This window comes from Podarcis erhardii, assembly GCF_964252035.2.
Source record: "Podarcis erhardii genome assembly, chromosome: 13".
NCBI classification, from domain to species: Eukaryota; Metazoa; Chordata; class Lepidosauria; order Squamata; family Lacertidae; genus Podarcis; species Podarcis erhardii.
Genome location: NC_138502.1, coordinates 22,588,783 through 22,645,187, shown reverse-complemented (window position 1 = coordinate 22,645,187; position 56,405 = coordinate 22,588,783). Strand labels below are relative to the sequence as shown.

General features: G+C 45.1%; 3 protein-coding genes and 2 long non-coding RNA genes across 12 annotated transcripts; 2 read left to right on the top strand and 3 right to left on the bottom strand.

Annotated features, from left to right (window-relative positions):
* Nucleotides 1-21,125: 21,125 nt before the first annotated feature.
* Nucleotides 21,126-27,865, bottom strand: LOC309327482 (serine/threonine-protein kinase SBK1-like). The gene is made up of 4 exons (XM_081836782.1): nt 27,648-27,865; nt 26,103-26,267; nt 24,252-24,454; nt 21,126-22,649 (listed from the first exon to the last, which is right to left on the bottom strand). Exons 2-4 carry the CDS (start codon nt 26,263-26,265, stop codon nt 22,056-22,058), a joined length of 960 nt encoding a protein of 319 aa, XP_081692908.1. The 5' UTR covers nt 26,266-26,267; nt 27,648-27,865; the 3' UTR covers nt 21,126-22,055.
* Nucleotides 27,866-29,496: 1,631 nt separating this feature from the next.
* LOC309327571 lies at nt 29,497-32,319 on the bottom strand. Its single transcript, XR_014150572.1, has 2 exons — nt 32,247-32,319; nt 29,497-29,580 (listed from the first exon to the last, which is right to left on the bottom strand). It is a non-coding gene; the product is annotated as an uncharacterized lncRNA (long non-coding RNA).
* Nucleotides 32,320-34,731: 2,412 nt separating this feature from the next.
* Nucleotides 34,732-38,536, top strand: LOC309327570. Its single transcript, XR_014150571.1, has 2 exons — nt 34,732-36,197; nt 36,405-38,536. It is a non-coding gene; the product is annotated as an uncharacterized lncRNA (long non-coding RNA).
* Nucleotides 37,107-45,667, bottom strand: LOC309327448 (uncharacterized protein). 7 transcript variants are annotated; one of them, XM_081836736.1, is made up of 6 exons: nt 45,347-45,667; nt 44,760-44,819; nt 44,165-44,264; nt 42,421-43,354; nt 40,401-40,527; nt 37,107-39,669 (listed from the first exon to the last, which is right to left on the bottom strand). In XM_081836736.1, the coding sequence occupies exons 4-6, from the start codon at nt 43,129-43,131 to the stop codon at nt 38,627-38,629; spliced, it is 1,881 nt and encodes a 626-aa protein (XP_081692862.1). In that variant the 5' UTR covers nt 43,132-43,354; nt 44,165-44,264; nt 44,760-44,819; nt 45,347-45,667; the 3' UTR covers nt 37,107-38,626. The 7 variants fall into 7 exon arrangements, with proteins under 7 accessions (XP_081692862.1, XP_081692861.1, XP_081692857.1 ...); XM_081836735.1 differs by having other exon boundaries at nt 44,760-44,816; XM_081836731.1 differs by lacking the exon at nt 44,165-44,264 and having other exon boundaries at nt 44,760-44,816.
* A 1,084-nt stretch (nt 45,668-46,751) lies between these two features.
* Nucleotides 46,752-55,948, top strand: LOC309327453 (uncharacterized protein). 2 transcript variants are annotated; one of them, XM_081836744.1, is made up of 4 exons: nt 46,752-46,773; nt 49,905-50,919; nt 51,085-51,211; nt 52,810-55,948. In XM_081836744.1, the coding sequence occupies exons 2-4, from the start codon at nt 50,227-50,229 to the stop codon at nt 53,787-53,789; spliced, it is 1,800 nt and encodes a 599-aa protein (XP_081692870.1). In that variant the 5' UTR covers nt 46,752-46,773; nt 49,905-50,226; the 3' UTR covers nt 53,790-55,948. The 2 variants fall into 2 exon arrangements, with proteins under 2 accessions (XP_081692870.1, XP_081692869.1); XM_081836743.1 differs by lacking the exon at nt 46,752-46,773 and adding an exon at nt 46,788-47,477.
* Nucleotides 55,949-56,405: the final 457 nt, after the last annotated feature.

Genomic DNA, 56,405 nt, shown 5'->3' with positions numbered 1-56,405 from the left:
CAACTTTATCCAATAAAATGTTTTGCTTGACCTGTTCCTTGGCTTGTTCCACGGTTCATTTATTACGTGCATAAGTTACCCTACATTTGCTTTCATGTCTCAAAAAGGTATTGATAACAGCTCTTGGTAGTTTGCAAATATAATTCAATGTTTTTTTTTATTATCCTTTCCATCAGAATCCACAAAGTTTCTTGATAACCATGTAAAGCACTGGTTTAAAAAAACAATATTTCTTTTATTTACATATCTTATATGCTTTTTCAAAACCATGTCAAAAGTCCCTGTTCACAATCAGGGTTACAAATGAAAATATAATAATGACAAGTAAACCTCATCTTTAAAATCACATGCAAATAAACACGCTTTAAAAAAACCCAAAAAACATAACAGCCAGTTAACATAATCAAGTCACAATATAATAACTGATTAAAAAAACCACCCCAAATTTTCTAATCAAAGGGGGGCTGGGAATAAAGTTTTCTAAGACCCATATCAAAGAAAATGGGGACAAATATCTCTTAAGTGAAAGGAATTCCATAGACAATAGAAACCGCAATATCAGAAAGAAAGAAAAACAAAAACCCAGCAGCCTGTAGCACCTAAGTTAGTCATCTCTCTTTCTCCACACAGTACCAGTATATTCACCCTCTGTCAGTATATTTATACTAGCAACAGTAGCAGGTAGAATTGTGTTGTTTCAAGTTTTATGCCCTGTAAATGCCCTTCTGCAATTTAACTTGTTTCCTGCTGTGATATGGAATGCGTAAATTGGCCCTCTTGATGTGGATGGGCAGAGATTGCTGTCTTACTGTAGGGGGAATGAGATTCAATGGTCCCTGGTCTCTTCTTATGCTTTGACTTTATATTCATTCACACCAACAGTCTCCCACTTCTAACTGGAGGAGGGAACCCTAACGAAACGATCATAATGTCCTTTTGCCACAGGTCAGGGGGAAGAGGACCTGGGTCATCTGTTGATATGTCCCAGCAGCTGAATGGCATTTGGGGGGCCAGCTTGAACTGCTAGCCTGCTGGAGTGGGTCCAGCATAGGAATCGAGGTGCGAGAGCAGATTCCAAGCACTGTTGGTGAAAGATTACACAAACACTTTCGCTGTTACACAACAGTCCTTTGGCTGCTCTCCTGAACTGCCAGCTGGGAAGTCACAACATCAATCGTTGACAGCCTAAGCGAGTCAGGTGTCCCTTTCTCTCCTAATAGAAAAAGAAAACCAAGCTGTGCATTTTCTGATTAGATAGCTGTCCTTTTGTTCATGCAACCTGGGTAGCTCAGATGTACAGTGTTTACAAGGAACAAACTTTTCTTGCTCTTTCTGTGCATGTTTAAGTACTAAGTAGACATTCTAAACTCTTGTGTCAAGATGAGGGAGTGGTAAATATCCCAGATTATTATATTCAGAATAAAAGAGTGTGATCATTCTTACTCTTGGCAAAGTGAAAGAACATTCACAGACCCTGTAGTAGTGGTAGCAGTGGTAAGGAGTGGTTGTCTCTTTACATTTAGCAAAAAAAATATGTGGGTTTGCACCTTGCTATATTTAATACTTCTTAATGCTCATACTATTATGCCTTATGGCTGAATTTTACAGCTCAGTTCTATGCAAGTTTGGCATGACTATGAGCCCAATCTGCATAGGATTGGATAGTATGTTTTTGTTCTCCCGCTCCAAAAATCCTAATCTAAGCATGTATTACATAACAAGCTGTCAAATGATCTGCTAGTAGCATTTGGGTTGAAGTGATACAGTAGCTCCAGTTTAGTGAAGCAGTAAAGACCAACTGTACCGACTACAATATGTAGAGCTGCTTTGTACCAAAATCTGTAATTCTTAATTTCTTTGCAGTGAACCAGAGGTTTTGCAGGAAGCTTGGGATTTGAATTACTCAACAAAAGACCCTGAGTAGCCTTTAACAGTGAATGCCAATCTAACAAATTCAGCAGCTTGGCAGTTTACCTGAATATCCACCAACAAACTTCAGAGAATTTGAAAACTCTGCAATGCCTTGTGCAGTGTCAAAGCTAGAGGACCTGTCCTAAAATTGGGTAGCATCTCATCAAAGTGGGCTAGATGGAAGGTATGAAGCTTATATAAATTCTGGCACGGGAGGAGGGGTGGTGAAGGGCAGAAAGACATTGAACAAGGTTTGACAAATCTAGGTTTCTGCATATGATTTACTGCATGGTGTTCTAGTACTGCCAACTTCTGTCGCAGCTGCTCTGGACAAGACCAGGGATGTAAATCAGAGAGATAGGAAGAAGTGTCTGGACTGGTGACAGAAGCAGAATTAGAAGTGCTTTGTGGGCACTGGGTATAGTGGGTCAATCTACCACAGAGCTACAGGGGGAAGCAAGTGGGATTGTATCTGACTAGATAGCAGAGCAATGTGGAGAGAAGGAAGAAAGAGAGAAATGTGAGAGACTGCGGGGAGAAAAAGTCATGTGGAGGGCGAGAGATAAAGTGGGGTGTCACAGGAGGGATAGAGTGGAATGCTAGGCACACAGGGATACTTGTGTCAGATCCAGTAAATAGATCCTTTTGAAACTGCATAATTATTTCAGTGTTCCCAACCTTCCAAAGCACCATGAAATCGCAAATTACATCTGCATCCATTGACAGAACAATCTGCATCCAGCACTTCCTTCCAGCATTGCAACAATGCAGGAACACCTAACCGAGGCATGGATCCTTATATATATTTTACAATGGAGCTGGTCCCAAGTTTGAATGTGTACTAAGCACTCTAGTAATTCCTCTACTACAGGGGTAGGCTGCAGTGCTTCTGGGTCTATTTTCCCACAATGCCCTCTGATGTACTCTCACTCTGAGACATCATAGGAAATTTAAATGGAAGAATGCCACAGTAGCCCAACCCTGAACCAAGCACCAGGGGGAAAAGGCTAAATGTAGGGTCTGGGGTAAACTTTAGCAGAAGTCCTTGCTAGGGATCTGGGGGCATGGGAGCAGCCCAAGGATGCCCTTCCCTCAGCCCTCCTGCTTCATCTTTATTTACCCCTGATTGATGACCATTTCTTGAAAGGACAGCCAGTTTTCTGTAAATAAGGAAAGGGTTGGGTCCTTGTAAACTGGCTGAGAATAAACACATCTCGATGTGGCAGAGGTGAGGCAACAACTTCGTTAAAAAATTCTGAGGGGGGCAGGGGAAGAGAACTGGAAGCTTAAGCAGCCTTGGTCCCTATGCCCCTATGTATGTGTTCCTTTTGAACATGCACAAAGGGAATCTTTCCTTTATTATGGAATCCTGTGTTGAAGGACTAAGCCCTGACATCCACGGCACATTCTGGGCATAAGCTGTTCCTCAAATTGAGACTGAGACTGTAATGGTTCTCTGTACAACATCCTGCAAATTCTAGAGAGGTATTGTTAGGAGACTGACTCTCTTGGGCCTCTGACGCACTGGGATACTTGAGCTCAGGCTCCTACCGAGCCAAGAACAATCCTGTGTTGGAAAATTAGTGATAATGTGTGGAGGTTTTGGTGAGAGGGAATGGACGTCTTCACATCTAGCGTCCTCTGTAAAGCTGTGCATCAGCTGCTGAATTGGCTGGCGCAGTCTAATTGCTGCTAATACCGCAGGACACTCGAGTATTCAGAAAAGCCTTTGACGCACTTTGTACGCTGATAATTGTTAACAGGCATGATAAGCCAATCATGTCTCACACTTTGTGATGCCATCCATTTAGACATGTGACTACATTGTGATGTCACCATGGAAAGGCATTACTGGGAGGATGACATCAGCGTCATAGTGTCATAGTGGCAAGCCAGCCATCAACTGTCTTCAGCAGCATTAGCTGTTTTGCCCAGTGTCTATAGAAGTCGTCTTTGGATGACTCACTCTGCTTGCAGTTGAGCAATAAGAGTATAACAGAATAAATCTCCTATTCTTCACTCACCTGCCTTTTCCTCACTACCTGACCTCCCTCTGCTGTGGCACATTGCTATATCAAAACCGAAGGGCCTCCACTGACATTTGTTGTCCAGGGTAAGACCAACTAGCAAAACACTAATTTCAATTTGTTAGGGTTTTGAATCAAGGGTTTCCTCACCCCCCCCCAACTGTTCCTTCTTAGTACTGTATTGATGTTTGACCAACAGTTGATGGTCAAAAGGCATACAATGGGCAGCATCTGTTCCACACAATAGTTTTGTCTGATTGCAGCAACACATTACCATGTCATGTAAGTACAAGGCTCAGAGTCCAGAAAAAGATGAAGTTTAGCAGAGGGGCCTCCATATTCTAAGCAACTTCAGCAATTAATCAAAATATTTTGTTTCCTTTTCTAGCTTTCCCATCACCCTCTTCTCTGAGCTGTATTTGGTATTTGACCAGTCAGTTAAGACAACTGACCTGTCAGATGTTGGTGACATGCAATCAATAATCAAATATTGAAAGTTTCAGATAGAACAGTAACAGAAGCTGAGAATTGTAAATAAATTCCAGAATTCAGCTCTTCCTACAACCTTTACAAAACATCATACCAAATCATGTGTTGTCCTCTCGTTTCTACAACAAATACAGCGAATGATGAGACTGCTTCCTAGGTACCTGTGTAGGATTGCCAACTTTTGTTTATAAGCTAAATCTGGTACCTCAATATAAAAATTTACAGTTTATTGGTCACTGAAAGCTTAGACCATTACTTCTACAAATCAGAATCTGTTTATTGTAGAAGTAGTTCCTTCTAGGAACAGGTGCTTGCAGTCCTGCAATTAAGATAATCACTCTTCCGATCTTCACACCTGAGCTATCAGTTTCCAAGAGCCTTTTAAAGGGACAGAGGATTAGAACTCCCCACGATCTGTCTAAAGGTCAGGAAGATTAACACACCAAAGCACATTCAGTACTCTCCAACAAATTGTGATCTTTTGACTCCAAAACACAGACACTCCTTTACAAGGGTGCTAATGGAGTGGTTCCATGTATCTCATAGTGCAGGTCTCTCTCCCTGGCAAGCCATGATTTTCAGCTATTCAGTGCTGATAATCTCAAGAGTTGTCCAAATTTCTAGGCATGATGGGGAGAGCTCCTGCGTCAGCAGCGTTGCTAAATTGGTGGTGTTTGTGAATCTGGGTGTTAGCAATTATGGTTTGCTATACCATGAAGGTGATGTGCAAAGAAGCAGACTTGCCAATTCTCTGAAATTTTAAGGTTGATCGCACTCCTTAGGAATTCGCTCCTCTGCATGTTAATGAAACCTTCCAAAACCTGGACTGTTAAATCAAAAGTGCTTTTTAAAAGACACTGGTATTTTTTACAAGTGGCCTGATATTTCCTCTGCACTGTTTTGCATTTTAAATCATTGCTTCCACTAGAAGTATTTCAGTATCATTCAACATATTACAAAGCTGTTCACCAAATAAATTGCCACTCATGGGATATAGCAGCCTCAATTCCACAATAAACTTCTACCTGAAAGTAATCAAGTGTTCTCTCATTAGATAATACTTCCCAAGTGTCCAATCTGATTTAACCCATTTCATTCCTGTCTCCAGAAAGATTTAAGTATAGCTTTGTGTTCTGAATTATTCGTTTTATGCTGCTGCATAATAACTTACGTAACTGTGGCTGTTTTTATTGATTTCCACATTTTATTTATTATTTTATTTTCTTTCTCATCAGGTGCATTGAGGGCCCCTTGTGCATCCAAGAAGTGGTGTATTGTCATAGTCTCATTGCTGAGCAAAACTTAGTGGAGTGGGAGACCAGCCAATCAGAATTGTCTCTGACACGTACTTGCCTGGGGGCAGAGTCAGCATCCAAAGTAAGGTGCAGTCCTAGGGTCAGACAGTCCAAGGATTAGGAAATCCAATGATCAGGGAGTCAAGGATCGAGACAAGCAGGAAGCAGCAAGGTAGGACCAGGAACTACAAGCATTGTTAACAGCTTCTGACTGCTGCTGGAAGCTCTGCTTAAGAAGGCTGAAGCCTGCTGGTTCTCATCAGACCTTTTCCCCTGTGCCCTTGATGGCCGATTAGCTGCAGGTGGAGTCCCTCCACCTTCTCCCCCTTCAGGCTGCTTGTTCAGCAGGCGAAGCTGACTCCTCGCCCATAACACATATCAGTATGATATAAATAAAGGTAAAGGTAAAGGGACCCCTGACCATTAGGTCCAGTCGCAGACGACTCTGGGGTTGCGGCGCTCATCTCGCTTTATTGGCCGAGGGAGCCGGTGTACAGCTTCTGGGTCATGAGGCCAGCATGACTAAGCCGGTTCTGGCAAACCAGAGCAGTGCACGGAAACACCGTTTACCTTCCCGCCGGAGCGGTACCTATTTATCTACTTGCACTTTGACATGCTTTCGAACTGCTAGGTTGGCAGGAGCAGGGACCGAGCAACGGGAGCTCACCCTGTCGCGGGGATTCGAACCGCCGACCTTCTGATCAGCAAGTCCTAGGCTCTGTGGTTTAACCCACAGCGCCACCCGCGTCCCTATGATATAAATAGAAATACGCAAATACGGTTGTTTAGATTTTGGTAATAGGTTGATATTCAGTTGTAAGAAAAAACGGAAAATTTCTTTTCTACACAGCACTTAACAGTTCAGGAGGCCTGTCTTCCTTAGTTATTTCCTCTGTCCTTCTCTTAAAAATAACAACCTTAAAGATAGATAGATAGATAGATAGATTCTTTATTGTCATTACACAAGTGCAACATTGCACAGTGCAACGAAATTGGATGCCATCCCTTAAAAAAACAACAAAAGCAAAACAGCAACAACAACCAAACAAACCACATTCCAGCCACACCCACACCCACACCCATCAAACTTCCAGGTCACACTATCGAGTTACAGCATTCAAAAAGGCCACAGCTCTTGGATAGAAACTATTTTTCAGTCTATTTGTCCTTGACTTGATGTTTCTATATCTCCTGCCAGAAGGCAGTAGTGCAAACAGACTGTATCCCGGGTGAGATGAATCCTGCAGGATGTTGTTTGCTTTCCTAAGACAACGGGAACCGTACAGTTCTTCCAAAGATGGGAGAGGATGACCAATAATCCTTTGGGCTGTGGTTATGACCTTCTGGAGCACCTTCTTCTCCCTAGCTGTACTGTAGCACCCTGCTTGTGGTTAACGCTTAGCTGGAATGAAATATTCAACGCAGCAATAGAGAAATTAAAATAGTAATTTATTTGTCAGACAAATAAATAAGAGGCTCAGTGGTACGTGGTTACCAAGCTCTGGCCTGCCCTCCTGCCATTCTGGCCAGCACTTATATTCCCTTAATCCAGCCCCTTTGCTCCTCCTATGGCTGCCTCTGTCCAATCAGCCTGGTTGAAATTCCTATTGGCTGTTTGCTAGAGCCAATCACAAAAGATACACCCACAAAAGATACACCCATTTCCTTGCCCTTATATGGGAGACAAAGAGCTATATATAAATGACAAATAAGTAATAATATATCTTACATGGAATCTTAATTACCAGCTCACCTCTTGCCCTTCTTGCCCTATTGCCTTCTAAAACAAATGGTTTAATCTTACATTTTATGTTCAACAGATGTCAAGGATCTTGAGTTTCACATCAACATTGAAAGATTTCCTTCATTTAATGTTTCTAAACAAAATGCCTGACAACTATATATCAAGACTGCTTAGATGGCGTCTTCTGTCTGGCAGCGGGGGGGCTGGTGGCTGACTTAATTTCAGGATAAATACAACTCTTACAACCATATAAAATAAGAATCTAGCATTCCTTAAATCCTTTGCATAATTACATTTAAGCCAATATATTTAAGCTAATATATTTCATACATTTATCATAGGTAGCCTCTTAAAAGAATAAAGCTTCTCAAAGTGAAAAGGAAGGAACTCAATAAAACACAGCTTTTAAAAGAAGCCTCTTCAAAAATGTTCTCTTTTTCTGTCAGCTAAATGTTTTTCCCTTTTGCTCCTGGCCTTTCAACCTTAGAAAGAAGATCTGGCTCATTTTACTGGGAGGCACATTAGTATTATCTTTCCCCATTCCTAATGGTGTTTTCTCAGCCTTGGGGCAGCATATGTAATTCTCCCTTTTTATGACTTTGAGAATTGTTTTTCTACTATAAATCAATGGGGCCCTTCTTGTCTTAGGAGGAAAAACATCTTGCCAAGGTTCTTTTAGGCAGCTGGTCTTTTGCCTGGCATGAAACATTTGAAAATCCTTTTTTTAAGCTCATTTTTAAAATGCAAGCCCTGATTAAACATATAGAAGCTTTGATAAAAATGCAGGCTTATGATTAGATGCCTCATTCCCCCCTTTCAAGCTCAAGGACCTTCATCCCAAGTGTCCTTGATAGCTTGACCTTCATCACATTCCTGAGGTAAAGCTCTGTATAGGGCCATGATATGAGGTAGAGTTTCATTTGAAACCATCTTGCTAATTGTACTTCTAAAACATGAAATGATACATGGCATCATACATAAAACCAATACTACTACTGTCAAGAAAAACAAGCAAGACAATAGTATCCCTTTGAGTCCTGTGACATTAGGTAACCAATTGGTGAGCCATCCCATATCCCATCCTTCCCATGTTTGTACTGGGACATGTGCTATATTCTCCATCTTTGTGGCCAACACACGGATTGCCTCACCATTATCAGAAATGTTAAAGCAACAGGCATTCCCTGTCAAGTTCAAGACTCCACATAGGCCTCCCTGCCTGGCAAGTACATAATCCATTCCCATTTTCAGCTGCAAAATGGCGGCTCTACTTTCATCCAACTGTTGTGCAATAAGTCTCAAACTCTGGGCCGTTGCATTGGTTACAAGTTCCACTACTGCTTGCAATCGAATTATTCTGTTTAGATTATAAATAGGATCCCGTGCCCCTTGTATGAGCTCACCAGGATTCCAGGAGGCAGGATCATAATAGGCTATAATGCGCTCTGGCGGCCAATCATCAGTACCGCTCCAACTTTGGGTACTTCCTCCTGCTATATGAGAAATATCAGCATTCCTTCGTGTTCGCCTGGCCGAACTAGTGGGCATAATCCACATTGGTGGTAATACCCAACCCAAGAAACAAGTCCCACTCCATTTGGAAGGGAGTTTCTTGTATGCCCATTCTCCACATATCCACCACAACCATCGGGTCTGAGGTTTTTGGTACGGGGAGTACAGAAGGCGAAATACCAAAAGGGGTAGAGAGTTCACAGTGCAGTATGTTAGATTGCCTTCTTCTGTCACAGTTATGTTCCACACCACTTTCCATGCATGAATAAAAGGAGGTGCACAGGGCAAGGCATTCCGAGTTCGATAGGTAGTACCGTGTGCCCAGGTATGACTATTCTTCTTATAATCCCAAGTATAGTGACAATGAGAAGAGCCTATCATGGGAGAATCAGCTGCATCTGATGATTTATGTACACAGAATTCCCCTTGTACAGGTATAACTCGTAATGGTTTAGTTGAGTTCCATCCGGGGAAATTCTGTATTTCAGTTTGGTGTGGCATTTCGCTTACCATACCAATGGCATCTAATGGTATTGGTAATAAGGGCATACCTCCCTCTGAATCATCTGGCCCAAGAGAGCAAACAAGGCAATTGGTCCTATTTGCAACATTAGCTACCATTTCAGCTAAACCTACCCACATATTGTGGTCATGGCTGAATCCATATTTAGCCAATTTGGTCAGATTCAAGGACCCTTCCCCTTCCCAAGGGATCAGGATTAATAAAATCATGTTGATGTCTAGTATATGCATTCCTTCCACAAAAGATTACCTTATTGTGATAGCAAATAATTATTAGCCCCAATATAATTCCCCCAGTGACAGAAATGGGGAACCACCAAGACCAAAACATATATCCCGAGGATCCCCAATGAGTAATATCTCTGATAATTGTTCCACAAGGGGGGGGGCAGTCAATCAATTGTATTAGAGAATCTTTCCGTTCACAGTCGCTGGTTCAGACGCTCCTCAAGCTTCAGGCGTGCGCAGGTCAGCCAGCTTCCAGGTTGTGGCTGCAGCAGGCCGGTCGTCAAATGTTGCCCGTGACCTAGCCCGTTCCCGGTAGGGCTAGATACAGGGGTTTTTGGAGAGAGTTAGTTTTAAAGGATTAGAGGGGTCACCTTTGCACGTCCAACTGCCTTCAGACTTCTTCAAACGAGAGTGATGAATCCAGGGGGTCACCTCAGCTACCTTCACCGCTGTTGGAGTAGAGAGCAAGACGGTGTAAGGTCCACGCCACTTAGGTGCAAGTGGATCACGTTTCCACTCTTTCACCCATACGCTATCGCCAGCCTGGAACTGATGAATCGGCTCGGCAATGCTGCACGGCGTGCGTTCGAGGGCCCACCTGTTAAGAGAAACAAAAACACGGGAGAGAGATTGCACTTGTTCCTGTGTCACATGATCTCCTATTTGTTTAAGGTCAGCTGGAATATCCTGAACAAAGGAGGGCGGTCTCCCATACAGGAGCTCAAAAGGTGACAACTTAAGTCTTTTTGTGGGTGCACACCGAACACGAAACAGTGTTATGGGTAACACATCTACCCATCCCAATCCCGTTTCCTGGGTTAATTTTGCCAATTGGGTTTTCAGAGTCCGATTCATTCTTTCAGTTTTCCCTGAACTCTGAGGCCTATATGCTGTATGCAGTCTCCATTTTACTTGTAGGACTCGACATACATCTTGTACTACTTGATCAATGAACGCTGGCCCATTATCACTTCCAATGCATCTAGGTAATCCAAACCTTGGGATCAATTCAGTGAGGAGTCTTTTAGTTACCTCTCGTGCCTTTTCAGTTCGGGTGGGAAAAGCTTCAACCCATCCGGTAAAAGTATCTACAAACACAAGGAGATACTTGAATCCCTTAGAAGGGACCAGCTCTGTGAAGTCCACAATTAGGCTTTCCATGGGGACGTATCCCACATGCTGAATTCCAGGAGGTTGTACCGGTCCCTGCCTGGGATTGTTTTTAGCACAAAGAACACATTTCTGTGAAATGCAAGTTGCTAATTGTGATAGATTAATAATATACAACTTCCGACTGAGACTCTCTCTAGTTGCAGTACCGCCAAGGTGAGTAGATTCATGATAATTTCTTACAATTGTGCCTGCTAGATGATGAGGTACATAAATCCTATTGTCCGGCAGGATCATCCAACCGTCCCTCACAACCGCTCCTTCCTGTTCAGCCCACTTCCTCTCTTCTGGGGTATAGTGAGGTTTAACTTCTTCTGGAACTACCTCTGGTATGAGGGCTGCTATAAATCCTCCCACAGGCTTTTGGGCTGCCTCTCGGGCTGCTTTGTCAGCAGCATGATTTCCTCTGGTTATTGGATCCCTTCCTCGTCCATGACCTTTGCAGTGCATTACAGCAATCTGTTCTGGAGCCCATACTGCTTCTAACAGGATTTCTACTTCAGGTCCATATTTCAAGGCCTTCCCGTGGGCTCCGATTAGACCTCTTTCTTTCCATAGAGCTCCATGTGCATGCAGGGTTAAGAAGGCATATTTTGAGTCAGTATAGATGTTTGCCTTACATCCGGCTGCCAATTGCAGAGCTCTAGTTAAACCTATAAGTTCAGCCTTTTGTGCTGAGGTGCCAGCAGGCAAAGCTTCAGCTTCCACAACTTCCTCATTGGTGACCACAGCATATCCTGCTCGTCTGGCACCTTCATGCAGGTAACTGCTACCATCAGTATAATATACAACATCTGGATTTTTTAATGGTTCATCTTTCAGATCAGGTCTACTGGAATAAACTTCATCCATTACTTGGAGACAATCATGTGATTCCTCATCATCTACCTCTGGTAGGGGCAGCAAAGTCGCTGGATTGAGCATATTCACTACTCGTAGATGAATCCTGGGATTTTCACACAATAGGCCTTGGTATCTAGCCATCCTTGGGTTCGTTAGCCAATAACTACCCTTATATTCCATGAGTGTCAGAACAGCATGAGGTACATTCACATACATCGTCTGGCCAAAGGTAAATTTATCAGCTTCTTTGACAAGGCTCGCAGTGGCCGCTACTGCCCTTAGGCATGGAGGCCATCCTTTTGCTACTGAGTCCAATTGTTTAGACAAATAAGCTACTGGACGGTTCCAACTTCCTAATCTCTGGGTCAGGACTGCCGCTGCAATCCCATTCTGTTCATGTACATACAGCTGAAAGGGTTTTTCCGAATTAGGCAATCCAAGGGCTGGTGCCTCCATAAGTCGCTGTTTGATAACTAAAAAGGCTTGTTTCTGCTCAGGTCCCCATACGAATGGGTCCTTTTCTGCACCTCGAGTACTTTCATGTAAGGGCTTGGCCAGACTGCTGAAATCAGGTATCCATAGTCTACAAAACCCTGCTGTTCCCAGGAATCCCCTAAGTTGTTTTCTTGTGGTAGGTTCCTTGATAAGGCAAATAGCTTCTTTCCTCTCTGGTCTCAATGCTCGTTGTTGGTGTGAGATGTCAAAGCCCAAATATTTGACCTTTTCTAAACATAACTGTGCCTTTTTCTGGGAAACTCGGTAGCCAGCTTCCCAGAGCAAGTGGAGCAGTTCCTCTGTCCCTTCTTTACAGGTATCAAAATCCTTTGCAGCTAGTATAAGATCATCCACATATTGCAGAACCACCTTTTCTCCCGGTGTTGAGGGGTAACTTGTTAGATCCCTCGCCAAGGCAGTGCCAAATAAAGTTGGGGAATTTTTGAATCCCTGGGGCAATCTTGTCCAGGTTAGCTGGCCTTTTGTTCCTGTCAAAGGGTCTTCCCACTGGAAGGCAAATATAGGTTGGCTCTGTGGTGCCAGCCGGCAACAGAAGAATGCATCTTTCAAGTCCAATACAGTAAAAAATGTTGCTTCTGGTGGGATCAAACTCAGCAAGGTATATGGGTTTGGTACATTTGGGTGCAAGGTCTCGATAGCCTGGTTTACGAGCCTCAAGTCCTGCACTGGCCTGTATTCATCTGTCCCAGGTTTTCGAACAGGCAAAAGGGGTGTGTTCCATTCTGATTGGCAAGGCTTAAGCAGACCATATTTTAATAGGCGGTCCAAATGTTTCTGGATGCCCTCCGCTGCTCGCCGGGGTAAGGGATATTGCTTTACAGATACAGGGGTAGCCATAGGTTTTAGGGTTACTACAATTGGAGCTATATTCTTAGCCATTCCTGGTGGGCTATTTTCAGCCCATACTCCTGGTGGCACCTGTAGAGTTCGGAGGAGCTTGTTTAATTCTGTATCCAATGTGGGTTGGACTTGCAAGGCTGACATTAGGCGCCATGATTGTTCCTTAGGTACTGAGAGGGTAATTATTCCTGCTGCTTTTGATGGCAGTTTCATTTCTGGACCTCGAGGAGTGAAAGTGATTTGGGCCTGCAATTTGGACAGCATATCTCTGCCTAAGAGAGGTATTGGACACTCAGGTATATACAAAAACTGATGGGTTAAACGATGTCCCCCAATCTGGCATTCCAAAGGTTGGAGGAAAGACCTCTTAGCTGACTGTCCAGTGGCACTTTTAATGACTACACTTTTAGATGCCTTTTTCTGCAATAGTTCTGGGAGTACCGAGTATTCAGCCCCAGTATCAATCATAAAGTCTATTAAATGGCTCCCTAATTGAATCGTGACCGTGGGCTCCTGGAAGCCTAACTTTATGGAGTCCGGTCGTTCCTAGTCTTGGGTAAAATCCTCTTCTGCCAGTCCAATGAAATTGTCTCTACTCCGTCCCTGTCCTGGTCTCTGATATCTTCCATCTCGGATCATTCCCCGTCCCCGTCCCTGGTTTCTTGGGCCGGAGCCGGAGCCTGGGCCTGGGCCTGGGCGTACTTCTTCCAACCTCAGGGGTTCAGGACACTCCCGCTTCCAATGACCCTCCTTCTTGCAATTTGCACATTGATTCCTTCCCAGTGGTGGATTCCTTCCTCGCCCTCGCCCTCCATTTAAGGGGCGGTGGTCTTGCTTCACTGCTGTGGCTAGCATTACCATCTTTTCCTTCTGCCACTTCTTCTTCTCTTGCTTCTCAGCCTCATCCCTATTCCGATAAACTCGGCGTGCAATGGCCATAATTTGGCTCATCAGCATCCCTTCCCATCCTTCTGATTTCTGAATTTTCTTACGAATGTCAGAAGCGCACTGGGCCACAAATGTAGCAGTAATCATTCTGCTGTTTTCAGGGGCTTCAGGGTCAAAAGGAGTCCATATACGATAGGCTTCTTGCAGCCTCTCTAAAAAGTCTCCCGGACTCTCATTTGGTTTTTGTTCTACTTCTGAAACTTTAGACATATTAGTGGGCTTCTGGCATGCCCTGCGGATACCTTGCACAAGTGTCTGGCGGTAGGTGGTGAGTCTGGCCAGGTGAATTGCATTGTTTGGATCCCAATTAGGATCTTCCAAGGGAAAGTTATCTTGGAGATGACGGTCAATATTATAAATATTTCCCGCTCTGGCCTGCTCACGCAAATATATCTGTGCCTTTTCAATTATGTCTCTCCTTTCCTCAGTGGTGAACAGAGTATTTAGGAGCTGGCGACAATCTGTCCAAGTAGGGCTATGAGTATTTACTATTGAAGTCACCAAGTCCATCATAGCCTGAGGTTTTTCTGCAAAAGATGGGGTGTGTGTTTTCCAATTCATCAGATCTGTAGTTGTGAATGGAATATATTGCAGGGTCGAAGTTCGAGGTGGCCGTGGTCCGGGTTGCCCATTAACCAGCGCAGGCTCCTCAAGTGCATCAAATACTCTTCTAAGAGGGGCTACTACGTGATCTTTCTCTTCACTTTGCTCTAGGGGCCTCAAATCATAGGGGATGGTATCTGTCGCAAGGCGTTCTTTTAGCAGCTTTATACGCCTGGCTGTATTGCTTGCTGACCGAGCAAGGTCTCCCTGTAACTTCTGTAACATTTCTCTGGGACTTGGATGTACAGGGGTTTGGGGTGGGCAATCAGTTGTTCCACTAAAGGAGACTGTAGATGGAGGTCTATTAGGAGTCACAGGTGGAATAACCACTTCTGCTTGGGCTTTATTATAGAACTCCAATGCCTCCTGAAGATATTTATCATAATCTATCAAGGAATCAAGCTCTGTGACTCCACTCCCATTATTCATTCCAGTTTCTTGCCTTGGGGTTACAACTGGTGGAGTGTTTGGATTAAGCTCCCTTCGATGTGGAGCATAGGGTGGAGGTGGAAGCACCTCTTCCTCTGGCCCCTCAAAAATGGGTTTGAGTTTATTTGGCAAGATTCCTTTCCTAGCTTCGGCTTTTACAGCCAATAATTTGCATCGTTTGACTTTGCATTCCCTTATCCATGGAGGATTTTTATTTAATGTGCTCAGCCAGGAATCTATATATGGAAATTGTTCTGGGCACCCTCCAGTTTCTTTGGCGATATCAGTCCAAAGTTTGCTTACTAAATTTATATCAAAGGTTCCCTGGGATGGCCATCCAGTAATTTGTTTTGGCCATTCTAGTTCACATAACGTTCTCAAGCGCTCTGGCGTCATTTTGACTCCATATGCCCCTGAGAAGGCTTTCTTAAAATTATTTAACATACACTCAAGAGGTGTATTTTCCCCCTTTGAACCCCCAACTCCCATTGTATGGCCCTGTGAAGTATCCACTCAGTCACTCACAGACGCGCTTCGTGGGTTTCCTTGCCTAGATGGAGTCGCCTCACTAGGAATCGAAGTACTGCCCACTCCACACTCGGGTCAGCTACAGATTGCTCTGTACTTTCTCACACATACAATGCGCTGGATACTTCACCACACTCTACCTCCCAATTTTTCCCTTTCCCTACACCAGATCACCATCTGATGTACCCAACCACCTAGCGTACTCAGTTTCCCCTTACTGAGACGCAGAAGTTTGATCAAGACTTCTCTTCCTCCCAATTAATTGGAGGGCCAAAAATCCCTTTGTGCACTTACCCTTGGTTGGTTCCCTGTTTCCCCCGGTCCGTCGCCGCCAGTGAGCAGGGTATCAGACAGACGAGTCTTCTGCGTTCCCCCTGGAAAAAATTACCAGTGCGCGCTTTGGGTAAGCAGTTGTCCTCTCTCTTGTACCCTGCCCAGTAGGGCGAAGGGGCTGCGTTCCAGCAGACCACTTATCCGAGTCACAGGGCACCATAAAATGTAGCACCCTGCTTGTGGTTAACGCTTAGCTGGAATGAAATATTCAACGCAGCAATAGAGAAATTAAAATAGTAATTTATTTGTCAGACAAATAAATAAGAGGCTCAGTGGTACGTGGTTACCAAGCTCTGGCCTGCCCTCCTGCCATTCTGGCCAGCACTTATATTCCCTTAATCCAGCCCCTTTGCTCCTCCTATGGCTGCCTCTGTCCAATCAGCCTGGTTGAAATTCCTATTGGCTGTTTGCTAGAGCCAATCACAAAAGATACACCCACAAAAGATACACCCATTTCCTTGCCCTTATATGGGAGACAAAGAGCTATATATAAATGACAAATAAGTAATAATATATCTTACATGGAATCTTAATTACCAGCTCACCTCTTGCCCTTCTTGCCCTATTGCCTTCTAAAACAAATGGTTTAATCTTACATTTTATGTTCAACAGATGTCAAGGATCTTGAGTTTCACATCAACATTGAAAGATTTCCTTCATTTAATGTTTCTAAACAAAATGCCTGACAACTATATATCAAGACTGCTTAGATGGCGTCTTCTGTCTGGCAGCGGGGGGGCTGGTGGCTGACTTAATTTCAGGATAAATACAACTCTTACAACCATATAAAATAAGAATCTAGCATTCCTTAAATCCTTTGCATAATTACATTTAAGCCAATATATTTAAGCTAATATATTTCATACATTTATCATAGGTAGCCTCTTAAAAGAATAAAGCTTCTCAAAGTGAAAAGGAAGGAACTCAATAAAACACAGCTTTTAAAAGAAGCCTCTTCAAAAATGTTCTCTTTTTCTGTCAGCTAAATGTTTTTCCCTTTTGCTCCTGGCCTTTCAACCTTAGAAAGAAGATCTGGCTCATTTTACTGGGAGGCACATTAGTATTATCTTTCCCCATTCCTAATGGTGTTTTCTCAGCCTTGGGGCAGCATATGTAATTCTCCCTTTTTATGACTTTGAGAATTGTTTTTCTACTATAAATCAATGGGGCCCTTCTTGTCTTAGGAGGAAAAACATCTTGCCAAGGTTCTTTTAGGCAGCTGGTCTTTTGCCTGGCATGAAACATTTGAAAATCCTTTTTTTAAGCTCATTTTTAAAATGCAAGCCCTGATTAAACATATAGAAGCTTTGATAAAAATGCAGGCTTATGATTAGATGCCTCATTACAACTGGAGAACCAAGCACAAATACAGTATGTGAGAATGCTCTCTATGGAGCCTCGGTAGAAGGACACCAGCAGTTTCTCACTCAGATTGTTCTTCTTTAAAAGTCTGAGGAAATAAATTCTCTGCTGAGCCTTCTTCACCAGAGCAGTGGTATTTGCGCTCCAAGTCATGCCCTGATCGATAGTCACTCCCAAAAACCTGAATTCCGCCACCCTCTCCACCCGTTCCCCGTTGATATACAAGGGCTGAATGACCGCCTTTTTTGTCCTGTAATCCACCACCAATTCCTTGGTCTTAGCTGTATTAAGAGCCAGATTGTTCTCTCCACACCAAACACAGAGCCGCTCCACCTCGTCCCGATAGGCGGACTCATCCCCTCCTGAAATGAGCCCCACCACCGTAGTGTCATCAGCAAACTTGATGATTTTGTTGCTGGAATAGATGGCTGTACAGTCATACGTGTAGAGAGTAAAGAGCAGGGGACTCAACACACAACCCTGTGGTGAGCCGGTGTTAAGGCTAAGGGCTTTGGACATATGTGACCCTACTCTAACCCTCTGAGAACGTTCTGACAAAAAATCCAAAACCCAGAGACAGGTGGAGTTGGAGAGTCCAATCGCCTCTAGCTTGGACACCAGTCTATGGGGGAGGATAGTGTTAAAAGCAGAGCTAAAATCCACAAACAGCAGCCTCACATAACTCCCCGGCTGCTCCAGATGGGACAGAGCAGCATGGAGAGTGGTGGTGATAGCGTCTTCTGTGGATCTATTTGCCCTGTATGCAAACTGGTAGTTGTCAAAAATTGGTGGAAGACAGGAAATAATGTGACGGCGCACCAGTTTCTCAAAACACTTCATGATGATTGGAGTCAGTGCAACTGGTCTGTAGTCATTCAAACTACTGATAGTGGGTTTTTTAGGCAGAGGAACAATAGTTGACGACTTCAGGCAGGGTGGGACAATAGACTGGTGTAAGGACTTGTTGAAGATCTTAGTAAAGACCCTCGCCAGCTGATCCGCACAGCCCTTCAACACCTTTCCAGTGATGCCATCAGGTCCAGCAGCCTTCCTCGGATTCACCATCCTCAATACCTGTCTCACCTCGTGCTCCTCTACAGTGAATGAGGGGCCCCTATGGGCTGGTGGCTGTAATACCGACGTCTCAGGTGGCTCCCTCTCGAAGCGAGCAAAGAAGAGGTTAAGCTCCTCCGCCAGCAAAGGGTCACCGTCGACAGCACCAAGGTTAGGTTTGTAGTTGGTAATATGCTGAAACAAACAAAATAGAAAATTGTGGTGATGCAAGTGTTTCAATCCAGCTTAGGTTGGGACACTTGTAAGTCCTGCTCTACTAAGGGCTTATTCACACTTACATTTCCTTCACTCTTTCTAGCCTCAGTCCATATTTTAAATCTCCATGTCTGAGGGCCCCCTCCCTTTTTTGCACTGGAACTTTCCCCATGAAAATCTGCTTTTTAAAGCTCAGTTGGATCAAATAGCAATCTGCGGAAAGCCCAAACTGACATTTGCTCCAGTTGAGCACTAAAGAGCAGGTTTCAGCAGGAAAATCTTGGGGAGGGGAGGGACAGACTCTTGGACTTGAGCTTTTAAGTGTGGACCTTTCCCTGGAAAGAGTGGGGGAAAAAAATAAGTATACATAAGTCCTAAATGAAGACCTATGATCCCACTGATCTGACACTTTCTCTAAAGCTGTACATTTTAAACTGAAGCTGAGTTTGGTGTGAGCCAAGGGCGGGGACACCTCCATCACCCTGGTTGCAGAACAAAAATTATCTGGGTACATTTAAAACCAGCCAGCGGCTTTACTCAGCTTTACTTAGTTTACTATGTTTTGAACATAACTCTCCCTGCCCTGCCAGTTCCAGTAATTCACTCCTGGGGCTGACAGTTTTATGACTCCCTCATGTCACTCTTCTCTCCAGTGTCTGCCAGAGCCAGTTTGCAAATAATATATTTTAAAGCTGCTGAAGAAGACACAGTGACACTGGCAATGGATGGCCCATGCGTATGGGGCAGAGAGAAAGTCATCACTTTCCCCACCCTGAGATATTTATTTGCACATCACTCAATTCATTTAAATATATGGTGATACAAAATCAGCTGTTGACTGCTGTTGCAGCCACATGTAGAGTGCGTGTGTACAAGGGTGTGAATGGGTACCACCTGTATTTATGTGGATTAATCAAAATATTGGCCTGTTTTTACAAGTGTTTGATTAATTGCAAAAGTAGCCAGTTAAATTCAGCAACTGAATATATATACTTTACATTAACATATACCTTTTAAAAAAACCAGTTCTTGTGGGATGCTAGCATCCAAAATGTACCGTATTTTTCCGTGTATAACACCCCCCATATATAAGACTACTGCCAAAAGCCCACCTGCACACACAAAGCAACAATAGCCAATTGCGCGCACGCCTTGCTGCTACTGCAAATAGCCCGCCCTATTGCCGCAGCAGCAGCCAATCTTGTGGCAGACCTTGCCACAGCAACCAATCACACACCCAATCACTGCTGCCAATCTCCTGCTGGCTGCTGGCACCAATCGCCCGTCCCCCCCACTGCTATCCATGCATAAGACGCCCACAATTTTTGCCTATTATTTGAAAGGAAACAATATCGTCTTATACACTGAAAAATATACTTATTTGTAAAGTGAGGTCCCAACCAAAGAATGGCAACTTAAGTTGACAGAATATGCAGAGCTTGCAGACTTAACATATAGAATATGAGAACAAGAAGAACATATGTTTAGAGAAGATTGGAAAACATTTATTGAATATATGGGAAACAATTGTGTACAGCTGAAAATGCTGGCAACATTAAGATAAATTCAACAGTGTAAATAAGCTTTGATGGATGCAATAATGGAATACTGAACGGTATAGGGTTTTTTTTGTAAAATATGCAGGGATTTATGATTTGTAAAATGAACCACGGAAAGAGAAGGGAAGTCATTGATATCTTAAGGATGCAAAAATAAGTATTTTAAATTGTAAAACAGAATAGTTAACAAAAATTATATACAAAAACCCAAAATGTATTTGTAAAGGGTGATTGTTTGAAAGGGCTGTGCAATCTTCCTCAAAGCCTTGTGACCCCAAATGTGAGCTCTCTCTCCTTTAGAGAATCAACAAAGAGGAAGCATAGAGTGGGGTGAGAGTATTTTTCTCCCACCCACCCACTGTGTCTGTTGTCAGCTGTGGGTTATATTTAGCAGGTGCGTGAGAGGACGCCGGGGCCAAGCCAAATTGGCCGCTTGTTAATCGTTTCCGGTTACAGCTGCTTTTGGATGTTCATATTTCGAAGCCTATGGAGCCTCATGCGACACACGGCTCAAGAAGCCAGGAAGCCTTTGGGGTGCAGAGCAAGAGCGCATCCCCCATAAGTCCGCTCTCAGAAGAGCAGCCATGTTGGCAAGGGCTCGCCCTGCCCGGTGATTGGCAGTGGTGAACATGGGTATCATTAAGACTGCCTTAGGAAATGTCTGTCCTGAAGCAATGCAGAAGCCAGTTGCCCAGGCTAGGGGGCACACCTATCAATGGCATGTATTGATTCAAATGTACCCATCATATCTTTGGCTGTCAGTTTCTAACTCTAATTCTGCACTCCCCAGTTCCCAAGCAGTGGGAAGTCAGAGTCAACTATTACAGCAGCGTTTCCTAGCCTGGTGCCCATCAGGTGTTTTGGACTACAACTCCCATCAGCCCTAGCTGGCTGAGACTCATGGAACTTGTAGTCCAAAGCAGCTGGAGGTCACCATTGCAAGCTGCATTACAGGATGTGTTTCTTTGCAAAATGAGAGCACTGACTATTTACAATGTTTTCATAATATAATCTCTTTATTTACAAATGTACAAGTTGAATGGGTATCACAGCAGCATATAAACAAGCATTTAGGCAAGCAATACTACTACTACTAATGCTCTTAATTATATGCCACCCATCTGACTGAGTTGCCCCAGCCGCTCTGGGCGGCTTTCCAGCAAAACATTGCTAGACCCACAGTAACATCAATTCTAGACCTCCAAATTGTCTCCTTGGTGACTCTGCCAGTCAAAGATCAAATTGTTCCTTACATCTCTTCTGCATCACTCTCTCTCTCCATTGGATATGACTTGTCAAGAGACAGTTGATCCATGGTTCCATCCATGGTGGCTGGAAAGAGCACAAAGAGCAGCGTTAACTGCTCAGCAAAGTCCACTGTCACATCAGCAGACTTTGTGGTCACCATGATTGACAACCATACAGAAATCTCGTAAATCTGACCATTGTTGCTGGCCCCTCATTCCCAATCTAGTCACACGTAATTTTAGTCCACCCCCATTTTGTCTAATTCAGGGTGAGTGACAGAAGGTTTCGTTGCCTTTTAGATGTAAGTCTATTTGGTTCCTTTCCATTCAATGAAGTGGCCAGTTATTGACCCAGGAGGGACTGAAATCAAGTCTTTTGAATCTGTGATCCAGAATTGGGACTGGAGAGCGACCCTCCTAAGATGAAAATCACATATGTGGGAGAGGAATGATTCCCTAAAGTTTTTCCTGCCCTGCCCTGCTGGCAGCTTGCTCTGTTTTCTGAGGATAAGAGTCTTTTTTTTCTGTTTCGCTAGCTTGACTGTGCTTTCTCTTTGCCCTCAGGAACAATGAGGTGTTTTGGTTTGGTGATGTGCATGGTGTCTTTGGTCCCTCAATGGCTAAGGCTAGGTTTGGGATTGGTGCCATCCCTCCCTGCTTCACACATATGGCCTAGATTATTAGCAACGCCGGCTGGTTCCAAGAAGATCTCTGCTAGGCCGAACACAGCTCTGGGCCTCTGGGAGCATCCAAGGCACTTTGATATAATTCATCACCTCCTTGGCTGGGCTACGCTGAGCCGCATTGGGCATCAACAGTCCCCGCAGCATCTCCAATGCCTGGGGAGTAAAACGCCCCCAATGTGGTGGGTGCGGGGAAAAGCGGGGGCTGCGATGCCAGCAGACAAAGCTGCGGTAGTACCGGTCGGCGGGTACAGCTGTGAGCCAGGGGAAGTAGCCGGTTAGCACGCAGAAGAGCAGCACTCCCAGGGACCATGTGTCAAGGCTGGGCTGAGCCTCCAAACGAGCTTTGGGGCCCAGCGCACTCAACTCGGGGGCCGTGTATGGCAGGCTCTCTGGCAAAGCCTCAATGGCCCGGCCTCGCGGGCAGCTCAGCCCAAAGTCGGTCAGCTTGATGCGGCGGCACTCGGGGTCACACAGCAGCACGTTCTCTGGCTTGACGTCGCGGTGCACCAGCCCCTTTGTTTCCATGTACTCAAGGGCACTGGCAAGCTGCAGGGCACAGCGCTTGACCCGCTGCTCAGGCACACCAACCTGGAGGAAGAAAGGAAGAGTTGAAAGTCACGTGTGCAGCCACACAAATTCCCTGAAGGTAGAAACATCTCCAGGCTCCATTCCTCAGTTCTCTGGTAGGGCTAGGCGCTAACTGGTTTTCAACATCATGATATATCACTAGCTAAATAATGTGATATACTGTACCAATATATCACAATGTCTGAAATAAGGATGAAACTATGTAGAGATAAAGATTAGGGCTGAGGGATACTTGGTTTTCAACACTGTGATATATCACATTGTCTGAAATGTATGTAGAGGCATTGGCTGGCATCATGGGTTTTCCCACATTGTGATTTTTGCATAGCACACAAACACATCATGATTCACAATATATTTTCAGGTCAAAAATTATGGAACTAATATCACAATATGGATTCAAACTGGTTTTGGATGATATATTGCCCAACCCCATTCTCTAGTGTGCTCAAGCAGGGAGAGATTATATTGTGGGAAATCTTAGGGCAGTTATATGCACTGAGTGCTCACTGGAAGGACAGATCCTGAAGCTGAGGCTCCAATACTTTGGCCACATCATGAGAAGAGAAGACTCCCTGGAAAAGATCCTGATGTTGGGAAAGATGGAGGGCACAAGGAGAAGGGGACGACAGAGGATGAGATGGTTGGACAGTGTTCTCGAAGCTACCAGCATGAGTTTGACCAAACTGCGGGAGGCAGTGGAAGACAGGAGGGCCTTCTGTGCTCTGGTCCATGGGGTCACGAAGAGTTGGACACAACTAAACGACTAAACAACAACAACAGTGCTTGGGGTCGTCTTTTGAGGTTCATTATTGATCCCCTTTGCATTAACAACTTCCATTCAGCTCAGTTGCCTAAGTCAAGATGAGTGGATGCACTCTATCTAGTCTTTTGAAGCACTCGTTCTCAGGCAGCTTTCCAGAAAGCAACTTGCAAAGGAGCCGATGAGGAAGAAAATAGTGCATATGTACTTGTAAGGCTGGCTGTATCCTGTGTTTCTGTGATCATGTGTTGTAAGTATTGCGTTTGGTATCACATAAAAAAAAACAGCATGCAGGGAAGCTTTTAAAATATGTTTCGAATTTCTCAAGCATGAAGAGTAGTTAGAAAGCTCAACTGTACCTTTGACTAAAAAGCCCACTTGATTAAACAAGCAGAAGACTTTTTTAAAAATGCAAAAAATACAAGTGTTTATAAAAACTACATATGGTGAGTACCATATTTGAAGCATTGTCCCGTCTCATGCAGGAGGAATGCCTCTTATTAAAAGATGTTTTCTGCTGAAAACTAAAGACAGCATGCTTCTCACTTCAGAGATATTGTTTTGACCTATATGTAGATTTAACCAACAGAGTAATCAGCTGCAACTCATAGGCAATCTTATTACTACAGGTGGTCCTGGCAGTGAAAACCAGCTTGGTACTATTCCATGATTTGAAATGACTTGGGAGTAGCGGGGAAAGGAGCATACAAGCAAAGAAACTCCATGCTCTCACATCTTTCTCCCCCACCATAACTTTTTGAAAAGCATGGAATGGGGTGGGAAGCTGCCAACTACAGAAGGCATAAGTGGTCTATGTCCATGCCTGGTGGGTTTGTTACCTGTGGCACCATGAGTGAGAAGAGGTCACTGGCCAAAGCCAACTCCTGTGCAAAGACGTAGTGTTTGGGGGTCTGGAAAGCAATCCCAAGGGCAGTGGCAATGCAGGGATGAGCCCCCAAAGTCAGCGCAATGCAGTATTCATTCACGAAATCTAGCAATTCTGTAGCCTTCTTGCGTACAAATTTCAGTGCCATGGGTGTTCCTGCAAGAGAGAAGATAAGGGGTTCCTCCAGATGACCAGTTTATTAAACATTCATCCTAATTTGCTGATACAAAGCTTACATGGAGGTTAGACTATGTCTGATCTTTATGTATTAAGCATTTGTGCTGATTTGTTTGCAGGGCGGTTATAGGACAATGAGCAATTATTCTGCGTTCATCTTGATTTGCTTATGGAGTCCTTATTAGCCTTCCCATTAATTGTTCTTTTATTCTACACTCTCCAGTGTTCTTCCCTGCCATTTTCATAGTGGGAAAAAGTCTATTTCTTCTTTAAAGTGGATTTATTGTGCTAGGGCAACAGAGTGCTTCAGTCCACCTAAATGTGCCAAACTAAATTTATGAAATGTGCTTGGATCCCTCCCACAAAACAATGGCAGTCGGGAGGCAGCCAAGAGACCCTTGGCCCCTGAAAGAGAGGAGAAAATATAAAGGACTTGAGTGCCCCCAAGGACATTCCACATCAAACAAGCTAGTCTCACATTTTGCTCTTGTGGTGCAAAAGCAAACACAATTCTTTTCAGCAAAACAATAATATGCTATTGATTTAAATGCTGCTGCTTTAGATCCAGTATAACTTATTTCAACCAGAGAATTCAACTATGACTTCATTTCCCATTGATTTTAGAAGTATCTACAGAGCAATCCTATATACAGTGGTACCTTGGGTTAAGTACTTAATTCTTTCCGGAGGTCCGTTCTTAACCTGAAACTGTTCTTAACCTGAAGCACCACTTTAGCTAATGGGGCCTCCTGCTGCCACCGTGCCGCCAGAGCACGATTTCTGTTCTTATCCCGAAGCAAGGTTCTTAACCTGAAGCACTATTTCTGGGTTAGCGGAGTCTGTAACCTGAAGCGTATGTAACCCAAGGTACCACTGTATGTCTACTCAGTACCAGAAATAAATCCCAATGATGTAAGCAAGTACAGGATTAGAGTATAATTGCAACTACATAGTTAGGGTCCAATACTTGAAAATCAAAGAGATGTTGGTATTTCTTCTTTTTCAGGAGACAGACAAATCTACATTTCTTCAGAGTAGAATGCAAGCTTCCCAGAGCTGGGAATGGATGAGTTCTGTTCTCTTCAGAAAGGATCCTGTTAACTCTCTTTAAATGGAGTCTCCACTCTCACCCCAGAAATCTATTCAACTGACACTTTCTAACGGCCACTTCACCAACAATCTAGAATAACCTTCTCGGCCCCTTCAGGTAGAATAAAGGTAAAGGCAAAGGTACCCCTGCCCGTACGGGCCAGTCGATGTGGCCAGCGTGACGAAGCTGCTCTGGCGAGCCAGCACCAACGCCGCACATGGAAACTCCGTTTGCCTTCCCGCTAGGTAAGCGGTCCCTATTTATCTACTTGCACTTAGGGGTGCTTTCGAACTGCTAGGTGGGCAGGAGCTGGGACCGAACGGCAGGAGCTCACCCTGCCGCGGGGATTCGAACCACCGACCTTACGATCAGCAAGTCCTAGGCACTGAGGTTTTACCCACAGCGCCACCCGCGTCCCTTCAGGTAGAATAACATGGACTAATTTACACACATATCTTACACCTAAGTTCTCTCATAGGTTCAGTGATCTGTTTTGTAGCCTTCTCTGCCTCTCCATCCTCTTGGGTACTGACCTACCTTGGCGTTGGTGGACAGCCATCAACACATGCCCATAGGAGCCACTGCCAAGCTCTCGGAGGACAGTGTAACTCGTAGCCACCTCCACCTGGGGCAGGTTCTGAGAAGTCAACAACACCATCTCTTCAAGTCGTTTTGCGATGTCACCAGAGACGAGCTTCATGGCTGTTCAGGTGGAGAGACAGAAGAGCCTTGGGGTGAATGCAAAAAGACCACTGACCAACTGCCAATGTACCCTCCTGCATGTACACTTTTTTGTGGGTGCCAGGTGACTAAAATGCATAGCAGGAATTGGGGCAGGGGTCACCCTTCTGCATTGAAGGCAAAAGGCCCAATGAGAAAGAAATAATTGGAGAGGCATTTTTCCTGTGCCTTCCGAAATACTGTAAACAGAAGATCTAGGAATAGCCATTTCCATGAAACAGACTCTCATGAAAATAGACCATACTGCATAACACAGGGGGAAAGGCCTGCAACAATGTAAAGACTGCACAATTGCTCATTCACCTTGATAGGTTCAGACAGCGCAAGGCAACCGTAATTATGTTATCTCACTACTACAGATGGTCCCTTCCTTCCTATGGAAAGTGGGGTCATTTGTTACCCAACATGATGTTTTCTCTCCCTGCACTTCCTTGCTCCTGCTACGCCTTGGTCATTCCGAAACAGCATGTATTGCCATGTGAGAGCAATGATTCCGTTTTTTGGCACGGAATCAGAAATGATGACACCAGAGTGTTTACATAACCAGACACCCCAGGTATTGGGCTTTGCATCAGCTGCCTCTGAAGGACAGCCAGATGCTGCCCAACTCTGGTGGAGCAAGTCACAAAACGAGTCTCAGTGCAGAGTCCTGTGCCAGATGAGGGATGATTGCAAAAAGGTTTATGATGCTGGAGTTCTGACTTGGAGAGTGTAAAGAAAGGAGCACCTCTAACAGTGTGCAGAGTGCTTTTGTTCACAGAGCAACCACAACCAATGCTCACATATTTGGGATCTGGTGGAAACACTTAGGGGGCAGAGAGTTTGATTAACAGGCAGCTGTGTTTCAGTCTTAATACCTCTTATGTTAGACGAAACTGAGGACTGGGATGGCGGGGGTGGGGAATAACTTAAGGATGTTTTAGCTTCACACAACACAAAAGCATTCCTATAATCAGGGCTTTTTCCCCTCTTCAGCTGGAACTCACCAGAATTCAGTTCCAACACCTTTCGAGAACAAGGGAGACATTCATGGTGAGTTCCATCACCTCATTTTCTAGAAAAATAGCAGTGCCTATAAAAAATACATTTTTCTGCAAGTGGCTCTATATGTCTTCCTCCCTTGGTGCAGGGTATAAAGCAAGAGAAAGATACTTAGGTTGCAATCTCATGCATAGGAGTAAGTCTTGAATTCAGTGGAACATGCTTCTGATTACACAGTTAAAGTCAAATGCACTTCCTAGCCTGTCAGTTTTGCACCTGAATTACAGTTACAGGAATTGCAAAGAGTACTCTAAAGCTTTAGGCTTACCTACCTGCCAGGCCTGTAAGACACACACTTACCTGCCACAGTGGTGCTGGGGCACTTGTGCTTGTTCCTTTCAGAGTGTTTTGTTGACTGACTTGCTGTCTGTCTGTCTGTTTGGGACCTGCCACGTGGAGATCCTCATAGAGCCTTTTATAGCAGCCACTTCCCATCTGGTTCAGTCCAGTTGCATAAATAGGGAAGGCGGCCAAGCCACCCCCTCTCATCTCTTCTCTGCCCCAAAAGGTCAGGGCTCTGGAGTCCAGGCAGTTCCATGGGGCAGGATTAGCAGCCACTTAACAAGGTTATTTTTACCTACGCTTGCCCAGCTGCTTCTACGCATATGTCTATGTGTCCCAGATGTTCCTGGAAAGAAGTGCTTCTCTCTTCTCGCTCTTCAAAGGCCCGGTGGTGGCTGAACTTTGATGAGACAAAGTGTATCGGGCCAGAGAAGAAAGGCCACTGTGCCCTTAGAGATCCATCTTTTCATAACTTGCCAGGCAGCTGGGCACTGCCCCAGCCTCAACCTATAACCCATTCCAGAGCACATCAAACCAAATAATAATTATTGGTGACAAGCACTAAGCCTGAGAGATAATATATAACTTACTAGGGGCTGTGCACCAGCTCACTCTGCTCACTAACTCCCATCATTCCTCCCACACCAAACCCCTAGAGCTTCCCTTGCTTGCACTTGCCCAACCCCATTTTCAAAGCCACTTTTCAATTCTGCAGTACAGCTTTGTACCCATTTCCCCCTTCACCTCCATGTCCATGCCTCCTCCCCTCTTCCTTTTGTGCAACCCCCCCTGCACAAAAACCACCCTGCATCTTCTTTCTCCCACCCATTGCAACTATAGTGGTACCTCGGGTTACAGACGCTTCAGGTTACAGACGCTTCAGGTTACAGACTCCGCTAACCCAGAAATAGTACCTTGGGTTAAGAACTTTGCTTCAGGATGAGAACAGAAATTGTGCTCCAGCGGCGCAGCAGCAGCGGGAGGCCCCATTAGCTAAAGTGGTGCTTCAGGTTAAGAACAGTTTCAGGTTAAGAACGGACCTCCGGAACAAATTAAGTACTTAACCCTGTACTAAACACCCTTTTCTCTTCCACCTACTTATGAAGCCACCTTCCTTTCCTGTTCTGCAGACCCCTTCATGCCCCTGCTTTCATCTTCAACCCAATCACATGCATCCTGCTCCCTCCTTTTTTTGCAACCTGCTTTGCACCCTCATTCATTATTTTTTCTCTCGACCCTCCTTACTTGCCTCAGCTCTCCCTTGCACATAGAGAGCTCTCATTTCCACACCTTCCAGAGCTGTGCAGTCCTATTTGTGCGCATGCACACAGGCTCACACACACGCAATTGCCTTCACCCACTTTCCCTAGCTCTTCCTCCTTTTTTCAAGTCTCCCTTGTGCACAGACCACCCTCAATTTCCATGCCTCCTCCTCCTCTCATATTCTGCAACTCCTTTTGGGCATCCCACCCCATGCTGATATAAGTCGCTGCATCTTTAAGATGATTAGAATAGAATGAATAGAATCTTAGTTAAGAGCAATCCTGTCAGCTTATTCAGTTAGAAAATGTTAAGTCCAGTTGATGGATGTTGGACATATATGGGTGTTTGCTTGTTGACAAAGTATCTGTTCTAAATTACTACACTGAAGCTGGAACTTCATGCTGAAGACAACAGATGATACCAGGAGTGAAATATATGATTATGGGATAGTACTATGGAGTATTTGAGAGCTGTGGAATAGAAGAAGTAGAAATTTAAAACAGCCTTCCAATCTTTCAGGTCTCTTTCATCTTGTTGCAAGTCCTCAAAGGCTATTAAAAACTCCTAGGTCTGAGGCCAATAAAACTCAGGAGCCAGGAGGAGATAAAGAGTCCATTGATTTATTACTTTCCAAGCAATAGGTTACAGTCAGATCGTTTTGCAAAAGCTGCAACCGTGACTCCGTGGCCTGGGGGTGATATAAGTTTTTACAGAAAACATTTCAATTTTCTCTGATCATATGCATAGAAATATTTTCCCATTACCTCATTCTAGTTGTTGGATACATTTCATGTTAGTGCGCTTGTGCAAGCTTAGCATAAGCACCGGCTGTTTTGCTCTCATGTATATGGCCTCCATATAGAAATATTGTGTTACATTTTTATAGCAAAATCAATTGTGCTTTGTTGAAACTATGCGTATAGCTGCGTATGTTCTGTGATAAAAAATGTTAGCTTCTTCTCTTCCCATGGGAAAGGGTGCTTGCATAGCAAAAGCTTTTTTGGCAGTTTCTAAACTTTTTCTTGGCATTTTCTTAAAGCTCCAGGCTTCTATGAGTTCCTTTTTCCAGTCTTACTAATTTTGGGGCCCCTCCCACAATCTCATTGTACTTAAATAATGCAAAAGATTGAGAAAAGCAGGGATGGAGAGACACTGAGGCTTAAAAACTAATTATATTATATTATATTATATTATATTATATTCCAAATATTATATATTTGGTATATGAATATATACCAGTATTTGGTATATGAATATATACCAATATTATATACCAAAAAACATCACACAATTGCTTCAAATTTCTCGCTTCAGCAAGGCATAGGAAGCTTTGACAAGGATAGTTTCCACTAGAGGACAACATATTGCAATATCTATTTCTTCACAGGCTGAACCTGCAAGGAATATGTTTTCATGTTCTTGTGCATTTTAATTATGTTTATAGCTGTAAACCACTTACTGGCATTTGGGCATATAAATGGTATATAAAATAAATAAGAAAGCAGTCACAGAGGCTGGCAATGCTAGCCCCAAAGAAGCATCAGTGCGTACCCTGAAACTATTTTTGCCAGCCAAGTACTTTTTAGCAATGCTGTTTCCCCCTGGCTAAATTCAAATTGCACAAAGTGTCCCTTTCCAGCTCCACCCAAGTCATCTGGGTGTGACACATTCCAGAAGTTTGGAATAGCCATTGCCCATCAAATACCAGGCCATACAAAAACCTAGACAGCAAGGGCTACTTTGCGTAATGAAGAATAAGGCTGGTGATGTTAAATGGCAACTATGCCGTTGCTTTTTCACACAATATATCTCCACAAATATATCCCATCAAGGGCTACCTACTAGCGTGGATGGCAGGAGTGCCAACTTGAATAAAATATTGGGAGAGGGGTCAGGTAAGCCGTGCCCAGCATAATTGAACACAAGACACAGTGCATGCACACCATTTGAATGGCAGTGCCCATCAACTATTTTATTAGGGGGGCCAAAGACTCCTTGGTCCCTGGGAGTTTGCTCCTGTGGTGGATGGGAAACATGGAGATAGTGTTCAACTGAAAGCAGTCATGTGTAGATGAACATGCACAAATGCTCATGCAGAAAAATCGGATCCGTGTGACTGATGTGTACATCAACACTTTGATGCGTACACAGCCACTGTTAAGCAATTTTGAGGCTGAACCCTGAAAGCTTAGAATTGAGTACCCCTTCTCACCAAATCTATTTACCTGATGTGCATCAACAGGAAGCCTTCTGCAAAAGGGCCTGCTGATATGTGTATTTTCCCTGAACAGATTTTTGTCCTGACCTTTGCTTATTCCTTGGCAGCCTTTGCCTAGCGTGTGGCTTGCCCTTTGCCAGTGGTGGCTTACTGATGTACAAATGCAATAAACTCCCTCTGGGGAAGGGCTGGGGGGGGCGGGGGGCTTACACAGGCAGGTGGGCAGCGTGCTGTTTGTTTGGTCTGGGTTTCCATAGAGAGTCACTCGCTGAAATTCTTTAGTGCTCTTGGAGAGAAGGGGGCAAAGAGAGGAGCAGAGGAAAAGTTCTCCTGGTGTGCAGAGCTCAGCTTTTTCAGCAGGCACTACTGCCTGTCTGGGAGCATAATGCTAGAAAAAGGCAAATAACTTCTCCTCCTTAGTGGGGCTTGTCAGGTGTGCTGTCAGGGCAGGATTTGGGGGCAGAAGTCCAGAGCCCTGCTCAGAAACAACTCCCTCATATGCAGCAGGACAGGCTTACGAGCATTCAAATAACATTATCCCACCCCTCACGAGGCAATTTGGAGTAAGTGAAGTAAAACACATTGCCATCAACAGAGCATTCTCCCCCTCCCATCCATAATACCAATAAGTAATGGTGTTATGGAAACTAATGGAAGGAAAGTACAACAGTTGCTTCAGGGGGCAGATTCAAGAGGGAATTGGAAATTTTACCCCTCCAGTGTCAACTTCAGTATGTAAAATTACACATGAAAGGGACATTATTCACATATCAAGGCTGTTGATGCTGCTGCTGTTTTTACAGTAAAGCTTGGAGGAGAAATCAATTGAGCCGGGTAGGGATCCAATGGCCCTCTAAATCAGGCTTCCTCAACCTTGGTCCTCCAGATGTTTTTTGGCCTACAACTGCCATGATCCCTAGCTAGCAGGACCAGTGGTCAGGGATGCTGGGAATTGTAGTCTCAAAACATCTGAAGGGCTGAGGTTGAGGGAGCCTGCTTTCAATGTTGTTGGGCTCCACGTCCCATTATGGCCAGTGGTCAGGAGGGATGATGGGAGCCGTAGTCCAACAAACACCCCACAGGCTGAGCACCAGCCATTCGTGCACTAAACCTTTCCCCCTCTTGCATCTTAGCACCTCACAGTCTGTTGTTCCAGGCGTTTTCTCCCTTTCTTCAGTTACTGGAGGTGGAAAAGGGAGCTAAGTGCCTGAAACAACCAACAGTGGAAAGGTAAGATGCAGGAAGAGAGAAATTTAGCTCCTCTCTCCCAGTGGGGGAGTGTTTTTCAGCTGGAGTTTGCTGGGATTCAGTTCTGGCACCTCTCAGGTGGGTGCCATTGCCATTCTAAGAGAACGAGGCAGGTGTTAATGGTGAGTTTCAGCACCTCTTTTTCTAGAAAAGTAGGACTCAACCCCCTCCCCACCTACACCACTTTACATGTGAACAAGCAAGACACCTAAAAAAACCCCACAACGGTCTACCACATCACAATCCAGTGTGTGTTTGGGTCATGCCCAAAGTATGGGAAATAGGGTTCTTTTTTGTTATTTGACGAAGCGTCTTGGTGGGCTGTGTATAACATCTTCCCAACCGAATTGAAGACTTTTCTGAGCTGCACCTTAGGGTGTGAGCCTTGTCAGAAACCTCCTAGCTTCATACCACCGTGCCTAATTAATCAGGAGGTTTATAACTCCATTTGATTAATATTGCCTCACCTCCTCCATCTTTGATGTGGGTTACATAAACTCACCCAGGTTGGTCACCGACCTGTGAACTATCCAGGCCAGTCATCTCTGGGGCCTGCAGCCATGGCAACCCCCTCCCTATAAACACTTTTCTCCTTTACAGTCAAGATTGTTCCGTTGCCATAGCCAAAGATGGCTCATGCAGCTTCCATCCCGGGGTGTGTGTGTCCAGGATGGGTCAGGAACTGGCCCCATTATGATGCCCATTGTTCCGAATATTCCATAACTGATCCTCCTTAACCGTCAGTCTTGCTGCCCTGGAGCCCATCCAGCTGGCGGGTGGCACATTCCTGCCTAATGAACCTCCAGGCAACAGCTGCAGACTTGTGTGCTGTTTACCTTGGCAAGGGTGCTTTCTGTTGGTCATTATCCTGGCACAGTAATGAGGGGATCAACACTCAGCTGGTATTTTGAGCTGGAGTTTTAGCGTCATGTATAGACTAAGATAAACCAGTGACTTTATGTGGCACGCTGTGGGTTGTTGTTGTTGTTGATGGTGGTGGTGATGATGATGATTTTGCTAAAACCACCACAGTGTTCACAATGTGCTCTAGCCTCTGCTTCTAGCAATGGTTATTCAGAGCATGAGGTCCCAGTTTGAATTTTAGGTCAACCAGAACTTGCTGTGTGGCCTCAGACAGGCCTCAGACTCTCAGGCCCCCCTCATCTGCACTATTGGGATTAAAAATACGGTACTGGCTGACCTCACAGTATTGTATTACTGGAATATGAGCGCTTGTAGCATTTCTAGGAAAACACTAAAGTATCATTAGTGCTTGACAGTATTGAAAATGAAACCACTGTTTAGTGGTTACGTATACAAAAACACGGATAACATAAAGTGAAACAAGCTTCCAAAGGAGACCTGTCATTAGGAACACGGTTATAACATTAAAAACTTACCTAGTCAGGCATCTGGTTATCACAGAGGCCTATGGGAAGCCTGCAAGAAGAACCTCATTGGCTCTTTTAGGAGGCTGAAGCTATGACTATATATGCATACATTAGCTATACGAGCACATTGAGCCTACCAAAGCTAAAAATTTTAATTATTTCCTTACTGTGTAATAATTATATTTAATTTACTTTAGGATTCAGAATTAATGTTCTGTTTTTATTTTTCTACATTCTCATATCAACTTTCCCTCAAGTAATATTTCTAGAAAAAGGTTCTTAGGTGTATGTGGTCTCCCCCTTTCCCATTTTTATCCTCATAAGAAACCTGTGAGGTAAATTTATTATGCTGAAAAGTGGTGACCAGACATCACAACAATAAAGGAATTTGAACACAGATTTCTCCTAAGTGCTATTGCTATTGCCCACATCATACTTGCTTTCCAGTTTCTCTCTCCCTTCTTAGGTGCTTTCAAGATGGTCAAAAAGCAGGTTATAAATGTAAATCATAATGGGTTTGCTAAAATTCTCCTGAATGCTGCCACAGCAGCAGCAGCAGCAGCAACAACAACAACAATGGAAAGTGCTTCACACATTCTTGGCCAACTTATGCAACAAGTCAGCTTTATGTTTGAAGGGTCTGCAACTGCTGCACCACCTAAGAAACTGACTAAGCAGCTGCTGCAACTGTCAGATGTACCAAAAGGAAAAACAGAAAATTACTCACACACATACAGTATAGAGTGCTATGTACCAGTTCTGTGGCTCCCCAAGCTGGCAATGCAGAGAACTACAGCCATTTCCTAAAGTGGGGTTTAAAGGAAAATTCACCTATAGCCTAGTCCTGCTCATATTTCCTCAGACGTGAGTCGCACTGAATTTAATTAATTTTACTTTCAAGTCAATGAGCACAGATTTGCAGCTTCCTGTTGCCTTTTTTCACAGGATACAGCACTTAAAATCTCTTCTTCGGCGACCACATTTAAAATGAGTTGTGATCCAAGGAGAACCCTGATACAGCTTCTTCCTGTAGTGAATATAGCATTTGGAAATCATTAATGTGTGGGGTTTCAAGGGCTGTCTCCAAATATGCACCCTCCCAACTCATTTCAATGACAAGCCACATTTTAGAGCTATAAAATGGACTTTGCATATTCAGTGTGGCAAGCGACATATTTTTATGTAACACTATCTGCCATTGATAGCAAATAAGAACTGGCATGAGCAGGGCAGAAAACAGGTGTCACTCCATCAGAGCCAAGGTAGAAAGTTAGTGTCTACCACGGTGTAACTTATATTGAAGCAGGTTGTGCTCTCATAATAATAAGGATTCTCAAACTTTCTACCTCCCTAGCCCCCTGCCCCCTGAGGTGGCTGAAAATTAATGGACACAAAATGGTGTTATAGCGGCAGCCTGTCGATGGAAGCAGAATTTGGCAAAAACTGGTCGGTAAGTACTTAAATCATATCTAGTCTATTTTTAGAGATAGTTAAATTCTTTGCCACATCACTTTCTTTGTGACAAATGCAGGCACTTGCACGTTGCCAATAAGAACAACTGAGCACGTGGGCAATACCTTCAGAGTTGGCATTCCTGTCTTGGTGCTGTGAGGTGGAAACACACAGAGAGAAAAACACGAGAAATGCTTCCTTTATGGGTAGTTGGGTGTGAAGTTTTGCCTCTCTTTGCACATGCATGTAAATAGGGATGAAGAGAGCCACCACAAAAGGAATCCTCATCATCAGGCAAGTTGTACTTTAATAAAATCATAGCACAGAAATGCAGCAAGCTATTTTTGTGTTACCCCTAACAAAGATACTTAACTGTTCCCAGTATTTTCCCCGATGTATTGTTTAGATTTCACATAACTGCTAGGCAATTCAACCCTACCCCATTCTGTATTTCAGCTTGGCCTGCATCTTTCCCTCACATCAAACCCTAGAACAGCAAAGTGATATTCCCCTCTTCCTTTCCCAGCTGCTTCCAAAGCATTTTTATAGATAACTTTGCACACAGATCGGTAGCCACTTCCTTGGACTTGCATGAGAACTGTTTCAGACCAAGGCATCAGCTCATCTGAAAGAGGGTACATATTCCCAGAACCAGCCCCTACTTCCACTAATATTTTTTAACAGGAATAGAAACCCCACCCTCTGGCCTGGAAGCTGGATCAGAGCAGATGCTGAGGGCAAGCAAAGGATGCCTATCATGGTCTGCCTTGAATAACTTTCCTCTGAAACACTTGATTCCCCCCCACTCCAGTCTAAACATATTTTGTCCTTATAGGATTTGCACTGTGGATCATTTCTGATCTTCGCAGTGCTCCATTGGAGCTTGTGTGTAAAAGGAATTTGCAAAAATGGAATGCTGGAGTTGCAATATGAGATCAAGGCAGTACTGGGGGGCAGCAGGACCATCCCTTCCAGCATCTATGAAATGATGATCTGGTTGGCACAACCTATATTTGCATTGCCTTTTGTAGTCATTGCACCAGTCTCCATGGAATCAATGGGAAGCCACAAGGCTAGAAAGTTGGGGGGAGGGCAGGTTTCTTATCATGGCTCCTAGCCTCCTATGCTTTCTTTAGTCTCCACTTCCTATCTCAACCAAATGGCCAAATTCCATTCTCACCATGTTCCATATTCACCCACAAGTTTTATAGATGCAGCCACAACATGGAAGGCTACCAGTGGACTGGATTTTCCAAGCATAGCCTTATCTGAGGACCAAGGCGGTCAACAAAAAGCATGGATGAGATCCATGGCTTTCCTTTAAACAGTGCTTCCCTCTCCACCATCACAAAACAGGTTCCCGTCTAGCCTTGGAGATAAATATGAGGACAGGATGGAGGCTGAGAGAGGACAAGGAAGAATAGTGACAGAACATGTGTTTGGTAGACCTGAAGGCTCCTATTCAACCTCCAGATTTGGAGCATTCCTCAAGCATTGCAGTCAATGACAAAACCCAACAAGAGTTGAAATGTAAGTACTTAGATCAGAGGTAACCAACATGGTGCCTTCCAGCTCCCATCAGCTGCAGCCAACATGGCCAGGGATGAGTTGGTGTCCAGCATCTGGGGGGCACAACATTGGCTACCCCTGGCTTACACGGTCAAGTTCAACAAGTGGCAGAGTCGTACATTCTTCAGACCAGGGTGCTCTCTTGAAAATCACATGCTGCTTGAGAAGAGAAAAAGGCCTGTTGGTTGTGATTCCCCCTCCAAACTTGGCTTTTGACAGCACAAGAGAGTTCCAAGTATCTGTCTTTAAGAGGAAAGGCTCTCATTGAGAAAGACCGCAGAAAAGACACAATGCAGGTGCTGCAGTAATGGCACACACACGAAATAAATCTGGGGCTCCTCCAGATGATGTGTTTATTTAGTATTCATCATGATTTGCTTCCACAAGGCTTACAGGGAGGTTAGACTATGCCCAATCCTTATTCAGCATTCATTTTGATTGGTTTGCAGGGTGGTTATACAACAATGAGCACTCATCCTGAATTCATCCTGATTTGCTTTCACAGCAGGTATACACCTTCCCATTCATCATTTGTTCATACTACTCGTTTCAGTGCACTTCCCCATCACCATTCTAAATGCAAACAGTCTGTTGGGAGGTTTTTTTGGCAGGGGATGCACAAAGAAGTAAATTTTTAATACACACTTGAACCCCTCCTGCAAAATACCGACACCTTGGAGAAGACCTTAATTCTATTCTGACGTCTCCAAGCTAAAACCTATGAAGATGGATCGAGAAAGCAAGCATGACCTGTTCTCGAGCTCTGACTCTGCCATGCCTCAATGGGAGACCTTGGACAAACCATTCTGTCTCAGACAGTTTCTCATCTGGAAAACAGGAACCACAGAAATTTACATATCAAGTAAAGATCACAATTCTGTGAAGGTGCCATATCTTTGTTTTCTTCTCTTGTTTACTTCTGCTAAGGGTGCGATGAGAAAATAGGGAGGGAGGGAATGTGAGCTGGTACAATGTAATATATGCAGAGAGCCAGCCACCTTTTGGAGTGTCCCGATTCAAATTCTAGATCCACCATGAATTCCCTTCTATGGTCTTGGGCATGAGGCTTTGTCTATTTCAGCCCCTTCATCTGGAAAAGTGGGAATGATAATGACCCACCCGAGGGTTGTTGATTTAGACAGTAAGGCCCTTTGTTACATTCAAAGGAATACATAAATAAAAACAGAAGTTCCATCTAAGCTGGAGGAAAAGATTTGCCTGAAATCAACAACTGAGCAGCAACTGAGATGGTGTGGCATTCCTCATAGTATTAAGAAGGCAAGGGGGGATGGTCGAGGGACAAAATGGTGCTAACAAAAGAAGATGCTCATCTTAGTACCAGAAAATCTATGCTGAAAGAGTTGGCTCAGATCATTCAACCCCTTTGATCTCTATATTTCCAATTCTTTAAGGAGAAATCCATTCTCCCCAACACTAAAGTATCTTCATCATGCCTATAACATACTGTTGATTTCATCCAAATGTCTGCACAACACTGGAACACTGCAGAAGGTAGCTTCCAAATCCAACAGCTTCCATTTCCAGCACGCATGTGTGTCTGCATGCATGCCTGTCTTTTTAATTTTAATTTATTTTGTGCCTGGGGGAGAATTCTACCGGAAGATCCTCTTTTAACAAGGCTTTATAAACTATTGCATCCGTTTCCTTGGGAGGAATAGAGAGAGGCAGCAGATAAAGTAACAGGGGAAACTGGGATGCTGGAATTAAATGTCTTCCCTCATCTTTCTTCTTCTTCTTCTTTTTTTTTTTTTTAAAAAAATCCAGTTTTATACTGTCAATTGCTTGGATATAAACCCAAAAGCAGGAAAGGCTTTGCTTTGCTTCATGTTAACAGATTATGAATTCACTATTGGATGAAGTCTCTGGTGCTTGACGAGCGTTTGTCTCTGCCGGAACCTCCTCCCACATTCGGTGCAGCGGTACGGCTTCTCTCCCGTATGGATTCTCTGGTGAATAATGAGGTCGGCCAGCCGAACGAACCTCCTCTCGCACTCGTCACAGGGATAAGGCTTCTCCCCTGTGTGAATTTTCTGGTGTCTGGTGAGAGATGAGAGCTGGTTGAATCTTTTCCCGCACTCTGCACAGCTGTGGGGCCTCTCACCTGAATGGGTCCGTCGGTGCCTGTGGAGATGAGAGAGCTGGTTGAACCTCCTGCCACACTCATCACAGGTGTGGGGCCTTTCTTCTGAGTGGGTCCTCTGGTGCCTGGTTAGGGCAGATGAGGCAATGAATCTTTTCCCACATTCAGGGCAGCCATAAGGTCTTTGTCCCATGTGGATTCTCTTGTGTACTGTAAGAGCTGAGAGGTGGCTAAAACATTTTTGGCAATAGGTGCAGCGGTAGGGCCTCTCTCCTGTGTGGATTCTCTGGTGGCTGATAAGATGCGCTCGCTGGCTAAAGGTTTCGCCACACTCTGTACAGGCGTGGGGCTTCTCTCCTGTGTGAATTCTCTGGTGTCTTGTGAGATGCGAGAACTGGTTGAACCTTGCCCCGCACTCGGCACAACGGAAGGGTTTCTCACCCGTGTGGATGTGCTGGTGCTTGGCCAAGTCCGACGGGCAGTTGAAGCGCTTCCCACATGCAGCACAAGGGTGGGGTTTCTCCCCGGTATGGATTCTCTGGTGTCTGGTGAGGTGCGACATCTGAATGAAGCTTTTTGGGCACTGGGCACAGTGGTAAGGTTTCTCCCCAGAATGGGTTTTCAAATGTTTGGCTAGGCCCGACGGGCGGGTGAATCTTTTCCCACACTGAGCACAGGCATGAGGTCGGTCCTTCCTGTGGATACCGCCATGAGCTCGAAGTTCCTCCTCTCCCCTAAACCTTTTCCCACAGTCCGGACACTGGAAATACTGTCCAGCTCTTCCCAAAAACTTGGCACCTGTTGAGTGGGAAAGAAGAGCCAGATACAATGCCGTGACTAGGTAGAAACAAACACACATACACACTCTGTGTTGAACCCTAACAAAAAATTATGTACTCCAAAGAATTCTGTACTGTACTCAAGATGCTACAATGCAAAATGTTGACAAATTATCCAACATCCACAAAATCTAACATTCAGAAATTCCTGCGTGTAAGTAGACTTAAATCAAATTTAGATTGACAGACCACAACACAACTTGCACAGAGTGATTTCAGTTAGAGACTTTCCAGCTCACATTTTAGCTACAAGCATCAGTTCACCACATATGGGTCCAACTGTGTTATGTTAAGCAAGTGGTTTGCCCTTAAATGCAGGATTTTTTTCCAAAAAGACCCACTGAGCTTCCCCCACCTCCATGCCAATCCAGATGCATACTCTGGTGTGTTGTGTAGGTAAGTACCAACCCAGACCCTGCGGATCATCATCTGAGGCACTTTTTCTTACGCCTCCTTCATGTAAGGTCTGTAGGGTGGCAAGATGAGAATGGGCCTTTTCTGTGGTGGCTCCCACCACAGAATGGATCAAACAAAATCAGTTTCCTGCAAGAGCATCTGCAGATGAACTGTCATCACTCGTTCCATCACCTTGATAGGAGTTAATGATCATGGGCCACATTCAGACCAAAACACCCTTAACGAAATGAAGACTGGAGGGGAAATAATGTAGGGAGTGGTGTGGTTCCTTACCGGGGGAGCTGGCATTCCCATTGTCCTGCTGCCTGACTTCCTTATAGGTTTGCCTTTGCCTGGTGTTGACCAGAGGCCGATGAGCTTCAGAGCAATTTGCAGGCCCTTCTTGGGCTGTTCCCGATACCTGTAACAACAGCAACAATCACACTGGAAGTGACGAAGGAATATTGGGCCTACACAGGCTGATATCCTCTGTGGTATCAAGAGAGAAACAAATAATGGGGTGGTGGTGTTGAGTGTTTATCCATTGTGAGAAGCAATAAACTCACAACCACTCAAAAGTGAAGCCTGACACAACCATTTGAAGCTCATTCCAAGCCAGCCAGGCAGATATCACTTTTCTGCCTTATCCTGGCCACTGATAGGAGTTAATGATCATGGGCCACATTCAGACCAAAACACCCTTAACGAAATGAAGACTGGAGGGGAAATAATGTAGGGAGTGGTGTGGTGTGGCCACAGAAGTGGGGAGCAACTCTCAGCATCCTTGACCTTTGATCCTTGCTGGCTACAACTGATGAGAATTGGAGTCCAACAACATCTGCAGAGCCACAGCTTTCTCTCCCTTAGCCAACTTCATAAACTTCTTCATGAAGTTCTGCAGAGACCCCTGCTGGATCTCTTGGCTGCTGCCTTCTCACAACAGACCAGAACAAAAGACCTTTGAAGGCTTGGGAGATAGCAGGTGAGTGGTTGCTGGGCAACTATGGATGCACTTCCCTAACTGTTGTAGACTGTTGCTAAGAAACTGCAAAGTTCTCTTCTCTACAGCTTCAGGATTGTTCCATAGGACAGAAGTTCTCAAGTATCTTCTTCTCCCCACCCCCGCCACTCAAAAATGGCAGAGTGTCTTGATGGACCACTTAATAAACCTTTGTCCTACAAATCAAACCCTACACATATCATAAATATGACAATAACCACAGACTTGCTTTTTTGTGTGAACAAATTCTGTGATGTTAGGTGTAAAGTTTGGTCTGCTTTAAGCCTCAGGCTAGCTCCAGTATTTATCCTGCTTCTATGTTTGGACTTGATGGCCTGGCAACAGAGAAGAGCCCTTTTAAACTGGTAAATTGTTGGGGGGAGGAATTATAGACTGCACCAGACTGAACTATGAAAATCATGGGCCCTAAATTAGGGTTTAATTAGGCTGTTTGATAATCCAGTCCAGGTGAAAATGGTCTTAATTGCCATCATTAGAAAAAAAAACAGTCAAGTGCAGAGCTAAGTACATATACTGTTTTCTGTTCCACAGACTTTCTGCAGACTACTTGAATGCAACTTGAATGCAGAAAACTTTAGCATTTCTCTCAGCTGCTGCAGCAGGAAAATGACCCCTCTATCCGAAGTATATTCTGTGATTAGATCAGCCATCTGTTGTCAGTGTTAGGGCTCAGTCTTATAATATGCCTCCGAGTATGTACAGGGTGCATTTTACTCACTGCAAGGCAGCGTTAGAAACTCAGGCACCAAATGGCTCCTTAAGCCAGAGTTACAAAATAGAATGCAAAATCAGAATGCCTGGTTGCCATTCTTGGGCCAGATGGCTTGAAAGTTGTATTTTTCAATATGACTTTTTAGTTTCTGAAATTCATTCTGGCTGTGCAGATAAAATGTAACAGATAGAATTCTACAGGATATGTTGCTAGTGTGTGAAAACAGTCACGATCCAAGGATCCGCAGGCAAACACCTTCAGACGGTCGAGGTGCCATCCTGGTGCCCAGGCACCTTCACTTAGTCACAAGTGGCTAAGTTTGAACGCTGCTGCAAGGTAGTCACAGCAATCCAAGTCAAGTTAGGGGACAGGCCTTCCAAGTGAGAGGTCATAACTCTCAAGCCATAGGTCACAGTGCCCTCACTATCTCCCCTACTACTGCAGGCCAACTTTGACAGGAGATGAAACCACCCACCTGCCAATCCTATGACACCGTAGTCGCATGATTGACAACCCGAAGAATTCCAATTTGGTCCTCCCACCCCCATCCCTTTAAGACCACCGTGAATAAATGACCTCACCTGTTGTCCCCGCTTCCCCCCCTCCTGCTGCCTCAGAAGGAAACCCTCTGCCAGGGCCACCGCCTGGGCGCAGGTCTCTGGCCCACGCTCTCGGACTCGAATCTGGATTTCCTTTGGCAGAATTGTCAAGAACTGCTCCAGGATCAGCAGCTCCAGGATCTGCTCTTTCGTCCGGCTCTCTGGCTCCAGCCAGTGATGGCACAGCTCCCGCAACCGGCTGCAGGCTTCCCGGGGCCCCTCGGTCTCCTGGTAGCGGAACTGGCGGAAGTGCTGGCGCCGGGCCTCCACGTTTGCAAAGTCCTCGCGCAGGATGGCAACTTTCACCTTCCCGTAGTCTCCTCTTTCTCGGGTTTCTAGGCTGTTGAAGGCCTGCTGTGCTTCCCCGGCGAGATTCGGCACAAGTTTGGCCATGCCCTCTCCTCGTGGCCACTGGCAAGCATCGACCACCCGCTCAAATGTAGACAGGTCATCCCAAGGCGGCAACTCTGGCAGCTGGGAAGTTGCCCAACCTGAGTGAGAGGACTGTACCGTTTTGAGGATTTCTTGCCACTGGGCTTCGCCATGAGGGCGCATTCCCTCCTGTCTGTCAACCCTACCATGGTGTGGTGTGGCCCACCTCAGAAATTCACTAATTGCCCCAGCCTGAACAGCCCGAGGAGACTTGCCTACCCCTTCCCCCAGTTCAGGATGTCCTGGGTTTGGCTCCTCCATTCTTCCCTCTGGGTTGCTCTCAAAGGCAGTTAGAGCTGTAGTGTTATTGCTTCCTTTTGATTGCAGCCATTTTGTCTCCTTGGCATTGGCCTTGACGCTGCTCTCAACCCCTCAACTCCCATGCCAAAATTGGCAGGACTGTGCTGAACAGAACAGGGCTTATCATCAACAGTGCTACTCCCATCAAGAGCACAGCAAAATTCCCATCTAATGCGCTTAGAACCTGTGAAGAGAGGGAAAGAGAACCCAGACATTTATACACATAGTGAGCTCACAACTATCCACTGACTTCATGCCTCGCTCCTAGCCATTGGCTGCACTGCTGTGATGTCACAGAATAAGGGCTAGGAACAGAATGTTGAAAAATCAGTGTCGTTGCTCTGAGGTAAATGGAAGGCAGTTGTGTCTGGAAGGGGCAAAAATGTCACACAGGGACTAGAAATAGGAGGGATTAAACACTGCAAGAGCCTGGGGAGATGGTCGAGGGAGAAATCAGAATGGTCAGTATAATCTTAAAGAGAAGATATAGATTACTGAGAGACCCTACATTTCAAACACTGATTTGAAATAAGCAGGATTCATAAAGAAATGCAGGTTTCTGGAACCAGTGCAATTTTATTTTATTTTTGGTTATTTATTTTTGCCTGTGCTATTCTGGTGTGAGCAGATGGGCAAAGAGCTATTTAAGGCACTCAGGCCTTAATCTTTCTCACCTTTTATTCTGACTTATGTGCATCTTCTGCCATTGTTCACATACTTTCAGATCTATCTTCACAGCCGATCCTCAGGATGCTGGATCTGGTACCCTAATCTCCACTTGAGCAATGGGGCAGAACACACAGCTACAAAGACAACCGGTGACAACCTGCTTGTAACTCAGCAAAGTGTTCTGTTCTTCCACTGCTCATTGCAAGTGGACCAATCACACAAGCAATTGTGCAGATAATAAAGTTATGTAAACCATCTCTCAGTCTCAAGGTGGGCTAATACACATGCATGAGTATCTCTTAGGTGCAACCCTATAAACACTAACCTGGGATAAGTCTCACTGAACTCAGTGAGGCTTGCTTCTTGGCAGTCATGCATATGATGTTTTATTCTGTTTTTAATCTGTTGGGAGCCGCCCAGAGTGGCTGGGGAATAAATAATACATCATCATCATCATTATTTGTTAATGACTTACAACCCACAGGTGAACATCCTCTACAGCACTTGATACAAAATCTCTGTTTGCACTATTCTGATTAGGGAAGGCTGTTTTATGCATTAGAAAGCACTGTTGGGCATTGCAAGTACTAAACACATCCTCGGTTATCCTCATCTGCAAAATGGGAACAAGTGTACTCTATCTCACAAGGCTGTTGTGACAGAGAACAAGCTAAAGACTGCAAAGCACTTCATAAAATAGCTCCAGCAAGGTTTGTTGAAGGATTATCAGTACCAGCTAGTCCCTCATGTGGATTTGCATCCCATGTTTTGAGCTGATGATCGTCGCTCCACTGAAAGAATGACCCTGCCTTATTTGCAAAAGCCACATCTTCCCTGTCAGTCAAATAAAGCAGACGCCTGCAACTTCCAGACATCTCGGAAACTGCAATTTTCCGCATGCAGAATTCCCATCGACTCACCTCTGCTGCTTTGCCCAGCTTGGGGGCTTCTACTGTCTCGATTTGCTGATTTTGCTGCTCCTGGGAAGAAGAGAGAAAAAACCCCAAGAGCTTACTGTGTGTGTGAGAGAGAGGAAGCTCCGTGCCTTATTCCTTCCCCCTGTCTCTAAAGATATGGAGGGGCTCTAGGACCCAGAAAGATCAACCTATTTAACCCTTCATAATCTGGACTAGGAGAAGCGCCTTGCTGCAGGCTCAGAGACACCAAGTTTTAAGAAGGCAGTGGATGTGCCCATTTTTTAGACCAGATCGCACAATCCCTTTTGTCAACATTGTCTCTTTTTTCTTAGTGCATAAACCGACCTCGAGAATGCTACCAGGAACGCTTACAATGCAATCCTACGAGTAGATATTCAGGAAGGAGACCACCCTGACTTCAGTAGGGCTTACTCCTAAGTAAAATTGCACAGGTTTATGGAAGATGTTTCCCTTTCTCCCCTTTGCCTTAATGGCTTTGACAACGCGAATAAACCCCTGCCTGGCCTCTGTGCAAGTCCACTCTCAGCTTCTGTCTTCTGTAAAATGGAATCAAATAATGGGCTGCCTACCTTACAAGGTTGTGCTGAACAGTGAGCTACCTTGCAGGATGTGGTCATGTTTGGAATACTACATACAATTCTAGACATCCAACCTAAAAACAGGATATTGTAGAGCTGGCAAAAGGGGGTGGGGAAATGTTGTAAAGGACAACTTAAATGATTGCAGGATGGGAATATCCTCCCAAGAAGAGGAGGTTAAGGCTTGAAGGGTTTTTTCTCCTTTAGCTGGAAACCAATGAAAATTCATTTTTAAAATAAAAATAAAACGGGTGATGCGGAGGCATAATAGAGGTTTCTGAAATTCTACATGGTGAAATAAGAAAATGGACTGAAAGATGAATTCATCGGAGAGATGAATTGGGGTACATTCAGGTCATGCAAAAGGAAGTACTTCCTCACAATTACACAAAGTGTACCCACAAGTATAAACACATTTATAAAAGGTTTGGACAAATCTACAGAGGATTTGCCAGTTAGTGACTGTTAGGCATGATAGCTGATTGGAATCTCCCATGTTCATAGGCAGTTGGTCTCTCAACGGTCAACTGCTGGGGGGGGGGGCGCACAGGGCATTGGATATTTCTAGATGCATCTGGCTGGACCATTTGGGAGACAGGATGCTAGACTAGAGCAACAGTCTGTATCCAAGCCAGGTTAGTTGCACTTCGGTCCTACTGAAATCAATGTGAAACGTTATCAAGTACAGCTCACTTAATTTGAATCCCACTTGGTAAAAATGAGAGTGTTAAATATTAGAAGTAACAGACTTTTAAAAAAGGCCAGTTTATTGGTTTTTATAGCTTTTTGTTTTATCTTATTGAACTGTCACAAATAATGATTAACCACAAGGAAACTTGTTCCTCCTCCTGCTGTCATTTTCAAAGATCCCTCTTTCCCATTCACTCCCAACTCAATATTCCCCCTCCAATACCTGACCTAAAAAAGAAACAAAGGGAGTGGGGGGGAGGAGGAGAGAGAAATATTCTATTTCAAGACCAGTATTTCATTAAGATTCATTTGGGAGGTTTGCAAGGATGTTGGTGTTTTCCTTTTGTGTCTGACAGTGGAAGCCCAAGAAGTAAACTCCAAGTTCAATGGGACTTATGTGTTTAGGATTGCAGCCTGAGCATAGCTAATCTGCAACTGCACACGTTGAAGTTGCCTGTCATATGAAAGCAAAGTTTGCATCCCCTCCTCCCTTGACTGATGTTCTGCAGATATGTCTACTGCTATATGATGGGTAGGCAGCCAACTTTTCCAATACTGAGCCTTTGGGCAAAGGTTCTTCCTTCCTTCCTTCCTTCCTTCCTTCCTTCCTTCCTTCCTTCCTGTTCTATTTGGATGGAGACCAGGACACCACCCTGGAAGATGTGGCAATACAATTTTCAATCGTGCATCTTTTCCTTAGGGCAGGGAACCTGTGACCTTCTTCCAAAGTGAGCAATGATAGAAGTTGCCATCTAACAACCTGCTCTCCTTTACACGCTTTCGCTTCACATCACTTGATGGCTTGTCGCTCACGTGAGAACAGCCTCTGGCACGAATCTCGCGTCCCTGCGGAGTCTTGACGCGGGAGGCTGTTTCCTAGATCTGTAAGAGTTTGGACCCCGAGGATCATCTAGTCCAGCCCCCTGCAATGCAGGAATATACAGCTGCAACCTTGGCGCTATCAGCACCAAGCTCTATCCAACTGAGCTATTCTCGCACCTTGCAAGGAAACGACTTCCGTTTTTTTTTTAAAAAAAATATTATTCTCCTAGTCTCCTCTCTCTCCTGCTGCAGAGCCAGCCGAGGTCTGCGCAACGCCAAGGGTTAAGCCGAGCGTGCGCTCTCCGCCCTAGAGAGGCTCAGGAAACACGGCCGGAGTAGAGGGGGGATGCATTAGCCGAGGGCACCTTCCTGCTCCTCCCCTTCCCAGGATCAAAAACTTGGGATTTGAATTTTAATAAGGGGGGGATTTGCCTCTGCAGGGCTGCAGATCTTCCGCAGCGGGGCTTTGTGCCGTGGGGCTGGGCGGAGGAGAAGCGCCGAGCGAGAGCGCTGGCTGGGGCGAGGAGCCTGGAGCCCTCCGAGCAGGGCGCAGGCAGATCCAGCTGCCGAGGAGGAAAGGGAGAAACATCTGGAGGAGCCCGCAAGGCAGGTGGGAAAGCAAAACGGGAGAGGGGGAAGGGAGCTTTTTGCAGGGTGTGCGCCTCTTCCCCAAAGGCCTTTGTAGGGTTGGCTCCGAGTGAGATCCGAGCGGCTGGAGAGCCGCAGTCCAAATTTGCAACGATTTCTGTGCAAAGCATAGTGGACGAAACGATGGCACAGAAACCGTTATTTTATCCGAGGTAATGACTTTGTGCCAAGCCCTCCCTCCAAGGCACTCAGGACAGGAGAGGCATCCTTAGGAATTCCCATGAGGTAGGTTTAAGACGTAGTGGCTGGCCCAAGGCTACCCTGTGAGTTTCCTGGCTAAGCAGGGATTTGAACCCAGATTCTCCTGCCCCCCCCAACATCTCTGAGTCCCCTCCTACATCCGTTATCCTCAGCTAAGTGAAGAAGTAGTGCTCAGTTTTCTCCGAAGAGGAGAGAAAGTGCTGAAGAGGCAAGCTTGTGAATTGCCCTAGGGCACATAGCCTCCTTATTCTACCCATAACAGGAGTGCTTAAAGATTGGCTTTCTGTACCACCCTTCCAATCCAGGCTTGTGTGTAAAGTGGGGATTCCCCATCTACATTTGTATGGAGGCAAAGGAGTCTTAGCATTTAGTTCATATTAATTAAGAGAATGCCGTGGCGTGACCTTAGTGTATGTGGCAACAGAGTGTCTGGGCAGAGGGGTGGAGGCACTGAGGCTGAGATTCTGGGTTTATACCCACGCTGAGAAAAACTAGAGGATTGGGAGGTGTGGTGGGGTGGGTTAAGGAATACTTGGAGCCAGGACTTCAGAGTTCCTTGTGAGAAGGGTGTGGTAGAATCAGGGGTGAAAGGACTGGAATGCTGCCATCCCTCCAGTGTGAGTTGATGAAGGTTTTGTAATCCAAGTTAATGATTGTGAGCATGGGATCAGGATGTGGTGTGGATTAATCAATGTGGATTTTGTACATGCAGCATAATTAAGGAAGCTGTAGCTTTCCTAAAGGACTTGTGTTTGTGTGTGTCTATTCACCAATTTTCTACCCCTCCACTTGCTTTAGTTCTTGAACATAGTTTCACCTCCACTTCTTGTCAAGATGGACAAGAGAAGCAAATGAGAGAGAGAGAGAGAGAGAGAGAATGAGAAAAAAAGAGAGACCCTGGAGAAAAATGCAGACTTTAGCAGGAGCTCTAGCTAGCCTTTCCATTCTGTTAGCATCTGAGGATTTATGGGGTGGGGTGGGGGATTAAGAGACCCCCAGCGAATCAAGGCCTGTGGGGGAAGGGCAAGCAAGCGCTGTGGATGCTGATTCTCTGCAGAATGTGTTTAACTCCTGAGCCGATTAAGAGCTCGGCTTATCCCTCTCTGGACCCCGCACAACAACATCTCTGTTTTCTTTCCGAAGAGGCTCTCTTCTCCCTGCAGCAGCCAGCCATGTTCTGAGGCTGCAGTTTCAAATAAAGCATTAGTGGAAAAATACCCCTGACATATCCTGGGCTATATTTCCCTCCCCGCTCTATATTTCCCATGCCCACCTTTGCTTGTAGTGCAAGATGCTGTACCATAATTATTTTTCTGGAGGCTCCCACAAATGCAATCTTATATTTGCAATTAGGATTCTATTTTTTCAGAAGAGTTGGCCAATCTTTGCAGCACTTTCCAGATACTTTAGATATTGATTTGAAGGCCCAAATATGGCTAACAGATTTTTTAAAGAAAATAAATGAAAGAAAGCTTTCCTTAAAGGAATTTCAACAACAACAAAAAGACTTGCTCTTAAAATCCCCACCCCCACTGGCAAAAATAGATCTGTATTGTGTTACTGAAGGGGAACACTTCATGTAAATTTGGTTTCTGAGGGATTGTAGGCAGGAGAGGTGTGAAGAATGGCTGGAAGTCGTGCAAACTCAGCAGTTTTCAAATGTTGCAAGGCATCTTCAGGATTCTTGAGAGCTTACTGAGGTTTCTGTCTGAGATCTGTGATGGCGGACAAGCTTTCTTGAAAGGCGGCTTTTCCTTGTGGAAAGCACAGAGCAGGGGAATAAGGGTTCTGCACATGGTTGTGAATTCACACTGAGCAACAATAAGCCCAATAGGCTTCGCCATAGCTGTGGGCAAGCAGACTAGTCCAGCCAATGACATTCTCCAGAATCCTTGGCAGACAAATCCATGGGGAGTCTGTTGCCTTAAGATAAAACATTTGAAAAACACTGCCGTATATGCTGTACCCCTTGCTTGCCCATCTAAACTGTTTCTGGTGTTTTAGCTGAAATTACCAGCAACCACTGTTGTGTTTTCATGACATTCTTTGTGTTTCTTAATGTAATTGGAGCCAATTTAGTTTCAATAAGCTTGGCTGATTGTAATTCAGTTGCTTACCAATGGGCTGGTATGTTTGTTTTTCCATGCCCAAAATCTAGCTTTGGCTAATTTCCTTTGTCTTCCCTCAGGAACAACATGAAGCTGCTTGAATGGGAAACCTGTTGGCTGCAGGTTCAGCTGGCTTCTTTCAGTTAGCCATGACTGCTGGGCTGCATGAGAAAGCGTGTCTATCCAGTCCCCACAGTGGCAGATGTTAAGTGGCTGGAGGTGTTACGTATGCCCAGGTGCTGATCTATCCTTTCACCTGGTCTGAGGTAAAAAACTTGGAATTTTGAAGGGGATACCAGGCTTGAGCACTTGAATTGAGAGAGAGAGCCAACCCTAGGAAGCCAAGGGGGCAGGTGTGGAAATACTTATGAGGAGCTAAACTGTGGGCAACACCTTGTGGCAATGGAAGATCAAACCCGAGCCGAGCCAGGAGAAGGATCTGGGAGATCAGGAAGAGGCGCTTTTCCACTCCAGTCTGGTACTCCCCGGGATTCGTCCCGATGGGCAACGCCACGGCAGGAAGGGATACCCCAGCGCTTGGAAGCCCAGTGGCAAGAGTACTTGAAAACTGTCCAGTATCCCTCTTCAGGGTGGGGAACGCCACAGCTGCCGGACTTGGCTTCGTGGGATGACTTGGCCACCTTTGACCGCGTGGTGGGTGCCTGCCAGTGGTCTAGAGAAGGGATGAGCCGCCTCATGCCCACTCTCAGCGCCGAAGCCCAGCAGGCCTTGAGCAGCCTGAATGCCAGAGACAGAGGGGACCACGGGAAGGTGAAAGCAGCTGCCTTGCGAGGCAGCTCCAGTGTTGCCGAGACGCAGCGCCAGCGCTTCCGCCAGTTCTGCTACCAGGAGGCGGAGGGGCCTCGCGAGGCCTGCAGTCGCTTACGGGAACTCTGCCATTGCTGGCTGGAACCGGAGAGCCGCACAAAGGAGCAGATCCTGGAACTGCTGATCCTGGAGCAGTTTCTGACCGTCCTGCCAAAGGAAATCCAGAACCGGGTCCGAGAACGTGGACCCGAGACTTGTGCCCAGGCAGTGGCCCTGGCCGAAGGATTCCTTCTGAGGCAGCAGGAGAGTTTGCAGAGTGAATCACAGGTGGGTTGAGTTGAATTGCAAGTCCGTCAATTCAGGTATGCTGCTGCTCTGCAGAGCTTTCGCCTTCTGGTTTTTGCCTTAACATTGCTTCATTTTGTTAACCATGAAGTTTTTGTTGGTGGGGGCAGGTAGGGCCTTCAGTGTCAACTTTCTTTGTTGTTTCAGGACTCTGGTTCGTTCCGGGAGACAGCCACGAATCTCTCTGAAGGTCAGAGGGCTGTGTCTGATGCCAGACAGAGGCATCTTGCTAAGGAGGCCCGACAGCAGGATAATGGGAAGACCAGCTTATTAGGTATGTCTTGCACTTGTGCTATTGCGAACACAGCACAGCTCTGCAGCACAGGTTAAGGCTACAGCTTAACTTCCATGCCCAATTTGAGTGCCATAGTTCAAGGAGGAATTTAGATGAGTTGGAAAGTTTTCAAAGGAGTGGTTTGAAATTCTAGAATTTAGTAGGGAACGCTACATTCTTGAAGGATCAGCTGTTTTAGCAAAAAAGATTAAAGACTCCAGAGCTGTTGTAAGCAGTCAGTCCTCCCTGGTCATTGGCTGGGACTGATGGGAGTTGGAGTCGGTTGACATTTGAAGGGCCACAGATTCCCATTCCTGTTCTGCGGCGATGCTGTAATTCAGTGTTTTTCAACCTTTTTTGGGCAAAGGCACACTTGTTTCATGAAAAAAATCACGAGGCACACCACCATTAGAAAATGTTAAAAAATTTAACTCTGTGCCTATATTGACTATATATAAAGTAATTATCTTGAATAGGAATCAAATAAACACAAAGAAAGTATTTTATAATTACTTTATTATGAAATAGTAAGTAAACAGAAATATGAAAAATTATAAAATACTTTATTTTTAAATCTTTCAAATTTTTCAATTTTTCCCACGGCACACCAGGCAACATCTCGCGGCACACTAGTGTGCCGTGGAACAGTGGTTGAAAAACACTGCTGTAATTAACACGTGCAGTTTGAGCCTCACTCATCTGCTTAGTGGAAAGTAAGCACCAAGGCGGTTACAGCTGATGTTAGGAGTTCATGGGGTTGTCTCAGCTAACATTTCTCTAGAATATGCAGTGGATGGACTTGGCTTACCCTAAGGTTTTTTTGGGTACGACTTCTGCTTCAGCTTGTAGCCTGGCTTACTTACACAAATCATGTGAACCTATTTGTTCTGCAGGTTGATTTCCCCCCTCAGGTTTTATTTAGGTTTCTATTGCAGGGAAAGGGAGAGAGATTTTATGGAGGGCTATGCTGTTTGGATGGCTGTTTAGGTTTCTTCCAGTTCTATCATTCTGTTTACTCTACAAGAGTGCTATAAGCTGAGCTGTTGGTATGGCACACTAAAAAAATGAAAATCTGTACCTTGCTAATTGCAAGCTTGTACCATGAATAGTTTATTGGTGTTGTATTTATAAATTATGTAAATTATCACAACATATTGCAGTAATTTATTCTGGTTTGGGGAGGGGGCAATGAACTGTGCAGGGAAGTGAAAGCCTTGCTCTGCAGACACTGGACATCTTATTCAGCCACCTCTCTGGCTGCTTAAAACATACATTGGCCGGAAAAATGTGCTTTGTCCATCTACCTTCAAGCATATTTTCACAGTCATAAGGACTAGAAACTTGCTTTAGAACAAAAGAAAGCTGAGTGTTGGGAAATTTGAATTCTGTACATGCCTACAGCCACACTCTTCTGCATTTCTTCTGTACTCAGACAGAACTGCAGCATACACACAGCCTTGGCCAGAAGCAGAATGAGTTGTGCTGATGACATAGTTAATGCACATGGTTTTTCATCTATAAATGTTAGTCACATTAGTGCATTGAGCAACCGACAGATGACTTCAGGATTTCTCTCCCCTCCCTCCCCAATCTTACAGGTGCCAAGAATGCAAACAGAGCTGGTGGTCCATTTCATCAAGGGGCCAAGGAAGACGAAACACGTTCTACTTCCGGGCTGGTTCCTAGGAAGGAGAAATCCCACATCTGTATCGACTGTGGCAAATGCTTTGCACGTCCATCTGACCTGGCTAAGCACGAGAACATCCACACCGGTGCAAAGCCCTTTCGCTGCATGGAGTGCGGAACAAGATTCAGCCAGCTGTCTCACCTGACCCGACACCAGAGGATTCACACGGGGGAAAAGCCACACATCTGCACCGAGTGTGGAGCATCCTTTGCCCAGCGGGCCTCTCTGGTTAGCCACCAAAGAGTCCACTCTGGGGAGCAGCCCTACCGCTGCTCTCACTGCCAGCAGTGCTTCAGCCACCAGTCGGCACTCAAGGTCCACGAACGCATCCACACGGGGCAGAAGCCCTACATCTGTCTGGAATGTGGGAAGAGGTTTGTTTCCTCCTCCACCCTGAAGATACACAAGAGGATCCACACGGGAGAGAAGCCCTTTTCCTGTGCGGAATGCGGGAAGCGGTTCATCCAGCGCTCCAACCTCATCTCTCACCAGCGAACGCATTCCGGAGAGAAGCCCTTTTGCTGCGGCGTGTGCGGGAGAAGGTTCAGCTACCCGTCGGACCTCACCAGGCACCAGAAAATCCACACGGGAGAGAAGCCCTTCCCCTGCGACGAGTGCGAGAGGCGGTTCACCAGGTTCTCGGATCTTCTGATACACCGCAGGATCCACACCGGGGAGCGGCCATACCGCTGCCTCGAGTGCGGGAGAAGGTTCCGGCAGAAGAGTGCTCTGGTGACGCATCAGAGGATCCACACAAAGGAGAAAGCGGCCGAGAAAAGCAAGCCTCTGGTACCCACAGAGTCGCAGGCAAAGAGCAAACTGAAAGCAAGCGAGACTGAAGAGAAGGTAGATTTTCCAGATAAAGAAAAGAAAGAGGTGTCAAGAGCTTAGAAGGAGCCAGGCTCAGCGTGTTCTCCCAGCTCCTGACTCCTTTCAACCTTACGAAGGAAGGCAAATGCTAGAGGTTGTGCTGAGGTTTCTTCTGGGTTTGCTGATAGGTCTCATTCCTCTTCCATGCCTGGCCCCTCTCAAGGACATAGCTTGACTTTGTTTGGGGACAACCTAGCTCAGGACATAATAGAAGGTGCGAATAACCTGCTTTTTCCTTGCCCCCTGTGATTTGGCTACTGTGACAGACTCACCAGGGCATTCGGGAAAGATTGCTTTGCTCTGCAGTGACTGGAAACGTAATTCAAAGCCCAGTTCCTTGCTTTCTTCCGATTTTCAGCCTGTCAGGTGGACTCTTGTCCAAAAGAAGTTGCTGGCTCTGCCTGCAAGGCTTGTTCAGAGGACATTGCTGACCATGCAGCAAAGGCGAATGGGAATTTGCTCCATGAACCGTACTGCTCTAACGTTTCCCAGGATGGAGCTCAAGCAGGGAGGACTCTGGTGAAGTCCTCTCAGGGCTAATCTGTGTCATCATGCTTCTCTGCTTTTTAAGCAAAATCTCTGTGAATATAGAGATTAAGGGCCTGCCCACAAAAGTTATTCAGACTGGGTTTCTCACTGCATAGCTGGACCTGTAGGAAGGAAGGACCAAAGGCAGCAGGAGATCTGCTTTTCCAGGTGCTGCAAATAGTCAGTAGATGACTGTTGCCATCATGTTTCCCATGTGGGTTTCTTAAGGGTATGTATTTGGCCATTGTCGAATGCAGAGCAGCATTTGCGAGAGGGGCAGGTGAACCTCTTCCCATTAATGTTACTTGTTCTTTTATTAGTTATATATAGTCATTTTTAGTTCAAACTGATACAGCAGTTATTGTGTGTATATATATTTCTTATTTGGGGTGGAAAGATTATTCTGTCCGTTATATTTTTGATGAAAAATAGTCCCTAAACCTTAGAGTAGTCTACTACATGTCTACTCCGCAGCGCATCCCGTTGAGGCCCATGGGCCTTAGTCCTGGGTAAATGTGTCTAGGATTGCAGCCACAGAGTAGAAGTTACCCTGGATGAGTATGTAGGAGCAGAGGGAACAACATGGAGGTTGCTGTTAATGGCCGAAAATCTTTGGGAATTCTCAAGTCTAGTATTTAAACACAGAGATAGCCACAAATAAAAAGCATCATAAAAGGGGTCTCCTACCTTTTATCTGTATGAAATAAGTGAGTAACATAAGGTCTGTTGGGGGACAGGAGCACCTAGATCCGTTTTCTTCAACCGTTGTTCAGCATTGTCAAAGGTGACCATTTTGTGTAGCTGTGCATTTGTGGGATAGGAACACTGCACAGCCCCATTGTACTGCATGTGGCTCCTTACTCTCCCCCACCACCCAAACACACTTCAGCAAATCCAAGGAGAGCCATACGTAGCAATTTATTTGCATGCCTGAATCCCATTGCAGGACCAGGGTAAATGACTCATATCCAGAGATCTGTATGCCATGATCCATACATCCACCAACCAGCCATCGCTTAATGATAACGGCATCTTTCCCATGATGCCACAGAAGCGAAGGTGTCAGAAACCACATCAGCAGTGATGTCTGGGAGATTCTGCTTAAAAAGTCCTGCCATGTTCACATGGCTCATGCATCTGCATAGTGGGGCTCATTGAATTAGCAGCATTAGGTGTGATCTGGAGCTCTGGCCTGCATATTCTGAAATTGATTTGTCAGTACCCTTCCCCACATATATCTCTCTCTCTCTCTCTCTCTCTCTCTCTCTCTCTCTCTCTCTCACACACACACACACACACACACACACACAAGCAAACATACTCTTCACCTATGGATCTCACATGTACTTCTGCCCAAACTGAAGCACGTGCACACACATGTGATCAAATCTACAGGCATTTCTGTGTCCTGTATGAGTTGTACATCTTCCACAGTCTAGGGAATCACTGCTCTTCATTTCGGAGACTGAAAACTAAGATCCTTTGAAGTACACATTGATTAATGTTAGGAGTTGTTTAAAGACTTCAAACTTTTTATAACCTTGACACACCCTGGATACCTTGGGATCCTCTGATTTAAATAAACCATTGGCAGCTTTTAGATTTGCTTTGTAAATAATAATGAAATAGCAATAAATCAATGTTTAGTTATGCAGCTGGAGTCAGTCATGTTCTTTAAATGTGTTTTAAATGCATTGTGTGACTGTGTGCTAAACTAGGCATCCTATGCACACTTAAGCTGGGGACTAAGACCATGTGGGCAGATGTTCCTGGAGAGAACAGAAGACCATGAATTACTCTAGGCAACCATTGCCAAGGAGACTGGAATGTTGTCAGTTAAAGCTGGAGAGTGGCAGTTGGACTCGAGGGCAGGAAACTGGAGAGAAGGAAGAAGGATTCTTGAGAGTGAATTTGTAGAGATGGGAGCTGTGATCTTGACAGTGAAGGTAGGTAACAAGAGTTTGAGCTAGAGACCGGGCAGCACACTCTGGCCTCTGCCATTATCCAGGGGTCTATGTGCCACTGGGGGGCTGCCACCCCATCATTCCAGGAAGAACCACAAAGCAAGGGGGGACCAACCTGGCCACATCCATTGGTCAGAAAAGGAGC

Bases quoted from the DNA above. Each gene is read 5' to 3' on its own strand.
- LOC309327448 (XM_081836736.1), bottom strand. From the start codon at position 43,131: ATGGAGGAGCCAAACCCAGGACATCCTGAACTGGGGGAAGGGGTAGGC. The intron at 40,528-42,420 runs GTGAGGTCATTT...CTGTTGTTACAG, and splicing joins GGGGGAAGCGGGGACAACAG to GTATCGGGAACAGCCCAAGA. The intron at 39,670-40,400 runs GTAAGGAACCAC...CCCACTCAACAG, and splicing joins TGGGAATGCCAGCTCCCCCG to GTGCCAAGTTTTTGGGAAGA.
- LOC309327482 (XM_081836782.1), bottom strand. From the start codon at position 26,265: ATGAAGCTCGTCTCTGGTGACATCGCAAAACGACTTGAAGAGATGGTG. The intron at 24,455-26,102 runs GTAGGTCAGTAC...TCTCTCTTGCAG, and splicing joins GGCTGTCCACCAACGCCAAG to GAACACCCATGGCACTGAAA. The intron at 22,650-24,251 runs GTAACAAACCCA...TTCTTCCTCCAG, and splicing joins TCTCACTCATGGTGCCACAG to GTTGGTGTGCCTGAGCAGCG.
- LOC309327453 (XM_081836744.1), top strand. From the start codon at position 50,227: ATGGAAGATCAAACCCGAGCCGAGCCAGGAGAAGGATCTGGGAGATCA. The intron at 50,920-51,084 runs GTGGGTTGAGTT...TTGTTGTTTCAG, and splicing joins GTTTGCAGAGTGAATCACAG to GACTCTGGTTCGTTCCGGGA. The intron at 51,212-52,809 runs GTATGTCTTGCA...CCAATCTTACAG, and splicing joins TGGGAAGACCAGCTTATTAG to GTGCCAAGAATGCAAACAGA.